A 71082-nucleotide genomic window follows, 5' to 3' on the forward strand; every position below is an offset into this window, starting at 1 on the left:
TTCTGTACAGTAATTCTCCTGTACAGGACTAGTGGACTATTTACACTTTATTTAATCTATTTAGTTACTATATAGAATTATCATTTCAGTTTTGTTTTTTTGATTAATAGTATCTATCTGCCTGCCTGCCTACATACCTATTCTTGTAATAGCTGAAATCGACCAGCAGAGGCGCGTGTGTTATTTCCCTCCCAATGTCGCTGAGTGACGTAAGACGCTCTCCGCCGAGCCGATCCAGCCTACACACTGCCCTCTTCATTCTCAGGCCGGGTAGGACCCAAGCATCAACCCTGCGATCGGTTCAACCTATGAAGATTGGGCTTTTACAATCGCCATCCATCCTTTGAATAGACAACATTTTGTGGAAATTTATCACTGTCACTAATCAGAAGATACCCCAAGTCGTTGAATCGGTGAGTTATGGGCACGGATGGTTGTGCCAAATCTCCAGTTTTGCTTGTCTTCTCCGCTGCCCAGGTTTATTGTTGCTTTGTTCTGGGCAGCAGCCATTTTTAATCGCCTTGTCCTACATTCCCATCGCTGTGTTCAGTCCTTTCCGAAAGCCGAGCTATGCTGAAAATGTTAGCATAGGTTCGAGCGTTTCGTAGGGATTTCCACAAAAATACAGTGTGTTTTGCAATGTCAAGCACAAACGTAAATGCACTTGACGCCACTGGCCCAGCAGGGTTGTTTTCGGAACTCTAGGCTGGAAGTTTAGCGGCGTTACCGTTTCGCTAGTTTTGAACAAGCTACGACTGTCGAAGCTAGGCTGCTTTGCTAAGTTAGCGCAAGCGGTTGTTTTGTTATTTCTGCCTGCTACCATAATCAGATGGAAAACAGTAATCTAGCTTTATTTCCACATTGTAAAACATGGAAATGATAGTAATATTACACCTTTACGGGACCTCGGTCAGTAGCACTTTATGTTTACATAGCCATTTTCCTTTAGCGACCAGCTAGCATATTTTACTAGTGATGGCCATCAACAGCACCAAGGGTCTTCCTTAATGTTTGTGTTATTACGTTATAGTTTCGGGTGGTGTTGGGTAACGGTCCTTAGAATCGGATTTAATGATCAAGGCCGCTTATTTATATTAGCTACAGTTGAAATAGGCTGTGTTTTTGTTTTTGAGCAGCGAACTGTCTGGTGTCAGTTTCATGTGCTGGAATTAGCACTAGCTTTCCGTGAGGTAACGGCAGCTACAACTAACGTAAACGTTAGACAGGTCACAAGTAATATTGCGGAAAATATATGTTACAATATATTCATTTTTATCACTGATATTACAGTCTTTTAGTTGTTTCTTGGAAGTAACGATTAAGCAAACAAAAAATGGTTAACGTTAGCTGTCATTGCGTTAGCTTTCATATCGAAGCTAGCTAGCATCAGCTAAATTTGTAATTTGATGGTATTTGTAGAAATTCTACATTTTTTCTCTTGACTTAGCAAATGAAAAATAAATACAAGAGAGATGTTTTCTTTATAAATCTTGATTAAACGCCTATGCTGAGCTTTTACCGAGCGGCCTCTGGTACGTTATTCGTTGCCTGGTTTTCGACTCAAACGACGATATACATTTGCTTAGATTTGTGCATGACATATTCAGAACGGTAGCCATGGACCGTTGAGTCTTAGCTAACGTGTTAGAAACTCATGAAGGTGAAAGTGTTGCCCACTTTCTCAATGCTTTTTTTGTGTGTCACGCTCGGCATCTCTTCGCGCATATTGTTTTGCTAGTTGGATTAAGCAATCACTTTTGGAAACTGAGCACAAGTAGCCACCATCAAAAGGTGCAACTTTAACAACATGTATGGCCAGATATCAAAACATGAAACCAGAAAAAACACACGCTGGGGCGTGCATTGAATCTGATTTCACTGCCTTTGTCAAAACCATTTCACTTCAGAGAAAATAAATTCATTCCTTGTGTGTAACTACTTGGTAGAGCGTGTGTTATTGCTGTATCTTAAAAATGTTCTCTGCATTTATTTGACAATTATGGCAGTGTAGTAGTTGTGTATATAATGTAAAAACCTTTCATCAATTAAAATATAACAATTTACTTATTATTTACTTTAAATTGTGTCTGAAAATTCCTGTCTGGAAATTCTGGTATGGTGATGTATGGTGTTTCATGTTATTCAGATATGTAACTTAATGATTGTGTCAGATGTGAAGTGTGTATAAGAGCAGTACTGCAGTATTTCAGTAAGGGAGGAATAGATGGAAATTGACTTTTAACCAGGAAAGAGAAGGGATTCTTGGCATGGCAATATCATGACGCTTACTTCCTACCAACAAGTACTTGGTCTGTCATACTTAATTTTAGCGTGAATAAACTATTTAACATGTCAGATGATTGCTTATTTAAGGTACAGTTCAGTTAGATGTCTTAAAAACACTCACGCCGTCCTTATCTAGCCATACAAAGAGTTGCAGTCAGGGCTTTGAGATATCTGCTGCTGAGACTTGTGACACAGTGCCAGATTTATTTTGTGGCATTCACAGAATAGTAACAAATGTATTTGGAAAAAATCAGAAGCGGTAAACCAGAAACAGTGCTACTGTTTTCTCCAGATAAGCCACATACTTGAACTGTTTTAAGTGTGAACAGTTTTTTTTTTTAAACCAAACATGATAGTAAGTTGAACTCCTGTTAAAAGCGCCTAACTGCCAGCAATCTACTTTTGTATGACGAAAAGAGAACATATACTTGACTCTTATTTTTAGCTGCCATACTTCAGTTTTATGGGCAGATTTTATCAGCTCCAGCTAATTAACATTAAACAGCCATAATCCCAAAAGCCATGACTAGCTACGCAGGTATTTTGATTTTTACGATCCTTGGTCTTGAGCTGTTTCCTCTGAAAGTAATGATGCCATCTCGGTGCGATGGGGGCCAGTGGAATTTTGTTTGTGGTGCTCAAAGTCTTGAAAATAACATTTGACAAAAATAAACAGCAGTGTGCCACCCCAGAAAGGTTCTAAGGTAGACAGTATTAGCCAAAACACAATTTGTCTAAAAGTGAGTAGGCTAGACAAGTTTTGGTATGATGGATGCATATATTACCAATAATTAAAAGACTATTGCTGATCATATTTTTTTGTAAAGTTTGTAAACATGAATTCACAAACTTTACAGGTCTCAATTAAATCTTAGTGATGATTTTAAGGTCAGTATTGAAATAAATTATATATCTGAGCATTGTGTAGAGATTGAGGTAGCTTTTGAGTCAATGATATTTGAAAAACAGCCCGAGGTGAAATAATGAGAAAAAACAATGATAAACGTGTAACAAGAATCTAAGAGAGATTCTGCACTGACAAAATCTAGATAACCCCCCACCTCACAAGATTGTAGATGAATATCCTCTACTTCCAAGGTTAATGCTTTATTTCTTCAGTGAGGTCTGTACTTATGGTTGAAATTTCTTCTCCTTTTCTCTTGGTAGAATCAGAAGGCACTGGGAAGAGGCGCAAAGAAAAATTTCCATACTCGATGACATTACATCGCAATGTCCGATCGTTTGGGGCAAATAACCAAGTCCAAGGATGGGAAAAGCAAGTATTCCTCACTCAGCCTATTTGACAAGTACAAGGGAAAATCAATAGAAACTCAGAAAAACACAGGTAAGGTTGATTTGTTCCTCTCCTCTGACTTACTTTACATCTCTGTTATCCTTTTGCAGTGGCTTTTTTAAATCTCAGTCCCCTTGATTGATCTGCTTGAGTTTTCTCTTGCAGTAGTTCCGCGACATGGCTTGCAGAGTCTTGGCAAAGTGGCCGCAGCCCGGCGCATGCCCCCACCTGCCCACCTGCCGAGCTTGAAGTCCGAAAACAAAGGAAACGATCCCAACGTGATTATTGTGCCCAAAGACGGTACAGGATGGGCGAACAAGCAGGAACAACCCGATCAAAAGAGGTAAAGGAGAGTGTGATCGTTATATATTAAAATTAAGAAAATCAGCTGCAATACAAGTAATTTTTTGGGTAATCTATGATATATTTACGCACTACAGTGGTATTCAGATTTCTAGTTTGTGGTTTTTGAACATAAATATGTAAGACTCAAGTAGAGGTGCATCCTGAGAACCCCTTCTCACAGGGCAGCATCAGGAGAAAATTTTGGTCGTTGTAATATAGTCAGCTGTAAAATATGGTAGCCTGTAATTAGACATAGTTGTTGCATTTACACTTGCTCTGATGTCCAGTCTATCAGTGCAAGTTGGTCAGTATCATGTCATCGTACCTGTGCCTGCTTCAACTTAATTTTACAAAACCGCTTTCTGTTTCTTCCTTTGTATTTGTAGTTCTATTGCATCAATACCACAGCTGCCGGAGTCGCAGCCGCAGCTGGCTTTACAGAAATCTGTCTCCAATCTTCAGAAGCCCTCACCGGTAGCCAACCAGGAGGTGTGTATGCATATAAATTGTGTTGAAACATCTGTCACTTATTTGATTTTTGAGAAGTACTTTTTAATACGCAACTGTGGGACTAGTACAGATTTCAATATTGATATCCGAAAAAGCCCAGAAAAAATGTTCTCTCTGTGCAGGAAAACTCTCACTCCTTTTTAAGAAAGGAAAGTGGTCATTATGCAGACCCAGGAAGAGATACTCAATCTGTGTCTCAGATGTCAGACACACCTAATGCAGCTATTAGACTGTGACCTTGGATTTCTTCATTTTCACAGAACACAAACACAGGTGGACCAAAGCAATGGGCCCAGCTAAATGGAAAGGCAGTAGAGCAAGATGGTGAGTCATTAGTTCTTTAGTTGTGAGTGACTTGTGTTTAAAATTAATGGACATGCTAATGATGAATATTATACTGTCCAGATTACGACCACCCCCAAAAAATATTTTGCTACCAATTAGTACATTATTCTATTTGCATAAGTCACACAAACATCTTTCTTAATGTCATTTCTTTTAATGCTGACTTCAGGTTCAAGGGCCTCAAACCGACTTCAGCCCTTCTCTCACGAGGAATTTCCCACGCTGAAGGCAGCTGGAGAACAGGACAGGGCTGGCAAGGAAAGAAGCGGCTTCGATCCGTCGTATGGGCCCGGACCAAGCCTCCGCCCCCAGAGTAAGTCTCAATTCTCAAGAATTGGCGGGCAGTCTCAAAGATAAGCTAATGTCTCCTGGAAAGCAAGTTATTAAATTGGGAGCAAGATTTTTTGACTGTCAGGAAGATAATGTAAGTGTTGAAACACACTAACAGCTCGTTGATAAACTAAAAGAAACAAATTTCAACAATGGGAGGAAGATACTTTACACAGTGTTTCTGTAACCCAACACCACCGTTTAAGAATGAAAATCTTAAACGGCACGACCCTCACATCTGCTGATGTCATGTACTTATGCATGACCAAGAACTCCATAGGAGACATGCTGACATGCTTTTCATACCTGCCACTCCTGGGTTTGGCAGTTACTTCAAATGGCAGAGTAGAGTGGCTGTTGTTTTTAAAATTCATATGGACCGTTTCCAATGTTGTGAACTGGCTCTTTCTCTGATACAGAGCATTAATTGACTTTGCACTATGCAATTAACTTCAGTCATTAAAAAGGTAAATGAGGTTTAAAAAACAGTGTGGTATTAGTTTAAATGTCAAAAATATTTTGTCAGTTCAATACAGTCTATGTAAGATTTCTCATTTGCTGTTTCTGAATTCTTTCTCTACCCACTTCAAGATGTGACGAGCTGGAGGGAAGGTGGTGGCAGGAACCTTCAGCCCTCGTCCCTGACCCCCGGCCTGCCTGCAGATCCTGAGGGTAAGCTCACTGCCCTGGGTGAGACTGGCACCCCTCCAGCCTCATCTCACCCTTCCTCTGCCACTGGCACCACCTCTTCAAGTGTAGTGACGGTTCAGTCACCAAGCCTCGACCCCAAGGAGCCTTCCCTACGACCCGCCCAGCCTGTCCGCAGAACAACCGTCCCTACTGCCCTGCAGTACCAGCTTCACCACACTTCTACTGCTGTCTACCATGACATGTTGCCCGCATTTGTAAGTACTACGTCACACATGACTTTTCAGGTTAAAAAAAAAAAGCTTCAAACACAGGATACTTTTTACTACTACTGTCAGAAACAGCTCAGATCCTCTTGTTGGCTAATTATATTTCTGCGGTGAACACCTTGTGTTATCCTGTTGTTTTCAGATGTGCTCTAAAGAGACACGTGAAGCCCCAGGTACAGAACATGCCCCGACCACCGTAGCAGCCCCAGCCCGATTTGACAGCAAACCCACTTTTAGACAGAGCTATGCCAAACCTGAACTTGTCAAGTAAGTACATTCACGGTGTGAGAGCAGTTTAAAAAAAATTAAGCAGTTTGACCAAGACATTTATGACATCTGGCAGTTACTCATGTGTCTTATTACCATCTCTGATTGCAGTGGTGATGTGAGAAGAGAGAACCGCTTTGTGCGTGCTCCACCTCGACTCTCTTCTCAGCCCATCCGCAGGCCTGGTGACAGACCACCACGCCCAGCCATCATTAATCCAGAGGACCTGAAGGATCTGGATGAGCTTGACAATGACTGTGAGGATGGATGGGCAGGTCAGTATTTCTTAGACTGTGTGTGATTGTCTCCAGCCACTTCATGCCCAGGACACAGCAAGTTGACGTGCACTTTAAGAATTTTATCTGGTCAGATGAATGTTGGTGATATACATAGTTCTCATTTCACTCCACTCTGTATGAATGTACAATACAGTCAAATCTCAGTCTTGTCAGTAACAAGCGAAGGCACCTAGATGGGATACCAGTGCCTGTTGCCAGTGGTCTACCACACTACACCTGCTGATGGTTTCTTGTTTTTCCAGGACTCCATGAGGAAGTTGACTATAGTGAGAAACTCAAGTTCAGTGATGATGAAGAAGATCACTCGCCCAATGATAAAAACAAGATGTGGTAAGTACTCTTTCCTCATAGCTCAGTACTGCTCTTAACACAACAGGCTTGTTTACACAAAAGAGTTATGTTTAGAGTGTGTGTTTGAATGAAAACTCTCACAGTCAAAGTTTTGTAATTATTTTAAGGGTTCTTGGTTTCATTTGGATTTGTTAACTTTTAGGACTGAATGGGAGAGGGAGAATCAGCGTGACTGCCAGTCCTCCCTAAGTTCAGGTGAGGCATCTTACCCCCAGGACGGCCCTGAGGAGAATTATTCCTACCAACATCACCATCATGAGCCTCCCAGGAAGACCAGCAGCAGATATCTCTCAACGGACACCCAGGTAACCAGACACAATGCTGTGTTCCACTTTTATCCTTTCTTATGAGATTGCTTATCAAAGATTACCTTTTTGTAATATTACTCACGGTTAAAACACATCTCAGTCTTTAATCCCTCTTTTGCTGGAGGAATGAAACAACACTACAGAGCATATGAATAACAGCCTTCACATGCCCTCGAGTGAGACTGTCATGGTGATTCTGGATTACCTTGCTGTAACCATAGTGATATGTGTCTGACTACTTTTTCTTGCCAAGCCTTTTTGCCTGGCAAGTGAAAGGGATGTGATAGACTGATTTTGCGTCTGTCCTTTGGCCATTTTGATTTTAAAAAAATCTGTCAAACTAAACAAATCTTTGAGCCTTTTAAGTTCTGAATTTGAGTGGGTGGGCTTAGCTGACTACATAGTTAACAGTATTGGTAAGGCCTGATAATCTAAGGTGTATACTATGTAATGGTTATTTTCCAAGTATAAATCCGGTTGTGGACCTTTTTTGTCATTCTTCATGTTTTTCCCCATGTTTCTGTTATTTAGAGGAATGCAGTGTCTTATAAGCATTTTTCCTGGAGGGTAAACATGAATTAAACTGTCAGGATTAGTTTTTGAAGAATTGGACACGGGTGTGTTTCATTTTTTCTCCATGGACACATTATTGATCATTTTAAATATGCTTTATATACTATATGCCAGAGAATGTTGGGTTTAATTGGTCAAAGAGATACACACACACTCAAAAAACAAAACAAAATCTTGCCTATTTGAGGCCTTAATGTTTTCAAGAACGTTACATAAATGAGCGGTGCTGCCCCTTTAACTGCCTCTGTTTCATCTCTAGGCCCAACAGAAAAACCAAAGTGAGCCACTGGCTGACCAGGAAGATCACCAGCGCCAGTCTCAGACTCAGGCTCCTGCTAGGGCAAAGTATGTGTCACCTGAACTGTCGGAGGCTGTTGAGAGAGCCCGCAGACGCCGGGAGGAGGAAGAGAGGCGTGCCCGTGAGGAACGGCTGGCTGCCTGTGCTGAAAAACTCAAAAAGCTGGATGAGAAGTTTGGGAAGACTGAAAGGCAGACGTCAAGGACAGAGGAGGGCCAGAAAGAGGGAGATGGCAAAGACGTCCCACTGTCCCCAAACAGGGAACAAAGCAAAGGCCAGCATGAGAACTGGCAGTTCAGCACAAAAGGTTAAAAAAAAAACTAGTAGTAGACTTGTACATTTAAGCCTAGATATTATGTTTAAAATATACGCACTATTGCAGATTTAAATGCAAATTTTTGTGTCAATGTTTTCCAGATGGAAATGAGTGCCCCCCAGAAAACTCTCCTGGCCACAGTTACCGTGAGGAACATGGCTTCTCTACTTACCGTGGCAGCGAGGATGATGGACAGGAGCCCTCCTCCCCCTCAGGAGACTACAATGGACGTCATCCCTCCAAACCCATCCCACCCCGCTTTCAAAAGCAGCCACAGCACCAGCAGCAGCAGGTGAGTGCCAGCTGATTCCCCCTTCTAACCCATAAAGTCCTAATCCCAGACTAATGCGTCAATGTATTAGTGGCAGCTTTGTGAGAAGAGGGCTTTCAAGAGTTCACAGAAGCAGGGATTGGTTTTTTAAGGTTGCAGTCATCAACTTGCAAACCTGAAAGGCTGTGAACCTTGTGCAGAGTGTCAGTCTATTTGTCTTTGATTGGATTGTCCCTTGTTAATTCTTGTTGGGGTTTTTTGGAGACAATACTCTATGTGATGACACTGTATGTGAATTAATGTGATATTAAATAATATACAATTCACTTTTTCAAGTTTCTCAAAATAACATGTACATGTACTTCAGAAGTCATTTTTAAAAAGAAAAAGAATTGTGGATTTCTTCTGCTATCTTTTACAAGTGTCTTCATTGTATACCTTTTACAGGAACAAGTATATAAAATGCAGCATTGGCAGCAGTCAGGTCACCCTGCCCCGTCTGGCTCAAGCCATGGTCAACGGGGCTACTATCCGCCACATGTCCTCGGGTTTGACCCCCGCTGGATGATGATGCCGCCTTTCATGGATCCCCGCATGACCCAAGGACGATCTCCTGTTGATTACTACCCTGGTGCTGTCCATTCTTCAGGTGAGCACTATTTTTTTTTAAAAATGAGGGAATACTTTCGCCTCTGGAGCCAGATTGTTTTCAGCTGGGAAAAACCCCAATTTTAACACTGATTGTTTTCTGCAGGAATGATGAAACCCATGATTCATCAAGACCACTTGAACAGTCCTGGGTCTGATGAGGGATGCCACCCCAACCTCCACCAGGAGAGAAGAGCCCCTTCCACTGAGCCTTACCCTATGTGGAACCAAGATGGCTACCCCTTACGCAGCTTCACTCCACCTTACCAGAGACAGCATGAAAGCTCGGACAGTGGCCAGCCAGATGACAGGTCAGTTGTTGTGTTTAAAATTTTAAACCCTGTGAATTTTGCAGTTCTTTGTTTAAGGTGTTCTTTCATATTTTGATTAAAAACCAGGGAAACTGTCCCAAAGCGGTTTAGTCAGTAAAACACTGCTTAGCGACGTAGACCTCTCTTGATGGACTTGTGTCTGTTGTTGTCATTCCTCACCTTATTTGTGTTTTCCACAGAAGTGATATGGCCTGCTCCCAACAGGACTCCTATGAAGAGAGGGCCAGTGAGTGCTTGACCCACCCTCAAGACGATCTTCCTCATCATGCATACCAGACCCGAGGCCCAGATAGAGAACATCATGACCAAGGCCTGCTGACCACTGCTCAGAACCACTCCCAGAACCATACAGATAATGAATACCCAAAGCAAGACTCTAGAGACAAACATCTGAAAGATGGCCCTGACTCTCATGATGAGACCTTAGATGGCTCCAAGGACAATTGGAAAAGAGATGGAGGCCAGAAACAGGATGGAGGACTTAACAGTGCTCAAAGCCAGTGGTCTGAACCCAGTTCCAGTTCCAGTAGTAGTGTCAGCCAGCCATCTGAGACCAGTGGGCGTACCTTGATTCGCAGAACTGGGCCCATCAAGAAGCCAGTTCTCAAGGCACTCAAAGTGGAAGACAAGGAGAATGAGAAGCCTAAACCTGAGCCTGAGGAGAAGCCTGTCCCCTATCGCCTGGAGAAAGAAGTCCTTACTAATGTTTATGACTTGAAGAAAGATATTCAGCCTGCCAGCAACAGGCGTTCAGCTTCACCTGTTGTTGAGAAACAACCCGAAGAAAGGCAGCGTCAGTCACCAGCTCCCACCAAAACAGAGAGGCCTTTGAGCACCCACAGTGATGACTCTCCCAAGGAGAGCACTTGGGACAGTGGCAAGAGCCAATCACCTAGAGATAGCCAAGATACCCGGGAGCCCCAGGCACCACGGCGCAATAACTGGATCTTCATTGATGAAGAACAAGCCTTTGGTGCAGTCAGGGGAACAGGTAGAGGCCGCGGTCGAGGCTTTAGGGAATTCAACTCTAGAGGTGGAACCCGTGGTGGCCGAGGAGGAGATAATCTTAGAGGAGCTTATAACAATAATAACAACAGCAGTGGCATTGGCGCTCAGAGGGCAGGCAGAGGCCGTGCACCACCTAGGGATCTTGTCAAGGTCGACGAGTTCCAGAGGGGTAAGCCTCGGAGGCGAAATGTCAGTGAGACACTGAGTGAAGCCTCTGAGTATGAAGAACTGCCCAAGAGGCGGCGCCAGAAGGGATCTGAAAATGGAGAAGGTTACACAGAGTCTGGAGAAGTCCGTAAAGCTGATAGAGATTCTTGGAGATCCAACAAAGTGTATACAGATGACCAGGCGCCTGCAGATTCCAGAGAAAAGGCCAAGGCCAGCAGGGGCTTTGGAGGTCGCATGCTGCCTCCCAGACTGAATACCACTGGAAGTTACAGTCGTAACTTTGGAGGCTCCAGGGACATGTCTACATGGAGGGGCCGTGGGCCTCAGTTTGGTAGCAATGGTGGCTCCATGCAAGAAAATGGTTATGGTCCTGGAGCTGAGACTATTTATTCCCGCAGGCTGCCTGTCGAACGTGACACTCTCAAGTACAACCCTAAATTCACTGGCTCTTTCATGGAAAATGGCACAGAGGACCGTGAAGGAGAGTACTACATTGACAATGATAATCCTGACAGGCAGATGTTAAGGAGACGGCGTCCACCCCGTCAAGACAAGCCCCCCCGCTTCCGTCGTCTACGACAAGAACGTGAGCCTGGGTCAAACCAGTGGACAAGTGATGAGTATGTAAATGGGGACTTTGCAAACCCCTGGCCTGGTCGCTCCAAAGGCAGCGGGGAAGACAGCTGGCCCAGTGGCCACTACTCTTCTGGTGGACGTTCTAGCCAGCATGGTCAGGTAGAGGAATGGGAGACAGGTTCAGACAACAGTGATTTTGGAGACTGGAGAGAGAAGCGAGGCGGAAGCGGAGCTGCTGCTACACAGGGACATGGTGATATTCCTTCTGATTCTGGCCATAGTGAACCAGGCTCTAGCGAGAAAAGGGAACTTTCCAAGAGAAGTTTCTCCAGCCAGAGACCGTTGGTGGATCGGCAGAACAGGAAAGGAGAACCATCGCTGCTGGAGGCAAGCAAGATGACACGTACACCTGATAATCCCCCCACCTCCTCCTCTAACAGGAGCGACAGTTGGCAGAATGGAGGGACGTCCTGTAAGAGGTGAGGTGAATAATGGAACAAACTTAAAGTTGAGGTTCATTGTGTGTTATACTGTCCTATACCCTTATGTATTGCTCTTGGTAATTCTCAGTGTGTACTTGGGAATTATATTAATGCTCCAGTGTCTTGTTTCAGGCCTGGCTGTTATAGTTGCTTAGAAACCAACAACACATTTTGTATTCCTATATTGTTATGTCCTAAATATACACTGGCTTGCACTTGCACGGTGACAGGACTGAAGACCCTTTATTTTTGTGCTCACCTTAATTTAAAAAAAAAAAAAACAGAAAAATCTTTCTAACAAATGTATAGAAGCGATCGCTTACCCTACATGGAGAGTAAGATACGGTATCTCGACTTCATTTTACCAGCACTTGAATTGCCGGTACTTTTAATTTTATTAAGTTCTGCATAGTGAATGTGTCTATTTTTCACTTGTCCCAACAGTTAGCTTTTGAGACGTGATTGTATTCCCAGTGGCTGAGGTTCATGCAGTGTTTCTGTGGCCTCTTGAGTTCAGTTTGGAAGTGAAACAATTAATGTATTACTTGACTACAATTGATCCAGTTACCTGTAGACAGTTTATTCTCCTTCCATTCTGCTCCATTGCTTAAAGAAGTAGAAATGTTGTTTGTATATGAAATAAAGTCTGAGATACTGAGCACTTTCTGTCCCAGGTGAATTTTAAGTCATCCTGTTTGTGTTTGTCTTTGCTGATCTTAATTGGCTAACTGAAAAATATTTTTATACCAAACTGACACCTGCCCAAAATGAAATGGACCATTCTCAGAAGTTTTGGTTATTTTGTCACTGCTTTATTTTTTTTCTTGTTGTATGTTGATGTTGTAGCAGTGCTCAGAATACCCAATTAAAACCTCTTTGTCTCTCCCTTTCCTGTTTGCAGCAGGAGCCCAGATGAGTCTGGCCCAGTCTACAGCATAGAGCCGCCAGAGGAGAGGGAGCCCAGTGAGCCCTCAGGGAAGAAATTAGACAAGGACCTGAAGCCAGGACCTGTCAAGACAGACATAGCTGAACCTCTGTCCCAGTATGAGCTCAGCAGCTACCCAAGTGAGTCCATTTTTTTTTTCTTAATTAATGTTGGAGTACCCATGTTCCTGGACAATGGGTACTCCTACTTTCTGTATTTTGCATTGACCACATACCTGTTTTGTAGTCGAGGGGGACGCAGGGTTAACAGTTTCGAATCCAGATGGGTACCAGGATGCCTTGTCCAAAAAACAAAGACGCCCACAGGAGGACGAGAGGAGGAGAAAGGAACAGGGAGCTGCTGTGAGTTACTCATATATTCAATCCAGATGCTCAGTACCCGTGCTGAAGATGAACAAAAGTGTGCCATTTTTAAGTGTTTTGTCTTTGCTGTGTTAGGTGCCAGTGAAGAACAGGACAATCGCATCTAAGATACCACCACGCTTTGCCAAAAAGCAGGGAAGTATGAACATCGAACAACCTGAGGAGGCGCTTTCTTCCAACAACCTGGGAACTGAAATCTGGGAAACTAACAATTCAGGTAATATATGTTAAACTGAGAAACATAGCTTTGGAAGTTTCTTAACCTTTTATTTGTTATTTTTAGAGAACATAATTTTTTATTTATGTTTTTGTGAATAGAAATTTTGTAAAGAGTCTGTTTTATTGAATTTTTCAGTAACGGCATTCTTTATCTGTGTCTTATCAGCTCTTTCAGTACAGTCTTCAGGAGGAGACTCATGGACTAAACAGGTGTCTTACACTGGGAGTGAGCCCAACTCTGAGGTAGTACAATGCAGCTGCTTGTTGAAACCTCCACCTATAAAGCAAATATTTTGTGTCTGTCTTAATCTTTAATTTTACATTTTTCTTCTCTTCTTCATTTTTGACATATTAGTTGCAACAAAATTATATTATTCAAGAAACAAAAACAAATAGCTTTTCTTCTTCTTGGCCAGGACTCTGACGCTGGCCCAGAGCAGAGCAAAGAACAGCACAAACCAGGGCCCATCGGAAACGAACGCTCCCTGAAGCACCGAAAGGGCTCAGAAGGTGTTGATCGGCTGGAAGGTGGCCCCATCACGCCAGTGAATGGTGTGGACCTCCATGTGGACACTGTGTTGCCGGTGCCTCCTATTGAGTTTGGTGTCAGTGCCAAAGACTCTGATTTCAGTCTACCACCGGGCTCAAACCCAGTCCCCGTGTCCAATCCTGTCAACAAACTTCAGGATGCACTTACCACCAATGTGAGTCCTTTTTTTCTGTACCTGTCTCGTCTTGGAAATGAAACAACTAAAAGGTGAACCAAGTGCATAAAAGATAATTGCAACCAGAATGTGTAATAGAATTCTTTAAGGGCTTTTTAATAATGGAAGAAAGTTTTGATTTTTTCTTGACCTGAACTTTTGTTTGTTTTTTTAACAGACGGCTCTCAATCAGAGTATCCCTATGCTTCGCTCCAACCACCTGCAGCCTGGCATTAACCTCAACCCCATCTCCTTCCCCAGTGCTGACCTCACTCTCAAGGTATTTGAATTACAGTCCCATGTGGCAGAGTTGTATCTTTCCATACATGTAGCAGATAATGGATAATCTGTTTGTGCAACCCTTTCCTGTATGGAGAAAAAGTAATGGGATCGTAAAGGGAAAACTGAGCGTGATATTCAGACCTGCATATCAGTTTTAAATGTATGTTTTCTTCAGATGGAATCGGCACGCAAGGCGTGGGAGAACTCCCAGTCCCTCCCTGAGCAGGGCTCTCCTGGTGGAGGTGCCTCAGGTGCTCAGCCTCCCTGCAGCGTTGGCTCATCCAGTGGTGTCAGCTACAGTTCTTTTGGAGGAGTGTCCATGCCTCCGATGCCTGTGGCATCAGTAGCACCCTCCATGTCCATGCAAGGTAGAACTGCTTGTCATTTTTTTTCACGGCTCGATGAAGGCTTAATCTTTGAGGACAACCAGTCTAAATACCTGTTGTTTCCTGTCCCTTCTGTAGGTAATCATATTCCCCCATTATATCTGGATGGCCATGTCTTTCAAAGCCAGCCACGCCTCGTACCTCCCACCATGACCCAGCAGCAAACATACCAACAGGTAGAGAGATAAACACATGAACAGACAGGCTTGTTTGTGTATCAGCAGAATTGTCATTGTTTTATGTTTGTTTATACATTCAGGCGGCCGCAGCCCAGCAGATCCCCATCTCTTTACACACGTCTCTTCAGGCTCAGGCTCAGCTGGGACTTCGAGGCGGTCTACCTGTCTCTCAGTCTCAAGAGATGTTCAACTCTATCCCCCCCTTCAGGTACTGCCAGCTCGCTTTTTCATGGAATTCCCTCTGGGCCCTTTATTTTGCTTCAGTTTATCTGTTCATCTCCTGTGGCACACATGAAACCTATTTTCTTTCATTCATTCTGCTGCCCTGCTCTGTCTTCCTTGTTTCAGGTCCCAGGTTTACATGCATCCCAACCTGTCACAGCCCAGTCCCATGGTGCTGTCGGGCGGAGCCCCTCTCAAGGGGCCCTACTCGGCTTTCCCTGGCATGCAGCCCTCAGACATGGTCAAGCCACAGTCAGGCTCACACTACCAGCCAATGAATGGCAGCCAGCAACTGGTCTATGACAGCCAGATGAACCAGGGGCCTGGTATGGGTTCTTCTCAGTTAATGGACTCTCAGCTCATCCAGGTTAGTGGTTTAATGAAGCTCAGTTTCACAACAGTTCAACATACAGTGTTCCGCTTGGTGCTCGACAGATATTAGATAAATAAACAATAAAACTTTTTTTTTCCTTCTTCATCAGGTGACCATGCCCCTACCTGGCTCTCAGCTGCGCTATGGCTCAGCTCAGCAGCATCTCATCCTCCCACAGTCCATCCAGCTGCAACAGGGACAGAACCTGTCAGTGGGAGCCCCACGCCGAATGCTGCCACCTGGCTCCCAGCCTGCTGTCATGACTGGCAGTCGAGAGGTGCGACTTACTGATCTAATATAAAAATGATACAGCGTAGACCAATCGGTGTAATGCAGCATGTGTCTTATCAATAAATCAGCATGATTTATGTGTATTGACAATGTGCCTTTCTCATTGCCTGGGTTTCAGGGCTCGCAGATGGAAATGAAAGGCTTCCAGTTCTCTGAGAAGTCCAACCACTCCCAAGGGATATCTGCAGTGTCCTACAGGTGAGTGGAAAAGACTGAGTCAGTTAGGTAGAACTGTATATACAGCTAACACTCCACATGTAACTTTGCTTTGTTAACAGCTGAGATACGGTGTATTACAGTGCACATTGAGAACATGGATTGTAAGACTGTCTTTATTTTCTTTCTCCCCTCCCTTCATCAGACCTGGGTCTGCCAGCCCGAGTGGGAAGCCCTCTGGTCCTGGGGGCCCTGTAGGGCCCCTGCCAACACATTTTACTCAACAGGTATTTCTTTTTCACACATTTATTTTGAGATAAATTTACTTTAAAGGTTAAACAGGGCATTTTTAAACTTGGGCCAATGAGACAGGTTTGGTATGTTTGCTGAAAGCTGCTGTCACAAAGTGCACTCATGTCCATCTTAACTTGATCTTCACTTGTAAAGATTGAAAATTAATAAGCTGTGAGTGAGCTCAAGTCTTTGGACCAAGTCTGTAAATGCCCTAAGAAATTCAATACTAGCATGCTAATTATTTGTGTTTTTCACTTATTTCCCACTCCCTCATCTGCTTCCCTCCGCTCCTCCTCCCATGACCGACAGGTCCCACCTGCTCAAGGCAGCATGGTGATGCACATGCGGCCCCCTACCACAGGCCCTTTCCCCAATCCCATCCAGAGACCAGTAATGCAGGTCAACAAGCCTGTCATCATCCGCTCCCCCCCTTACCCTAATCCTGGCCGTGACCCTTCCCACTCCACCCCTCCCTCGGCCCCAGAGCCCCCTGTCAAAGAGGATGGCATGAAGGTGAGCCACCCACTGTAAATATAGGTAATTTAATTTAATCCATTTTCTTTTTCTATATTATCTCAGAATAATTACTTGTTCTGTTGATTGTTTAGTGTGCCTTTGACTTTAAGTGTTCACTTTTAGTTAAATCAGAAATGTGTTGATATGATAAGGCTAATTTAGGATATTATAATTCTATTCTGTTGATAGTTATATTAATAAGTTTAACCATAAGTCTATAGACTAAACTGTACTGTACTATGAAAATGTTTAACAAATACATCTACAGATTTCATTGGAGCATTTTTTTCCCTTCTAACATCAATTACTTTTGTATTCTTAAGTACAATTACAGGTTAATGAAGGGTTTTAATTTGGGTAATCTAATGCTGATAATCAATGTGATTTAAGTGACTTTTTAAATAAAAAGTGAAAATTGGTCAACAGGTATTCAGCAGTGTGGTTAGGCTTGGAATTTCTGGTAAAGTTGCATTTAAGCTTAAAAAGAGGGTCGGCAACTGAATCATTGTTTGTGTACTGTAGAGTTTGTGATGTCCATGGAACAGCAGCATTTTATTCTAAATAAAGTACAAGTACGGCGTTATAGGTAACTTAGAATTTCTCTTGCCTCATGGCACAGTTGTTAATAAATGTGATCAATATAGTAAACAATAGGTCATTGCCAACTGTTTTTTCAGAAAAAGCTTTAACTTTTTTGGGTTAAGTAACCTTTACAGTTGTGAGAAACTTTAGAGAGAGGAAATTGTCAAAAACATCTACTTTTAAAAAAGCCAGCTGAGTATCAACTTTGGACTATCCAAACAAGTATTACTTCATAAATGTGAAGCTCACCCAACACTGCTGTAGGTCTTAGTGACCCTGCCTTTTCTTTGTGCAGAATAAAACCATACGAGAAGTGCGGAAGGCAGTGGGTGAGGGCAAGACACCATCTGGGGGCATGACCAGCAAACACCAGGAGCCCCTACCCTCCACGGGTCAAGCCAAACCAGCACGCACTGGAGCCATCAAACCCCAGGCTGTCAAAGTAGAAGAGGGCAAGGCATAACAATGGACCTGAAAATCCTCATCACCACCCAGCCTGCCAACACAAAGCCCCTTGACCAATGTCTGAGCCTTCTGAGACCCATCTTATCCTAAGGCACCGAGGCAAGGGACAAACTTGCAGATATCACGATGAATTACCCCTCTTGAACTGTCAGAACTGGACACTATTATTTCACACCACATATAGAGATATATAAATATATTATAAATATATACATAGACACAAACGGTCTTTTAAGCAGATCTCTTCAAGGTCCTCTTTAATTTATTATTAGTCACTTTTAAGGGGAGATTGGTAAAGATAAAAGATATAACTTTTTTTGTGTTTCTCCTCAAAACGGTGAAAAGGAAAATGGCCAACTCAGACAGATGGTTAATTTTTCATACCATTTTGCCAAACTGTATTTACTCCCTGTTTATGGACTGTAGCCCTTAAGACCAGGCAGACACTTGATAAAACTCGCTATGAGAAGCAAACTCTGTTAATTTTTTTTTTTTTTTTAACAAATTTGAAATGCAGTGGGGCACTTGTTTGTCATTTTTCATTGGCATTTTCGGTGGTAAATAAAGGTTCAAATCATCACCCATTCATCCTATTGGTAAAAGGACTTCTATTATTAACCCAAGAAAAATCCTAACTCCAATTTGTGGACATCATTGCATGTCAACATGGCAAAAGTCAAGTGCATCAGCCTAGAATTGCATCTTCTGGGGGTTCTTCACCCAGCCCATGAACTGTGGCAAAACTGCTTAGACTGGTAGAGATTATTTCTTTTCTTAAAACTCTGTTCTTTGCTTTTACCATTCTGTTGCTTGCTCTCTTCTGTCTGTGAATTGAAACAAAAAGGTGGACATTGTACCAAAATCATGTTGCTTCCATGGGAACTTCACTGGCATTGATGCAGCGTGTGCATGTGATGTGCTGAATGTGTGTACACTTGCAGGACTCCTGCCTAGAAGCTAGCGACATTTCACAAAGACTGTACCTGATCTCAGCATTCATTATGCTGCTATCGACTGTATGGATTTTGATAAACCAGGCTGGCAACAATTTCGGGCTCATTGTGAAGTTTTGTGTGTGGGGTGGGGAGGGGCTGCATTTTCAATAGCTGTAAAGGACACCCAAAATAACTGATTGAAATGTTTGCTTTCTTATCGCTTCATTTGGGTTGTAATGAATCAAATTGTCTGTTTATGAACATGTGATATAAGTGATTATTTTTACATCCCTCACCTTGGGGAGGTTTGCTTTTTTTTTTTTTCTTTTAAGGCTCCTGAAAGACTTTGCTCTCTAATTCCGTTCAAATCCCACTTAACTGTACTGTGGGGAATTGTTGAAGAAAACAGACTCATCACCATTTGATTATTCAGCATCTGGTCTCTGAGGTGGCACTAGCAATAAATGCAGCCTAACTATAATCACGATCAGGGTCCAAATAGCTATTTTTTTTTCTGTTAGAAGCTAATGATCACAAACAAGGGGCGTTTAGCATTGCTTGCTGAATTTTAAAATACGATCTTTGCTGAAACTTTTTTTTTTTTGTGCGCACTGCAGTTCCAGTGGACTACGAAGGACTTTTAAAGTGTTCTATTTGAAAATGTGAAGCTGTTGGAGTCATCATTTGTTTTGTTTTTTTTGTATTGAACATTTATTTTGAAACTCACAATGCCAATGTCATAACTGGTTAAATGTTACTGCTTACTATAACGCTCCATGACACTACAAAATGTTGCGATTTATCTTTATGACAGTGTTTCACTGGTATATATGTATATGCATACTTAACTGTACAGTCAAGCCTTGTCAGCGAGGGGAGGCTTAAACCCACATTTCATTTTAGATATTGTGGCACTATAAAGGATTTAACGTTGAAAAGGTCACTGTGTTCTCAGAATGGACTGCTTTCACTTGTTGATAGGTTTATCGGGCTTGGAGTGTTTTTGCCTCTTATCCCTTACTGCAAAAGATCTCGATGCTTCTCATCATTGTACCTGCACCAAAATGTTGCCCTGATGGTTTTTTTTTTCTTTTTCTTTTTTTGTACTTTTAAGATGCATATTTCATTTTGTCAGAGGACCAGTGCTTTCTACAGCTGATCCAGCATTCTATTTATCCTATCTGATCTTTATCCTTTCAGATATTTGGTCAATACTCTCCCTTGTTAAAAAAAAAAAAAAGAGCTTATTGAAAGAAAAGAAAAGAAATAAAGCAGTTGTGATTTCTTAAATGTACTGTTGATTCTGTATTCTCACTTTGTCATATTAAAATCATGCCTCACATTTTTGTGAAAGAAATCAAGGAGAAATGGTTTCAGTCATGGGACTGTTAGATGAGAGGTTTGTGCAGTGTCCTTGATGGAAGTTGCTTTGACAGAGTAGTTTATAATTAAAATAATGAAGCCTCAGCAGAGTCAAGTGGTTTTAAAGCTATGTGACCAGCTTAGTTTCTGGCGATTTAGATGCTGTGTTTTTAGCATTTTCATTTATGAAAAATCTACATATTTTCAAAAACATGCACTGAGTTGGAGGTGGCGTCCACAGATGCCTTGCTTTGTTTGAACATAAATCAGCCAAAATCCCCTAAATATTCAGTTTCAGCAACTAATTGTATACATTGGTTGAAATCGTATTATTTCGTTGTATTTGGCACCTTTTCAGAAAGAATATAAGGATTAATTGATGATCAAAGAAGTGGCTGATTAGTTTTCTGTTGATCGCAGGACATTTTAATTGATAAAAAAGATTACCGTAATACCACACTAGTAACGCACCTGTGAAAAAAAAACGGGGTGCGCGGCGTCAGAAGTGTCAAATTCCAGAGATTTTTTCAGGACAAAGACGAGGCTTGTCTGGACGAAGAAAGTTTGTCCTTTGTGACTGTGGAGTGAGGAAGTCGTGTACCTGATACACAGGACTTATTTACTTTTTTTTTTTTTTTTTTTAAACCTCCGGGCGTTTTTAGTGTTTCTACTTTAGACAAACACGGTAACTTTTGTGTTCAATTCTTTTTCCATTTTTTCTATCGCCTCCGTCGTGGAACAGGGAAGTTGTCCTGTACGGGATGTCTTGGCTGCTGCGTTGCACGCGCGACGCACGTTAACGTTCAACGTTCGAAATCTAACGTTTGGTTTGAAACGGGGAAATTGTTTTTCTTCACTTTGGACTAAACGCAGGGGCCTCGTCTTGGTAGCTATAATCCCTGCATGAGAAAATGCACGCTGGCATAAATATACTTTTCAAACCTGATCAAGACCAAGATTAACAGTCATGCAAAAAAGAAACTGTGATTACTTAATGTTTGCAAGAGATTGTTTACGGTGTACAGTTTTCATCTGAATTAGGGTTTAAGCTAAAGAAAAAAACTCCGAACTTATTGAGGACAGTTAAATATTTCGTCCAGATTTTACAGTGTTTCTGTTCACGTCCAGGCGCAAGTAATGGATCTACGATCATTTGCAGATATACTCCCATATGCCCATATGATATCCATCACACACTGGAATGTGTGTCTTGTTGTATTCAGATTTTGAGAGCAGTTTACAGTCACAAAACATTGCAGCAGAGTGGTCATCGTGCAGGAAATATACAGTATGTGTGTATGGAATGAGAGCTGTGTCTCCCTCTGGTGGTTGTATTTGACGGCCAGTGAACAGATGCTTGAATTCTCTATGTAAACCTGTAACACTATGTTGAACTCAAAGCATTCCCTGTCTAAAAATGTGCCCACAAATGGCTGCTTTCATGGTTAGATGATCGTCTTTGTCAATGCTACTATATTCTTATAAGCTTCATGTCATAAGCCAGTATGTTTTAGCCAGTTTTCTGTAAATAACAGGTGTGCTTCTTTGACTCAGGATGGCTGCTAAGGTCAGCGTGAGGTCAGATGAAGGCCTGATGATGATGCAGGAGCTTGATGACCGGCTGAAAGAGCAGATTGACAAACTGGAGCATGTACGCCTTGCTGCCGTTGAGCTGAAGAACAACTTGTCTGAGGTGCATGAGGCATGGCATCTAAAATGACAACTGCTAAATCAAAATTCATTTTCATTGAACTCTCATTATTTTCTCCTAACACAGAGCAACGGGGATCTAACCCAGTCTATCGCTGACCATCTGGAATGGTTGAATCACCTGTCAGAACGAGTGGAGACTCTTCACATGAACACAACTGTTTTTGTTCAGGTAAGAGTATTGGATAGTTTCTGATGGTGACATGTTATGCTTATACACTCTGCACCAAATCTTCTTTACTCCTGTGGGGACCACAGGGTAATCGCAGGTTTTAGGCAAACCTGAGAGGGTTTCTGTTCATCATGGCACTAATTTCCTTTCTATCATTGCCAGCTAAGAATGTGGCCTCTGTGGTGAAAAATGGCACTTTCTGATCATGTCAGCAGGACAGCTGCTTATGAAACATAATATCAAATGAAATATGAAAGGTATTGAAATGAGATTTTGACACAGGCCTACTATATGAAACAGGATCTTATGATTAGCTAATCATGAAGGAGCCACCCTAGAGTCCTTGGCATTTTAGGCTTTAATTGTGTTTTAGTTCTGCATATTACCAAACAATTTTCAAATTACCACAAAGTAATTGATACACTGACAACCTAGGGCCTTCTGAGCCCAGGCACAGCTGTCAGCTTTGCCTGGTTGGATTATCCAGCCTTGTTTGTAGGTTGTAACACTGGAAAACACTTGTAGTTTTGAAAGTTTTATCAAGAGTTTGATTAAAATGTTGTGAATCCACAACAACAGAGAGAGAATCCTGAGAATGACCAGTGTGCAGGGACTTTGGCAACTAGCACTGTAGAAACAATGTATTATGTATTATATTGTATAGTTGATTGCTGAATTATCATTTATGTGAGAATCTGTAAACATATAGGGTTGTCCTGCAATGTTCCAATTTTGCAATGAGTTGAATATCGCAGCTGCTTCATTAAAATTCTTTATTGTTTGATCGGTTAATTGATTCCATATTTCTTACACGGTGTTACCAGAGTGAGAGGTGAAGAAAAGGTTTAATCTTTATCAGTATATACTAACAGTCCTCATGCACCCACTTACTGAAATCTGGGACTTGGAAACACATCACACAGTGTACAGTACATTGGCATCTTTGCTCATTTCCGCTTCATCTCTTTCCAGATGAATCCCAAACCTCGTGCATGGGCAGGCAAACAGGGTTCCAGACATGGCTACCGCTACCCCCGTCTTCACCAGGCTGAGGACGCCCAGTCTGAGTTTGGCTGGTCCCCCATCCGCACACGACGAAACAGCGATGCTGCCTCTGAAATGTCTTGTAACTGGTGACCTGCTAGACTGTGGTCAATATATCAGACAACAATGCAGTACACTGCAAAACATTTTACAACTCACTTCCACCAAATTGATGATTGAAAATACATTTTTTTATTGGTACATTTTCACTCATGATGCTAAGTTTTACATGTAATTTAATACTTTTTCATACATTTGTCTATGCCCTCTATTTTTGCCTTCTTGGACATGCAACATTTTTTAATAAACATATATGTAACATATATGCCTATCCAGCCGTGTTTGTATGTCCATGTTATTTTTGTGTGAAGTTTGTGTGAAATTAAGTTCAGTAAAAAAAATAATAAAATATACTTCTGGTGATTCATTTATACATTATTCAAAGTAATGTCTGAGCTAATGTCTAATAAATTTCTGTGTTGGCAGTTTGTTGCAGTTTATTTATTTAAGTCTGGACTTTGTAAGATTATGCACTTTGTTCTCCAAAACAGCCAAGAAGTGCAGGAGCCAGATAAGAGTTTTTTTTCTCCCTTCTCTGATGCAATGTGTGTTTTAAATGTGCAACCAGGCAGTATGCATTGACACACGGTTTAAAATGTCGATGTGGATGTGGGTCAGTATGCCCCCCCCCCCAGCAGGGGTCGCTGTTGAAACTCCTCCATTATATCACTGTTCGCCACACAGTTTTAAATAAAGCTTTGGCAGAACGCGTGGGTGATAATTCTGGAAGCAGCGTCTGTTTTGCTGAAGTAGGACGACGCTCTTTAAAAGGATCGTTTTGAACACACCGAGTTGAACTTATTTTTGTATCTCTATTAAACATTACGGGTATCAAGTGAACCCCTGAAAACATGGCAGAAAGCGACTGGGATACCGTGACTGTCTTGAGGAAGAAGGGGCCGACTGCTGCCCAGGCCAAATCCAAGCAGGTTAGCATGAACCCCTCACTTCGTTTGTGTTTCTGATTTTTGTTTTCCAATGCATATTCTGAGCTGTGGATCATTTAAATTGACTCAAATTGGTTTCAAATTGTACTGAACACTAGTGGACAACGTATCGGTAAAATGGACAAGTTCTACACGTGGTTAAGGGAATCGTCTCGTAACCATCGCCTGTGCTTCGTAGTTTAACTTAGTTTAGGTGATAACAACACTGAACCGGACCGTCTGTCTTCTTCAGCAAACCGTTAGTAACGGTCGGTCGTTAGCTAGCTAGCTGGCTAGTTTTATTGAAGCCGACTTGTGAGCCATTTATGCCCGACTGTCGTGTTTCTCCTTTACAAGCAACTCGGACTCCCGATGAAGCCAAACTTAGATAGCCGAACAGCCACGTCCACCTATGCAAACCGCTCTTAATTTTTCTTTATAGGCCCCTCGGTCAACCAAACCTCAGTCAAAAGTTAAACTTCGGGGAAGCCACTGTTAGCTGATGAAATATTTGACGATGACCAATGTAGCAGCTAGCTAGCATTAGCCAGCAATCCAGAATGTGTTTGCTTGGCTATAGCTAGCGGCTAGTTTTAGTTTTAGTTTTTGATTTATGTGTTTATGTGGGATTGGACAGAATGTCATGTGCAACCCCCATGTAGATGTCTGGTAAATCTTGTCATGTTGCTGAACATAACAGATCATGCTCCAGATCCTCCCTGAAGGGGTTCTGTAATACCACAAACTAAGCACACTCCTGCGTTAGCTACTCCTGTCATATAACGTTAAAATATTGTATATGGTGTTAGATCAGGGTCCGTTTTGGGGAAGCAGTCGAAAACAACTGAAGGATTACAGCCTAAGTTGTAAAGTTGGCCTGAGTGTGCTCAGGCATAATTGATCATGCAATGTTTTGTTTAACTTACTCGTCATACTTAGATAAGCAGGTTACTTATTAACTTCGCGATTTGTAATAATAAACTGGTCATGATGGAATATACTGAAAATTAAAGTGGAGTATGTCCTGAAATTTAAGGTGTGCATATGTCCATTTTTTTCTCTAGGCTATCACGGCTGCTCAGAGGCGTGGGGAGGACATTGAGACAACCAAGAAATGTAAATTTTTGATTTCTGTATGAAATTTATAAACACCACAGTTCATTTGCTAAGTGACCTTAGATATTCCTCTCTTCAGCCAAATTGTGATTCTGCAGGCAAAACATGACAAGGACTAAATACGTTTTATTGTTTGTGTTGTAAATTATGGTGTTTTTGTATGTCTTCCACCTCGAATGATGCTCCAACATTGCTTTTATCCACCACTTGCCACACAGGGTCTGCAGGGCAAAACAAGCAGCATCTTGTGACAAAGAACACAGCCAAACTGGACCGGGAAACAGAGGAGCTACACCATGATAGGATTCCCCTGGAGGTGGGCAAGGTCATCCAGCAAGGCAGACAGGACAAAGGCCTGACCCAGAAAGATCTGGCCACTGTGAGTTTACACACTTCTCATATAATCACATGCACAACATAAAACAGGTGATGGCAGTGCTGGAAAAGACACCTGCTTTTGTCAAACATCCTTCATTATGTGTGTTGATGGATTTGAAGTTTGCTCACACAAAGCGATGTACAGAGGTCAAAAGACACTTAAATGCAGAAAACGGATATGAGAAAACCAATCCATCAACAGTGATACATAACTTAAAAGTCACGTACTTTGGTTGCACAATCAGCTGACAGTCCCTTTTGAATCATTACCATTCAGAGGTTTACACAAAGTAGACATCCCATTGCATTCCCTGGCCTCTCGACTTCAAAAAAATCAGTCTTAATATTGACTTGTGAATGAGAGACCCACAAAACTTGAATGCATGACATTACTTTTGAGTAAATAATGATAGTGGCTCAGTAATCTTCTCCTCCATACTCCTTTAGCAAACATGTTTTAATAAAGCTTGCAAAGCCGTTTCCTGTGCAAACCTTTCATTATTGTTTTTTATCATGTAGTCAATGTACAGTTGTACATGTATCACTCACTGATGTTAACAACTTAAAGGTTCAGGCGTAGTAACCAGTTATTTGAAATGTTAATATTGACATCCCCCCCCCCCCAAAAAAAAAACATTGCAGACCTTATATACATAGGTTTTTGCATGCTGGAGTAGTTTCACTGGCTTTAGGCCTTGTGGATCAACAAAATGATAAATTATGTATCATAAATCTTTTCCTCAGAAAATTAATGAGAAGCCTCAAGTCATTGCAGACTATGAGTGCGGGAGAGCAATTCCCAACAACCAGGTCATGGGCAAGATAGAGAGAGCAATTGGTAAGAAAACTGTTTGCTGTTCTTTTTCATAACAGTAAAGTCGTGATTACTATGTCTCAAATATCAGTAGTGTAATCCACTTGTTCATCAGTACGCCTGTTAATTTGCCATGAACAGGACTGAAACTACGTGGGAAGGATATTGGCAAACCCCTGGAGGCAAACCCCAAGAAGAAATGAACACAAAGCCTCGAAATCAGCCCCCCCTCACCCCATATTTCCTTATAACTGAGACCTTAACCCCCTTTCCCCACACCACCTCTAAAACCCTCAAAAACTCTCCTCCTCTCTCCCCCTTCCCTTCCCCTACCTGGGCTGATATCACCTGTGTCCTGCCTGAGGACTTGGTGTTCCACTGCATTACAGGCTGCAGACTAACAAGTCATCTGAAATCACTCTTTTTACCACGTAATCAAAAGAATGATTGAATGCATTTTTCAACATCACAAACTCGAAGTTCCATGAATTTCTTTTCATCTACGCCTGCTTAGGCTTTGGCATGATAAATTCAGCTTTTTGATAGTGATGTAAAATCATTTAAAGAATGAAGTTTTTTTTCATGACCAAACAAATTAGTTTGACTGACTTAAATTCAGAGCATGATGTTAAGCCAAAAGTGCTTGATCGCATCCTTTTCACACACTTAGGATAGTGGGTGGATGTCATTATGATGTTGAAATGTTTTAATGCTGTGCTTTGTTTTGATCTAAAAATAAAGTTTGGCAGTCATGGCATTTCTGGGTGTGAATTTATAGCCACTGTAACACAAGATTTTATACCAAACCTAATGATGTTTTCTGAAAGGCAGCTGGCAGCTACCCTTAAGCTTACTGTCACAGATTCAGGTATTTCTTTGGTTTGGTGGTCAGATATTTCTTTGGTGGTAATAAAGATTTCAAAATTAAAAGAGCAAATACCAAATAATTTCAAAGGTTATTATTCTATCAGTGCTTTGAAAGTACACAAATCTACCAAAATATGCTACTTTTTAAACCTTTTTTATGTAAAAATTTAAAAGATGACTACATCTACACTTTTTATCAAAACTACAGTTGCATTCTTGTTCTGAAAGGAGTTGTGAGAAAGTGTGCTGCATCAACCTGAAAACTTAATGTAGTAGTAGTATTTCGCCACTAGATGTCAGAATACTAAAGGAGATACATTGGGACAGTTCCACTGTCAGTCAAAAAATGCTGCATCAGACCTTTGTGTTGCAGTTGGTTTGTGCTAAATTTTGACTTTGACTTACTGATATATGTTGTCTCTTGTAATGGTAAGTCTCTTGTCATGTTTAATGTTTCACTATAATTGCTGTCCTTGACGAAGCTTGCCTTTGCATAGCTGTGATTTCCAACGCTTTTCTTTTCTCTCCCGTGCTCCACTTCATACCATGGATCATTGATTCGAGTATTAAGTTTTTCCCGTGGTAAGAGTGCCTTCTGTTTTTATTAAAGATTCATGAACCTTAATGTTACAGAATAACAAAAGCAGCAGCCAAGGGGAACTGCAACTGAGGCATAGCACATTCAAGGACTTGTACATGATGCCAACAAACAATTGCAGGAGCACTTGTATTGATGAGAGCTTCCAGGCTGGTGGAGTGTGAAGGACTGGGTTTGGAAGCAGAAGAGGTCTGACAGAAGTTTATATCATGAAAATCCTCTGCCCAGCATAATCTCTGTCAAGCCCTTCAGTACAGTTACTGGTTTGATAAGAGAGGACTTTGTGGTGCCCCCAGCACATCTTGCACATCATTAAGTCGATGTGGTCATTAGAGGGATAGAAAAATACATCAGCCTGAAGAAATCTGCCACTGTGACTGTACATTGTCTGCTTGTTTGGGGTACATGATCCTAGTGGATGCTCATCATTATGCGTCACTTTTACCTTTGTAATCAATTAGAGAATAATGCTGTCATGTTAGTGACCGTTAATCTTGGATTTCTTAATAAGACCCGGCCACACAAGCTTTGAGCTATGTTTCAGAGAAAAGTAATTAAGATTTGAAGCATGGTGTTGCAGTTCATGCAGCAGCAGCATATGCTTTACTAGTATGGGCAAATATCAGTTTGCAGGAACCCACAGGCTATGAGGTCAAAACATGGAACCAGAACAGCCAGGACACTGATGAACACGGAGATGTGGGACATCCCAGCTGTCCCACATCTCCAATGACCTTCATTTGGCAACTCTCCCCAGTGTCAAGCAAGCACACTCTAATGGGCAGCTAGGCTGAACTGACAGAGCCGGAGCCCTCTGGGCTACTGTCAAATCAGCCACTGGCTGTGTTTAATAATGTGAACTCAGTCCTGAATGGAAATTTTGCCTGATAACATTTGTAGCTAGCTTTCCTCTGGACAGCTGAGCCAGCCAACCAACTTAGGTGTAAAGTACGGAAGATGGAGGTTAGGGGTTGGAAAGGTTAAGTACGTGTTAAACATGTCATGTGCCAGTTTATGCTCTGTCCATTGCTATTTAAGTGTACTTAATTGCATGATGTAATGGTTGTGTTTCAGAGGGAATAATAATTGTTTCCAAAGAAATACTGACATGTACATATTAAGAAATTTTGTACCTTTGTATTGGATGCTGCTCAATAAGTGCAGTGCATGTACAAAAAATAGAAGTAGGTGCATTTTGTGGATAAATGCTATAACAGGAGATAGTAGCATTCACAGATAATATAGACAGATGCTGTAATAGACATAATGGCTGTGTAATTACAAAGTAATTTAGGCTGGAAGTACGGAAGTGCCTACAAGGAGGGTTGACTTTTTAGTCAAAATCATACCTACCTCCAGTTTAAGACCCACTATGTAATTTAAAGAATTAAATTTTGTGGGTAAATATATATGGATGCACAGGTGGGCACATTCCTGTAGTGATTCTGTCTCGACATTATGTCTCATTGTACATGTTTAGGTTCGTCTCAAGGAAGAAAAGGATACCAACAAAGAAGCAAATGGACCTAGAGGTAGATCTGCAAAAGAAAGGCAGGTGAGTTTCACAGTTTTCTGAGTGGATTTAAGTGATGTTTCTCACAGCAGCTGTATATACACCATATTCATACCTAAGTTGTGGGAGGTTTGAGTGTGGTGTCTTTGTTTTCGTCCTCTTAGGTCCTGGGCTGAAGATGGAATGCATGGATGCATATTTGCTCAAATGAAGTATGCAACCTCCTGACCAGTGTTCACTGGACAAACAAAGAAGGACGCCTTGCTGTTGTTCCCGGGGGGTTATTTGGATTCTTGCTCAACAGGCTGCTTCACTTGGTGAGTGTGTGCGTCTATGTGCATGTGTGTGTGTGTGTAAAAGAGAGAGGGAGACAGAGTCTGACTGCTTTCCTGGAAATGCCATTCCATTGGTCAAAACACCATAGCAACATAGTTCCACCTATGACAAGGGAGCAGCCAGTGGTTTTGAAGGAGTGATGTGGAGCAGAAAACTACATGGGGTGGAGTCGGGAGGGCAGCGCTGGGGGAGGGATTGGGGTGGGGGAAAGTCTGGGGGTCTGTTTTGGCCCGAGGCTCCAAACTCAAATTGAGATTCCATAGCACGTACAACCTGTTGTGCTGATCCGTGCAATGCACTCTCTGTCTCCCTCACAACAGCAGATGCTTCCCCTACAGTTGGTTGATTTAAGTTTTATAGCTTTCTCTGGCCATTAGTTTATGCCCGTTAATATTTCTTTCAGTTTGAAAACTGTATAAACTGCCTTAATCCTCGCACATGGAACTATAGTAGATTATGTATAAGCCATTTCAGAATTCAACCTCACATCAAAAGTAATCTAAATTCTTGCATAAATTGTGTTTTGTGTTTCACTTAACAGCAGAAATAGTAGACAAAGGAATGTATTCAGTTGCAGTGTAACTCCCTGCTCAGACTTACTGTATTGCCTGATGCTAGTGGCATTCACAAATCCCACTAGTTGTTGCAGGGTTTAAGTTTTTAATTCTGCTAGATGTCTTGCATAACATACTTTAGGGCAATAGCGATTCTAAGCCAGAAAATAAAGTAAAGACAAGAAACGTAACAAAGTAGGTTACTTTGTGTGCAGTCATGCTCCGTGTTCATCAAAATAACACCCTATACTTCCTCTGTCACGGGACATGGGGACTGCACTCCAATCAGGGCCTCATTTCCTTTTATGTCTCTACAGCTGTAAGTCTAGTAAAATCATAAAATGGCACAAATTTTAGCAAATAATGTTAAAATGACTAGGATTAATAAATTTTACCGTACGGAAGGAATGAATGTCTACAACACGAAATCAACGTTTTGTAGACATTCACTACTTGTGGAAGCTGGCGATACGGCAATAATATTATTAGCTCAGTCATTTAAATGGATGCATACAAAGAAACAATGAAAACACCAGATAATACTGTGAGAAAATATATGCACAGTTTATTGATAGATGCAAATAAGTGAGGCACACACAAAATAGTTCAAATCAATGATGTATTAGTTGTGAGATCAGACCACATTGTTTTTTTCTCTTCAACATCAGAGACATCGGTCATGGACAAAAACCTGCATGCAGGCGGTTAATTTCTTGTCACTTTATTAGGAAAAATTCTTTATTGGAGACTAAAAGCAGCCTACACGGGACAAACGGTGGGAAAAAACAAAAAACAGGCCCAGCTGCTGCTGTGCCAAAAAAACACAACTCGATAATCCACATATGGAAAATAAACACAGAAATTCCAGTGACTACTACAGGATAACAAATTATATCATAAATATTTTTTAACTGCTGCTCATATTCATGGCTTTTTAAGACCTGCTTGGGCTCATTTTCTTTCTTATATCATCTACAAATAACTGTACAAAGTTGTTTCTAGAACATCCTGTGAAAGGCCAGTTTCACCAAGGACAAATGGTCAGTAATATTTACATTTGGCTTCCAAGTCACTGTAACATATACAAAGAACAAAAGGCACTGTGACAAATGTCAGAACATTTAAATATATACTAAAAGTATGGATAAGGAAAAGCTGGGCATTATCCATTCAGCAGAAGCAATCGCTAATGTTGAGAATTGTTTTGTCATTCCAATTCAAATTGAGTTGCATTAGACAGTATGGATTATCATTAATTTATACAGAGTCTGTTTATTATGCAGTGCTGTTTAACAAGGCCTGAGATAACATAGATTTAAGGAAGGCTGCCTTTGATCATTCCAACTAATAAACCAGTATCCACGGAGGAACAGGCATTATTCTGATGATCTAGTTCAAGAAAAGTTTGTGTTGTTTACACAGTACACAGTACAGCACTATGTGCCCATGAATAAATGTATGACGGAAAAGGAGCAACACTGTAAGTCTGCTAGTGACCTTATTTTTTATCAAGATATCCAGTAAAGTAAAAAGTTAGCTGCACATTTAGACAAGACACAGCATTACTTTGCAAAGCTGGCTGACACAGAATAGGGTTATGAATTATTAGCCTGTTCTCAGTGGTACAATGTCTCAATTGATATTTAATAAATACACAAAATACAGTGTCACACAGGAAACTTTGGTAAGTGTATTATAGAATTATGAATACTGTCCATATTCTTCCTTTTTTACCGATGTATTTATCAGCCTCGTTGGCACCAAGTGATTCTAGTCTGTATGTCAACCTTTCAGTGATTTTTGTCCATATGTCCATAAGTCTGTGACTGTATGGCTGAGCTTTCAGGTCATTTCTTTGTTAAGTTGACAGTTTGTAGCAGGATACCGTTTGTGTAAAAGGTTCAGAGTGGACGGCTAAGTTGATGCATGGCTCTCATGCATGTAGCAGTAGCGCAAGCAGTTGGGCAGGTTTCACAGTATCTCCAAAGGATCACACTGTCTGGACCAATCCATAGTGTCTAGACATTAACATTATTGGTCTTTCTCATTCACACAAATAACTTTGGCTCCACTTGCGCACATTTTTAACGCCCACGTGAGCCATTACTTTAGTGAGTAGAGAAGTTCAGCAGTATGGCAGAGGGACAGAGGGTGAGCCGAGGAAAAGTACTGACAGCACAACCAGTCCTCCAGCTCTGCGTTCCTCTCAGATTCCAGAGAACGCTCAGCGAACTTCATCATCAGGAGGGCGCGCTTCACATCTAGCCAGTTGAGGAGGCCCTCGTGTCGGGATCCATCAACAAAGCCTCCTCCCTGTCCATGTTTCTCCAACTGCTGCTCCATCAGGTCCTTCCTGGGGCCCCAGAGCAAGCTCTGCAGTATGCGTTTGGCTTCCTGGATATGGATTCGTTTGATGGGGTCGGGTTGGAGCAGGAGCTGGGCGAGCCTCTGGAGGCCAGCTGAGTAAAGGGAGACAGAGGGGATGGGGGGCAGTTCCTCGCAGCGGTAGTCTTGTTCCTTAAGTGCTGGGCTAACCTCAAATGGGTTGGGTTGGTGGAGAAGCTCATAGATCAAGATGCCCGTTTGGAACTCGTCAAATTTGCGGTACTGGGCTGCTGACAATATCTCAGGTGCCAGCCTGGCGTGGTCACGTTTGGTGCGAGGGTCTACATTGGTTGAGGCAGCGTCCTCAGAAGAGCGACGTTTGGCCTTGGCAAAGTTGCTGATGAGGAGCCGGGGAAGGTGGCGCTGATTGTCTATACCACTTGAGCCATTACTGGCACTGTTGTCATTGTTGGTCTGTTGTGGGAACTGGGAGGGCCTGCGGTGATGAGGCACCAACAACAGGTTTTCTAGGCAAAGGTCACGGTGCGTGACTCCATGCTCTTTCAAGTGCTCCAGGCCATTGCAGAGCTGCAGGAGGAGGAAGCAAACACGGCGCTCATAGACTTCTGGCTGAGTTTTGTGGAATGCCTCCCATTCCCGAACAAAGTCAGCTGTGGTCTGCTGGGGAATCTCAGGGGTGATGACCACCACTCGCTCTCGGTCTACCTGTTGGCCCGGTGCAGATGTGGAGGGCTGAGGCAGCTGTGTGGCAGGTGTGGTGCGCGGAGATACTTCGTCAGAAGGCAGCATGCTCTGGGGGACACAAGCGAGAAAGTGTCCACGGTCCTGCTGGAGGTTGAAGTGGGGAGGCATGCTCTGCTGAACTGACAGACCGTAGAGATGGCCCTGTTTGGCCTCCATGGATGGACTCTTACAGATCTGGAGAGGTACAAACACAAAGGACAGTGGGAGGCAGGGATGAAGGGAAGGTAGAAGAAAGGGACGGGGGGGCAGATTCCACACAGAGACGGAAAGAGAGGGGAGCCAAGAAACATAAAGGAATGCTTGTTTAGTAAGGTTCCAAGGTCAATGCCAATTGAGTTTCTGCTCTAAATCAAGTGAAAGCAGTGTCCTTGAAAAGAGATTTAAACTTAATTCTCAACTGAAAAGTTTTTTTTTTAAAAAGCCTTTTTAACCCACTAGTAGACTCATTGAATGAGACTGTCCGTGTCTTGTAAGCTATGGCAACAAACATGCAAATGTCTCCTGTTAAGTTTTAGCATGTTCTCATTGTGTGCTAGGGTCAGATTTATAAATATAATCTCTTCTTTGTGATTCAACTGGACTAAAATCTACTTTTAGGGGGTTCAAGTTTAAGCCAGCAACGCATTGGTAACAAGTCAATACATCTAGTTACATGAACACATATTGTATAACACTAATCAATTTCTGGTTTCAGATTATAATAAGATGATCAGTATTTGTGAAAGGATGGTCTCACATTGCACTGTGCGTATTGGATAATATATATGTGTGTGTGTGTGTGTGTGTGTGTGTGTGTGTGTGTGTGTGTGTTGGCCTTGACAACAGAGGTTTGTCTGACTGTAAATCCTGCCTGGAATGTAAAGATTAATTGGGCCTAGAGATATTAAGCAAGACTGTGGGCACCCAGGCTGTGGCACAGCAAGTACTGTAGAAACGGCTTCTGTTTTGTACAGCACTAATGACTTTGGGACAAAGGTCAGTGAGACTGAATCCACACCCTTCTTTTCTCAGTGGTTGTTTACACTACATGCCCTGAAGGTTTGCGCGGTAGTGGGACCATCCCATCTGTAGCCTAAGAACAAACAAGATCACCAACCGAATTCATTCTCCTCGTTCCGTCCTCAAACTGTCAAAGAACAGTTTACAACACCCACTGTGCAAATTATTCCTTAAACAACAGTAAAGCTAATCCTGAATGAGCCGTGAGTCGTTGTCTTGTCAACAACCTCTGACAGGAAAGACTAAACACTTTTGCTAGTGCAACCAACCACCACACTTGTTTACAATCCAATACTTGTTGTGTTCTGTACTCAATGTTTAAAATAAAAGGCGATGAAATGATCATAGGGCTCAGATATCAGCAACTCCAAAAGATTATTCAGTCCCTAAAAGTCTATTAAATATTAACTGTATGCTGTATGCTGTAAGAATTCTGGGACCTGTAGTGTTGCACCTCAACTGCTGTTGCAGTGTAACACTACAGGTGTTTATACTTATCACAAATTAGGTCCAGTATTTTAGAGATTACCTTCACAGCGTAGGAGCTGCCAGGGTCTGAGGCACAAGCAGCAGAGTAGTACACAGCATCTCCTGCGTTGCAGCTTGGCTTGTTAGAAGTGAGCCTGAACAGAGACCAGTTGCTCTCCTCAAACCTCAGAGTGTTCTTCTGGGAGCGGGTGAAGTGATCCTCACATTTTAGAGCCAAGCGTCGTAGAGACTCTGCATACAGACCTCCCAGTTTGGAGTACACTCCCTCTCTACTGTCAATGTTACTCAGAAGAGTCTGGAGCTGCAGGCTGGAGCCCAGATTTGGTGCCGGAACTGGTTCTGAGGATGAGAAGGGTGCGCTGAGCTGAGGAGAAGAGGAGCAGGTGATGCTGGTTCGACAGTGGACACCCAGACGCCCGTGAGTCTTCAGTGGCTCATCCAGTGTCCGGGACCTCAAGGGTCGGCCTAGCGGGGCATGGCAACGCTCCAGAGACTCGTTGGAGGAGAAAATGGGCCGTGGGTCGACGGGGCTGGACGGTAAACTGGACCTGGAGCTAACATCAGGTCGACACACGTTGCTCTCTGAGCCAGTGAACGGAAGGCGTGGGTAGGCCCGGACAAAGCCTTTTCCGTTCGCGCTGTCGGGAGCTGACACGGTGCGGTTGACCATTTTTTTCTCCGGGAGTGGCGGTGGCTGACTACCTAAACTGCTGAGGGAGGGTGGGTGAGGAGACCCTGGAGCTGAGGCCGCTGGACTTCTGGGAAATGGAGAGCCACAAGACATCCGTGTAGCATCCCGAGAATCTAAGAAGAGAGAATTTTTTTTTTTTTACATCAGCAGGTCTGCAAATTGATTATTCAAAATGGAAATACGTGTTATAGCATGAGAAAGGTGAAGTACAGTGTACAGTGAATATTAGAAAAAAAACTTTGAATATTCTGATATGTGGTAAAAACAATACTGCAATTGACCACAAAAACTGTGACTGACAAACAATGTAACAAAAACTTCTCGTTTTCTATTGTAAATAAAATCAACTGCAGATTCACACAATGCATCCTGTGTTTGTCACTGTCCTTATGAGTTAACTTCCCATACCCAAACAGTACACACAGACTTACATGTTCCTGGGTGACAGCTGTGAATTTGATTTATTTACCACACTCCATCTGTCACTGCCTACTGCTTAGCCTTAGCTAGCACAAGCACATACCTCGTTTCCTCAAAAGAGCTGGAAATTTCCACAATCCAGGATTCACGCTGACACTCAAAACATCTTCCATCAAATTATAATCCATTTGTTAGTTAAAGACTTAAAGTTGGAACTTGACATTGCACTAGAGGAGACAGATACTGAGATAATTGCATGGTGCAGTTTTCAATAACTGCTTTCACAGAGGGGGAAGACTGTAAAGGAAAAAAAAAAGTTCTCTGTAGGATGTAGCCAAGCCCTTTTTCCCTCGTTATCAAACTCCATAATTATCTCTTCAAACAGCATTGCCCAGGAAGTTACAGCAATTACAACAGTCTGAGAGTCACAGAGGTTTAAAGCTGATACGAGAAGGATGACAATAATCTCTAAACCAAGTATAGATGCCACTCATTCTGTGCCACATCTCAGGTTTGATGACAGATAGAAATCAACACCGGGTCAAAACAATGTGTATATGTGCACTTGACGAAAGAAAAGGAGAATAGATAAGCTGTCAGACTGCTGCTATAAAACCTTGCAACACTCCCTTTCCTCTTCTTAATCTTGCTGCTCAGTTTCACTCTGGCCAAAGTACATCTTCATAGTAAAACATGGAAACTTTCAGACTCTGAATATGTGTATCAGTTAAAACCTTAGACTTCCGTGTACAAGTCGCTATTGGAATAGATGGACCTGTGCCACAGATATTTTAATAAACCTGGCCAAAATATGAGTGTGAGAGGTACTTACCGGTGTCAGCAGTCAGGTTGTCAGTAGAGGCGGTGGGTAGGCTGGCACTGCTCAGGCCCCATGGAGATGAAGTAGTACTTTCTGCTGATCCTTGTTGGCTGCAGCGGTCCAGCTCCATGTTGCTGCCACTCATCTTACTGGACACTCTGTAAAAGATGAAAACAAAAGAAAAAGGCTAAATGAATTTGATAGGACAACATTTAAACAAACATGCATTCAAGCTCTATTTTGTGTATAATTCTTTCTGCGCCTGCATTGCTGTCTGCCTGTATAAGTGTCTCAACTTTTTCACAACAGCCCAGTCGAGTGCAGGATCCTGACGTAGTTTGTCAGTTTGTTGCAGCAATAGAATCTTTTTTTTGAGCATCTGTTTATAAATGCGGAACCATTCCACTTCCCCCTGATTTTTCATAACTTCGCTTTGATTGAGCACATTGTTATATTTTACATGACGATCAAGAACTGTTCAGAGTAGTTTCACTTCCTTATTAGAGAGGTGCACTTCTTGATTCAGTGTTGACTTTTAACTGCACTAAATTCCCTTAAAACATGAGTCTCATGAGGGTGCATTTTATTTCTCATAAAATCACATTTTCATTTGCAAGAAGAAGATTGTGTCATTTATTCTTTCAAAAGTTTCATAATCTCGTTTCAATCACAAGCTGTTAAATTTCTTTAAATTCATTAGATAGAAGCTTTGCATGTTCCTTTCCAGTTTGTCTGTATACGGCGATGGCCACTTATGAACGCTGTGCATGAGCAGACTATCTAATCACGGTGACCAATTAGGCTGAGTGACAGCCATTCACTTGTCTCATTATACCAGCTAATGGCTGAGGGAAACACAGCCCCATCCCATGCCTTCATCTCTCTTTCATCACAAAATGACTCCTCTATCCATTTATCTGCTGGCCCTTAACTTCAATTCCACCGTAAATCAGCAGAACAAACAGATGAGGAGGAGAAAGGAGAAAGGAGAGGAGCACAGGACGGAGACAAAGGGTTAGGTATTCTCTGTGGGCAGTTAGCTAAAGAATCCGCTATCGTTTTACAGACAAAGGAGCCGTGATGAAAGGCAGTGGAAATGCTGAGGCAGAGGAGAAATGGTAATGGGTGCAGGGATTATGAGTCTATGTACGTGCGTGCACCTGTGCATGTCTCACCCTAGATCTCTGAGATTTGTGTCCAAAACATGAGATTTACTGTGGTGAAAGAATGTCTTGGCTTATGTCCTGTGGGAGGATGTTGTGATGTTGAATGAGCCTTCTGAATAAGAGCATGCAAAAATAAAAAACTGATTAGGATTAGGACTAGATATTCAGTTTATTTTAATGTTCTGTGGATCAGCTAATCGATTAATTGACTGATGGTTTCAGCAGGAAACAAATGATTTTAGCTTCATAAAGTATTGTATAAACTGCATGTTATCGTGACACAGAAATAAACCATTCACCAGGATTTTGTCACTGCTCTTGGAATGCCCAGCTCTAGACTAAACATCTATTAATAAACGTCTTGATTGCCTATTTCCTCAGACTAGATTAAATAATTTCCTTTGCCTAAACAAAGCCTGCGTGAGACATTGCCATCACCGCAGTAAACCTGTCAGACGAGGTTTGTTTTCTGCAAACAGCCCGGCAACGACAGTAACCCAGATTTAGAATGTAAACAATCATGCTACAGTAAGTAATACACTATCTGTTGACACATATGCTATCCTGACGTGTGTGTGTGTGTGTGGGTGTGTGTGTGGTATTAATAAAGCTGTGTGGAGCCGGGGAGTTTTAAAAAGGGATCAGACTGGGGTTACAGCTAACTAGCTACAGATAGCAGTCTGACAGTGTAAAACGAGACACAAACAGAGGTGAAGTGTGGTTGTAGTTGTTGTGCACCAGGTTCACATGACTGGTTTCACTTCCTGACTCTCATTCAGTGCGATCTCTGTGGTAACCATATAAAATGATAACATCGTGGCAAAGTACCGTGGCAATCGTTACATACTCTGGGTGAGCAAATGCTCACATGCACGCACTTACGTTATTTTACACAGGCAGAAGTCAGAATCAAAGCTGCTCATACAGCACTAAGATAACTGATGAAATGAAATACAGTAACCTGATTACAACCAACGCATTTTTAAATCAGTTTTGCTACTGGGGTGGAGTCAGGTAGGAAGCAGGCTGACTCAGATTTTACTCAGTCTGTCATACGCAAGAGGTGGGGGTGGTATCATGCACACCTGTACAATGTAATGCAATCCCCTACAGCAGCCATGCAACAGACACCACCTCTGTTAAGTTTAAAATGTCTTGTTTTCGAGGAGTCAGAGAGAAACTGATTTCACAAAGATAATGTTTATTGCATAGCCGTTGTTTTGGATTGTATTCTGCCGTAGAAAGACACCCATTGTTTCCTTCCCTGACTTGTAGGACAGTTACCGTGGCTATATAGTCATATAAACCGAAGATCCATTAATGTTTGACACCAATTCTTGTTTATCTCTTGCAGCCTGCTCCAGCCTGCTCTGTTATCTTCATCTCTGTCAGCTAGCTCCTTCCCTTATCTATTGCAACCCACTATCATTTTTTTCCTTTGTTTTACAATACATCAAAGTGGGATGGGTTAAAATTAAAGAATAAGATAATCTAGTTAGAAAATGATTAGAAAGTAGAAGAGCAAAAGGTGTCAAAGAAGGAGAACCTACAGAATCAGCAAAAAGTGGAACACATGCTGTCTATCACTGCACCACTTCTTTCTGACAGAGGTGAAAATGAGCCGAGGCCTCTGCTTACCTACGAAAACACTGCGGTTTATTACGATCTTCCTGAAACACAAACTCTGACACCACTGTCCTGTGTGAAGAAGAACACCTCCATCTCTCTTTGCAAGTCCAGTGATAGATGTCTTAGCGTCTCACTGAGGACACGTACGCAAAGAAGTTGCCATCAGGTGCCTACCTCATGCTGGAGAGGCACAGGTCCTTGTCAGGCTGGCGGGCTCAAAATGCCCCAGGATCAGACCAGTGGCTCTCTAAAGCCCCGCCATGTGTAGTAACACAACCCTGGTTCCGCACGAGTCATGCGTGTATTTAAAGTCTCTCTCAGCAGGAACAGCAACAGCACCCATTAGATGCGCGAAATTAAAGCACCCCTATCTCATATGTAGCATTCACTCATTGACCCAGTAGTTCACTTTAGAGCAGCTTTAGGTCTGTCAGATGGCAACAAGATGCTATCTGTTCTGCTGCAGAGAGGGGATCAGGATGGCTCGGCGGAGGGAGGGGCAGCGTGTCTTGGAACAGTACTTTGGAGAGCAAAAGGCAATTCACACCCAAGTCACACTCAATGGACTTGAATCCACATGGCCGCTCTATAAATTCTACTTCTACTGGTGGCAACTGACTGCCAGACTGGGACAGTTTGGGAGTTGCCAGGGGCAATAATCTGTTCACTAAAGCCCCTCCCTTTGGCAACCTTCACTGACCAGTTGCCACGCCTTCCCTGTTAACGAGTACTAACTCACACACTCATGCATGACACAGACATGCACAAACACACTCTGCTCTTAGGCCGACCCATCACACGACATGTAGGTTGGCCTGTTATAAGGAATAAAAGAGGGATTTTTTTTTTGTTTTACACTGTGATCAAAGGCACTTGGGGTGGGGGGCAGATTTTTCAAACCATCTGTGGCTTTTAAATGATTCAGCACATCAAAATGCTGCTTCACAGGGTGCATGTACATGTGTGATGAATGTTTCCCTCCATTCCACACAAAAGTCTCCTTTTTCCATCAATAGCAAATCATCTTATGAAGTTTTGGCTGCTTTGCAGACAATATTTTGATTCTGTTTCCCTGCAGCACTTTGCCATTGAGTTCCCAGAACGTGCCTGGCGCCCAGGGACACTTGTTGATTAAACACACTAAACCCGCTGATAAACTTGGAACACCAGAAAGCCACAACTGTCGCTGGCTGGCTTGAGGCATGTTCCCACATATGTCTCAACAAGGTGTATTTTTATCAGCGCAGAATGTCGGCAATGTCATAACAGGAGAAATGGGTCCTTGCTAGAATTACCACAAACATAAGGGCCCTTGAAATTTGATCAGCAATCTGTGTTTTTGATAGTAAAACAGTCCCATTTAGCTTTTGCTGACTCTTGCAGCTCGAGATGGTAGAACATCTGCTTGTCTTGAGGAAGTCACAGCCGTGCGTTACACCTCATCATGCCATCCCAGACAAAGGAAAGTTTATTCTGAGGAGATCATTTGATGCTCTAATAACTGCAACACAAGGTCTCTTCTCTGTTTCCACTTTGAGTAGCTGACTCAGACAGTGTGTATATTCTTAGCGTCCTGCAGACTCAGGTTAAAGCACGTGTGCAAATGTTACCGCTAATAAATGGCTATGTAGGCTAGAAGCCTTGTGTAGAGTAGGCCACCATAGGGGAACACAGGGGAAAGTTTATCGGTCTGCAGATCCACTACGTGATGGAATTGCTTACTAAGCCTTAGAAGCAATCAGAAAGTGCATTCTGCAGCAACGTGTGAACATCAAGAATTTAAGGCACAATTCTGCCAACAATGCATACATGAAAATGATTTTGCCAAAAGATCCATCTGACTGCCCGCTAATGACAGCTTTGTCCCAGGATGACAATATCAATGGAACAAGGCTTGTTTTTTTTCCAGTTCTGTCTATTGTGCTGCAAGCAAAACAAATTTACAGTAACGTGACACAGAAGGGGACTATTTAACAGACCCATTTTGCGTGTTAATTAGAATTGAAAAAGTCACATTACTAGCATGAATAGAACAAGGCATGCATTGAGGAATATGCCTGAACAGTTTGAATGATCACAAGGCGCGAGAATGGAGGCTGTTTCAAGGCTGAATAATGATGCTATGAAAGGAGAAGGCACAGTGAGATTCACACAAATGCCTGCACTAAGATGCATGTATGAACACAGTCACACTATAGCTTATATTCCATACGCAGCACCAGCATTATATATACATACTGTCCTATCAGAGAGCAAAATGCATTTCTGCATTTAGACTAAGTGCATCTTGTAAATGGTAAATTATGTAATGTAATGAAACCACAGTGTCATGACTGAATTAGTTACATTAATTCTAATGCAAGTCATTGGAGGGAAACTTGAGGACAGGCACGCAAATATGTTCCATCATAGGAAGTTCAGGTTTGATAAATGCCTTGCATTCATATTACAGCAAGTGTATAGTATACTAGTGTGTAATTAAACCTCTATTAGACTTCTTCTTTTACATAGCTGCCTTGTTGTAAACAATATTTAAGACAAACTCTTCATCAGGATGACTGTTGTATCTGCCCTTATTTAGCATAAATAGTATTATGAGAAATGTATAATAGGCAGGAAATTACATATAAACAGAAGATTTTGCACAGCTGAATGTAAAAACAGTATTTAACATTATGCATTTACTAAAAAATATTAACTTGAGGAAGCTGAATAATGGCAGTGAGGTGTGATTAATAATTGCTTAATCATGTCAGTCCTTCAATTTGAGAAAATTCTTGTCATCGTGTGGTCACAGCTTTCCAATTGTAGTAACACTTTGGGCTCTGCTAACTTCTAACTGGCATTTTGTCATTACATCTGACATTTCACTGACATCATGATTAACTGAATAAGATTAGTCAATAATAAAAATAAACATATATTTTTCTATTTATCAAATGTAGCCCTAAACAGATACAGTACTAGAGTTCTATAGGGTAATAATTCAGTGTGTAAATGCCAAACAAAAAGTTCTTTGTTGTTCTTACCTGTGCAGTTTCTTAGGTGGGGGAGGTGGTGGATTGGGCTCATTGTTGGCAATTCCCTTTCCTGCTGCCAGCAGCTCTGATGAGCCGCCATGCAACGGTTGCTTGGCTGGCATGCTCCCGTTATGCTTGCCCTCCTCCTCTGCACCGGTGCCCTCTGTCTCCCCCTGACAGGCACCATTGTTGGGGGCAGCCGGGGGGGCCGTGCCTGGCTCTGTCATCGGAGGGGGGCTGCTGTGGGCCTGCCAGTCCCTGGCCTCCTTCCAGACAGCAGCACCATTGACCAGGCCTGTCACCCGAGAGGTTGTCCCTGGATTGCCGGCCGGCTTCTTCTTCTCCCCTCCCTCTTTCCGCTCTCTCTCCTCATCCTCTTCTTCTTCCTCAATGCAGCAGTTCCAGCCAGGACTGTGGTTGTGGGGTTTGTGCCAGCGTTCGGATGTCGCGCTATGGTGCTCTGTGTGGACCTTGAAGTGTCCCTCTCTAGCAGAGACAAGGAAAAGCATGGGAAGTTCTGGGAGAGGGACGGGAGAAGACATGGACGGTGAGAGGCTGGAGGTGCCCAGTTTAGGGAGTTCGGGAAGAGGGACTGGAGAAGACATGGATGGTGAGAGGCTAGAGGTGCCCAGTTTGGGTGAGCGGGTGTTCCTCTTTGGAGGAATGGGTGGGCTAGAGTGAGGCTTGGGGTAGAGAGTGGGGGTGAGGCTGGCTTCTGTGGCCACAGAGGGTGCACTATGGCTGGGACTGGGCCAGCGGAAGGCTGGGCTGCTGGGGTCTTTACGTGCTGTGGGGCTGAAATGGCACTGGGTGCTTACGGCTGAATCTGGGCTGCTCAGGTAGAAAGTCCTGTTGTTCTCCTCTGTGCGAGCAGCCATGACGGTAATGGTAGCCCGCTGACTCTCTCCTGAAAGCTCAGGCTCAGAGCAGGACGAGTTCTTACTTAGGTTTGGGGATGCAGGATGGGATTGCACTCCATTTGCTTGCGGCCTGCGCTTTTTCTTGGTGCTCTCTGCATAAATGGGTTCTGAGTCTGGATGTCCATTGGGAGAGTTGGGAGCTGACTGTGGTCTATCGATGGATGGTGGACTTTGGGGGCTCCCTGACCTGACTTGTCTTCCTCCTGACCCTTCTGCCCCAGGAAGTGAATCTGTACTACTGCGATAAGAACAAGAGGAGTCTGATAGGCTGGTTTGTTTTGACAGGACAGGGGCAGAGTGGAGGGCTGGAGGGGGACTGAGTCTAGTAGTGTCCACCCTTATGGTTGTGGTGGGGAAAGTGGTAGAAGTGCTGGAAGTCTTAGTGGTGACAGTAGCCATACTCCCACTGCTAGTACCATTGCTATAAACTGCGACAGGACTGGAGGGGACAATATTTACTGACAAAGGTATCTCCACAGATGCCTGATGGGCTTCCTGATAATTTGCCTTGGTAGTCACACTGCTTCCATTGTAAGTGCTCTTGGTTCTAATAGCAGTTGTACTACTCTGCTGCCTTCGGGTGTCTCCATTGGCATTCTTCTTTAAACTCTGAGAACCTCTACCCTCTTCCTGGGTGACAAAGATATTGCCAATGATCATGGAGTCTTTTGGCAGGATATTGGGAGACAATGGAGCAAAAGAAAAGGAGTTGTTGTAGTCCATCTTGGCTTCAGGACTCTGAAGAACCGTGTCTCTATGTGCCTTGTTGCAGCCATTACTATCAATATAAAGCGACGATAGGTCCAACAGCTTCTTAAAGCCCAAACGGTCCACTGGGCTCTTTGTGTTCTCCTGTCACATATAAACATGAGCACACATTAAAAAACAGATAGATATTCATACAGAAAGGAACGCTAAGGTTTGATACAGGAAAGAGACATTTAAGAAGTTCACCTGCTCTATATTCATGTTGACGTCAGTCGACTCGTTGGTGTCAAGGCTCATCATAGTGGGTTTGACAGCGATGGTTGGCTTGCTGTAGGGTGAAGGCGTTGTTACTCCAGCTTCTTCATCGCCTCCCAGGCTGCTCTTCAAACAAGCGGCTGGCACGCTGCCATCCAGGCCGCCGACAGTCTTATGAGCGCTAAGCGGGTGGAAGCAGTTCTTACAAGAGCCGGGTTTCCACACGTGTTCTGCAAAGTCACTGCACGCTGACATCTTTGGTTTACTAAATCAGGTTTGGTCAGAAGTTGCTGTGGACGGATCTGGTAGATATGGGATGAACTCTCATGGCTGGGCCATAGAAGATTGTAAGGGCACAAGATGTTGATCACAAGGCAGTATGGAAAAGAGAGGAAAAAGAAGAATACACTGTTAAACAAATTCAGTCATGAAGTCTATTTTGATTAATTTTCAAAGCCTCAAACTGTTCAATAGACCACAGATTTTTCCTAGGGATGAACCAGTCCAATACACCAGATTGGTATTGCGCCTTATACTTATTAAACAGACTGGGTTTCAACCGTGACCATCAGTAATGTCACTGTAATTTCTTTAATCTTTTTAAAAATTAGATAAGTAAAAAAAAAAAGTTTAAGCATCCATTTGAAATTGTAAAGGCAGTGATGAGAGAGCCCAAGTTGACAAGTGTCTCTAAGCTCATAGAAAACCTCCGATAGGATTTAAGTTTCATCCGCGGATGTAACTTAAGAAGAGCCGGTGTGTGCTGTGCTACTTGTTCCCATGGCCTCCTAAATTAGAGGGTATGTGGTTTCTGTTCAACCAAAGGGCCTGCTGCAGTGAGCCTAGTGACATAAAAGCCCTCCAGAGTCCACTGCAGCCCCCGACACGCTAGAAGAAGACAGAGGAGCCTCAAGCATCCCGGAGGTCGGAATGTCAGGAATGTCTTAAGTCTCACCAGGGTGAATCTCACACCCACGACAACCTCCCTTCCCCCTTCCGCACACACACCTCCTTCTCCACATGTGTGTTCTCCTTCTCTCACAAACAAATTGACCCACACCTCCTTCCCCTGCCTCTCTGCGTCCTGTTTAACTGCACTGACAGTGAGAAGATCAACAACATTTCAGAGGGATCATTTGTTTCCTTGCATCTGGGTGTCCCTCTTTATGTTCTTTACACAGCTTTAATTGCCTCTCAACAAGGTGCTGCAATGACACACAGTGACATTAGCTCACTATCTAGACTCATTATCTGGAAAAAAACTGAGGAAGCAAGGGAACGAACAATTACTCCCCTAAGACAAAGAGAAAGGGTGTATAAATGCACCCAGGCAGCCTTGATATTACAGTTATATTAAGCATTCATTTAGTCACAGTGATCCAGGATTTCTAAAACAGTGTATTTGCTTGCTGACTAACAAATACCAGAACAAAAGATAAGGAATACTTGAGACTTGTGGTGAGACTGCTGGTAATTCATGGCTCCAGTATAAAAACGTTGCCATTTACTCATTCTATAGTAATGAAGAGTTTCCCTGTTGGTAAAGATAATGCATGTTTACGTTTTTCTTTGTTCTGTCTGACTCAGTTTGGGCAGGAAAGCACCCACTAGCCCACTGTTTGTTTAACTGTTCCTGCGACGACGGAGGAAACGGAGACTTGCCTAACATCTTATTTCATTGTGCATGAGTCACATATAGTCACAGATAGATACACAGATACACAGACCATTAGGCTACTAAGCCTAATGCTTAAGAGACTGAATGCCAGTCAAGAACATGTCTAGAGGGTGTTCTGAGACGATCAGGCAATAACAAAGCTTAGGCAGACAGAGCACTGGTGTGGTAGGTTTATTAAGTTACTGAACTGACAGTTTAGTCCTTGAACTGGGACAGTTTAGTCTCTGTTGTTCCACTTTCCCTGCAGGGAGCTGTTTAAAACAGAGGAGGACATGAGGAGGAGGAGGTTCATCTGAACTGTCCAACATTTTTGTGCCCTGTCTACATTTTCCAGACGAGACTGAAGGGCATCTCAAACTGCACCTCAGTTTAGGTTACTCTAGCTCTTGTTGACATGTTCAGCCTTGCTTGTTTGAACAGAGATAGACCCTGCTGTCTACATTCCCCACACCTTTTCAAGCTCAAGGTCCAATATTTCTCACTTCCTTTTGTAAAAACACACACACACAGAACCACCAGAAGTTCAGCCATATGACAAAATTCAAGCCCTGCCTTCAATATAAAACACAAACTATGAAAAATATCTCATGAGCATGTTAGAAGTCAGAGGCCTGGAAAAATAAGATGAGCATGAGGCGAAAATGAGTTGAGGGTGGATGTTGGTCTGATGTGGAATTTACGGTTTTGGATCACGTAATAAAGGCATAACAAACTTTTAAGTTACATGCCTCATGTCCCCATGACCTCTGTGCATATAAACAATTGCTTGGCCACTAGATGTCTCAAAAACACATGCAGTTTAGGCGTGGAATTAAAATCCAATATCCTAATCTGAGGGACTAATCTGAATGTTAGGTAATATCCTGTCTGAAAGCTAGATCTGTAGTGCTGCTTACCTTGAATATTAAAAAACAAAACAAAACTAGGGACCTTCTTTGAGTTAACAGACTGTGCTGCAAGAATGCAGTGGTAGACTGGATGGCAACAGTTTAAATAGCCCACAGATATGATGACCAAGAGGAGTAATTAAGTTTAAGGTTAGATGCTTATCACCACTCAACAGCTGCTAAAACTGCACTTTGTCTGAATGCTTCTTCAGGAGAAAGCAAGCAACCACCAGCAGCAGACACATGTGACCCCAGCACCCCCCCCCCCCCCCCACCACCAACACCATCACCCATCCCAAACACACCAGCACACACGCTACAAGTGGTGCAGCTTTTATGAAGCACAGGTCATCTGATGGTGATTATTCTAAGGGTTACTGTAACATAATTCACTGCATTAGCTTACTGACTGCTCTTTACTAAATTACTGTGCCATGCCAAAAAAAAAAAAAAAAAAAAAAAAAAACAAAGCCCACGCAGATTTTAATTGAATGAGATTCCCACGGAAAACACTTCTTCACGGTCAAAATAATGAGACAACCCATAGTCCACATTAGGCTCTGACACCCAGGCCACATCAGTGTGTAGTCACCCACTTTGAATACAAATTCTTTTACGAGCAACATTTGTCACGCCTGCCTCACTCACACTGCCCATTCATTCCGGGGACACAACCTGTTTTTCTCCCCCCCTCGATACTCGGTAGGAATTTCCGCCAAAACTTGTGACCCTTTGACAAATATCTCAAAACTTCCACCTTAACACAATTCATTTTAATAAATGTAAACTGGCCCCTACTTAAACAAACATTCGGCATAAGCTAAACACCCCACGTGTTCCGGTGTGAGCCTCCGTTTTTAGATCTGGTAACTGAAGATATGCACACTTGCTGCCAAATTTGGTTTACGGCAGCTTATTGTAGAAGAATAAAAAAAAAAAAAAATTATGTACAGTAATTTGTGGAAACTGGCTACATTTTTATGATCTGCCGTCGTACAACACATAAACAGACATTTTAACTGTAACACCTTGGCTCAACCTGTCTCACTGAACCGACAAAATAGGTGTACCTGAAAAAAAATAAAAATAATAAAATAATAAGGAAAGAGAAAACGCCCGCTGTAATGTATCCACGCTTAAGTAGTCAAGGTTATACAGCCTGCTGACTGACTGCTTACCTGCTCGGACTTACTCTTCCCTGGCAAAGGTTTCCAAAAAACAGACCAAAAAAAAAACAATAAATAAATACACAACTGTCTCGTAACTGCTCTTCTTATTCCCGCAGGTGCCGATATCCGTCTGTTATCACGTATCCAACATGCGGCAGGTTAATGACCCCGGAGACCGTGTGCTGCTGCAGGCTGCTTTCGTGTTCCAGCCGGGCACGCTGCTGGTGCTGCTGCTGCTGCCGCTGCCGCCGCCGCCGCTGCTGGTGGTGCTGCTGCTGTTGTTGTACTGTGCAGAGGTGGAGTGCTGAGGCGGAGCAGGAGTCCTCTGCAGCAAGCATGGGGAGAGCACAAGGAGGTGGGAGGAGCTCCTCACCAAACATGCAACCAGGCAAGTAGCCACACTCAGACTTTCATTAAGGTTTCTATCCTACTAGCTGTCATTATGATGTTTTTCATTTTAAATACACAACCCAAGCTTTCAGCGTGTCAGAAATCTACATGATTGTTTTTTTTGCTTGCTTGCTTGTTTGTTTGTTTGCTTGCTTGCTTGCTTGCTTGCTTGTTTGCTTGCTTGCTTTGGCTTTTGTTTTGTTATTTGTTGTTTCGGGTATTTTTGCAAAAAGGGAATCCCCCAGAATTTTAAAATTGCAGCTTAAGGCTACAAAGGATGTAAGGTCTCACACAAAGAAAGAAAAAGAAAACACATCTTGGTTAAAAACCCACCAGGCTGTGCAGCTTTATTCTGCAAGCAATCAGTCTTGGTCAGAAGGCCTTTGTTGTGGGGAAGGTGGATGCACATCAACTTCCCTGGGGTTTTGCTGCCACATCCCTTCTGCTACCCCCTGGTCTGCTCCTGCTCCTGTTCATCATGGCAGGGTTGACGAGTGTGATAGAAAACCACCGCCGCTGCCACTGAGCCAGGCCGGACCCCTGCTGGTTCCCATTACAGGCAGCAAAAGGAGAGGCGAGGCTCGCAGAGTGACAAACACAGCCGCTGTGTTGGATGAGGGCAGCCATCCGTAGAGATTAACCTTTTAACTGGGCATGTCCTCTCATGTCTTAGTGAGAACTAATATTCAAACAAGGCTTTACCTTTTGGCTTTTTGACTTATTTAAACAGTGCCACTGAAACACTTTCAGATCCTGCTGTATTTTGAAAACTCTTTGTTCTGCTCTTTTCATATGTTTCCTCTTGGTTTTCTTAACTGTGTCAGGCCAAAAATACAATAATAATACCCCACTACAAGTCAGATGGCCCTTTCCTCCACTCCGAGCATCCCATTGGTCCGGTCTACTTCCTGCGTCCATGCATATGAATCAATTGGACACAGAACCTGCCAGTTTCCTGAAGCTCATGCAAAGATTTATAGCAGAGCTGAGACAATCAGCATAAGTGGCACAGCAGAGACTGGATCCTGGAAAAGTGATATCTTTTACAAGACCACCTGTTGAATCTGGAGAGCGTCACAGTCCTCTCAAGAGGATTAAGCGTTTGTTGCATTGCTTCTATTTTTGGCAGTGCAGAGTATGTAATAATTCCACTAAAGGGATAAATCAAATAATTTGTGCTTTGCATAAAAACATGGAAGGGATACATTCTGCTATTTAGATTTGGCCTGTTTGCTCGGCCGTGTATGCAAACTGTAAAACTAATGATTATTTTATTTTACATGCATCCCTGCAGCAAGCCGCATATCCCGTTCTAGTACTGATGTGTATCTGTTTTGAGATGCTTCTCGTTAAACTGTGTGTGGTATCAGGCTGCAAACTCACAGGAAAGGCTGACATATAAAACTGTTATCTAAGACATGATGAATCTTCTATCACGAGAGGTCGAGATTTTGGTGCTGAGATGTTGTGGGAACATCCAAATTAGAGGAGCTCAGCGGAGGGGGTGGAATCACTTATGAACAGTCCATATTGGAAGACTTCTTCCCACATAATTTCTTCAGTTGAAATTACATAGTGAGGGCCGTCACAAGGGTGAGTGAAAAGTGTGGGAAAATATAATTTTATTTGGCTAGATTCTCCCTTGATTCACGTTACATTAACCAAACCATGTTATATCTTTAAAACTATTACTGATAAATTAAAGATCCCATTTGTCGGCACATATTGCACACTGCATGCACTTGCAGAGTTCTTACTTGCGCTGGCATGAGGCCTAAGTTGTCTGTGTACGATGTGTCCCATGAAACATTTGGACTTGCGCATGTTTTATAACGTTCCCTTAAATTATGAAGGGAATCAGAGCCACTTAATGTGAGACTGCCTGGCCACACGATGCGCGCTGATGAATTAGCAATTTGTTGACATGCTGCAGGCGGCTTGTGAGTGTGTGTGAGAATGAGAGAGGACAGAAGCAACCTCTTTGCACACTGCAACACGAGGATGCTGTTGGAGAAGAGCCAGTCATAAATTGCCCAGGTCCCGGCCTCAGATACAGCACCAGGATGCTGAAATATGAGCAGTACTCTGACAACGCTACGTGATGTGGGTTGTGTGCGGCGCTCCTCATACTCCTGTACTTCTGCACCATGATCTCTATCACACACATACAGAAGTGAGTGGAAAAAAAATACATTAAATGTATGATAATGTAGATTGATTTAACTTTGAGTGGAAAGATGGAGTTAAGCTCCACACTGCTACATCCACGTGCTTCGCCAGCATTCAAGCTGCTGTACCTGCTCTCTTTTTTTTTTTCCTCGGCTTGAATGAATTATTTAAAGGACAATCATCTCATATTAAATTCAATGAGGGGAGAAGAGGGTTTTAATGCAAAGGAGCAAGAGGAACAGACTTCTTCTCTCGACTGAAGGCATTACCCAGGTCAGGAAGGACCAACACTATCTCTCCCCCAGAGTCTATTGTCAGTCATGATAAGTAGAGTAATATTAGAGTGCTGGGAATGGTTCTGAGTAAACGCTCAGCGGAGTTAATGTCTCTTACGTTTTTTCTATTATTCAGTTAGAAATATACACAGTCTTTTAAAATTCTGTTTCATGCTTTGATTTCATTCACCTTCCTGAACTTTGCACTTTCCCTTGGCACCCTTATTTATATTTTCAGATCTCTAGGAGTTGTTTGGTTCACCTTTTGGCTCCCAGCTATTGACTCCAGCTCCCCTGGCTTCCCTCATAATGGGAGCCCGGACATGTTCATTTGTTCAACAAGCTTTCTCCATTGTACTACCTTTTTAAAGTATTGTCAGTACAGATGCAGCAGTAAAGTGGTGGTTACTGTTGTGTTTATTGTGGTCATCTTTGCTGTGAAAAGACGACACAGTCGGCTTGATCAGTCATGATCCATATTACTGCCGAAAAACCTGAAAGTTCCTGGAAGTTGCTTTCAGTATCGCCTCCCCCTGAGCAGTTCTGAAATTCAGTTCTAGTAACTTGTCCCTGAAAGTGGGTGGAGAACAGAGAAAACAGAAGCAGGACCTATAACAATGACTGCACGTTAGTGTTATTTTAGCCTGTTTTTACATTACAGACACATTCGTTGTGATACTATTACAACTACTGTTTCATTTCATTTAATTACATCCTTCTTTTTGAGATGTTTCTTTTTTTGGCATTTCACATGAGCAGTAGTGGATACTGAAATCTCTAATCATGTAAAGTGCCTTTGTGAGTGGGCATTGGTTTTTTTTAAATGTGAAGCATCTTCTCATTACATGAGCTGTTTCCCAAAAGGAGAAGTTCAGAGTTTTTTTGTTTTTTTTTTTGCCCTCTCACACTGTTTGTTTGAGCTAATTGACAAACCAGGTATTGAGCTGCTCAAGTTTCTGTCTGTTTCTGTGTGTTACTTCCCATTACCACAGGAGGCCCCATAAAAGATATCCTGTCACGACACCAAAAGGTCTTTGTTTGCATTTGGCCTGCATGTGAAGAATACTCTTTAGTCAGTCACTGGAGACATTACACTTCCCATTTGAAACTCAATGCTTCCCTCTGATTCTCCTCCACTGAAATTTTTAGAAAAAAAAGCTGAACTTAAGGTTCAAGTGAAATTTGAACATTTTCAACAGGTGCTCGGAATGAAAGATGAAAGAACGAAGGAAGTTATGTTTGGAGGCAGGCTGTTTACCGCTGGTCGGAAACACTACAAAGAGGGAGAGGGGCAGAATGTTCACCAGCTCCCTCAGGACTCACTTTCTTCTCCACAGGTCGTCCCTCTTAAAACCCGAACATTCAAAGGTAACCCCCTCATGTAACTGTATGCCTCTGAGAGCCAGACACCAGGAGTTGATTGTGTGTGTGTGTGTGTGTGTGTGTGTGTGTGTGTGTGTGTGTGTGTGTGTGTGTGTGTGTGTGTGTGTAAGTAAAAGGGAGAGGTGGGTGTCAGATTTAGTGCCTTTTCCCTTCTGGGTTGCCATGGCAGTCTTGTAGAGGAGTTGGTGTAGTTAGGAATGCAAAGATAACGCAAGGCAGAGCCGCACCTCACACACACACACATATACACACACACACACACAAGTCAAACAATACACACAAACCCACCCTGTATATCACCTACAAAGTCTCTGATGACTATATTTCTCCACTGCCTCCATCGTTGCATTCCTGTACCTGTCCCTACAGGCTTAACCTCTGATTATGAAACACACACAAAACACTGAGACATTTTGTTTCACCATCAATAAGACTAATTTGTTTAAAGAGATTTCTTACGTCATCTCATCGTGATTTACCCAGATTGCTCATGCTGTACATCACAAAGTTTGACCATGGACTCTCTGTTTTCTAAAGTTTGCATTGGTCCATGTTAACACTTTAGCAAACAGTAAAGCTGGACAAGTTGTCTGAATGTAGAATAAACAGTAGATGAAGTAGAGGTAATCCATTATTTACTATAAAAACCTCCCTTCCAAACACCTCAGAGTGCCTTATTGCACTCATAACACCAAGTACAAGGAAAAAAAAACAGAGAGGCATTGTGTAAATCCCCATCCATTTTTTAAATCCTGCTTGCCATAGTTTGGAGTTCACTGTTATTTAGTGTGAAAAATAGGTATTGCTACTTTACTAGAGCTTCAATATGGGGTTTCTAGTTGAAAGTCCTGTTTATTTTCCAGCGGTCTCTATACATTCTCTACGGTGACTGTTTGAGAAAGCAAAAGCTTTCAAAGCAAAGTACAAAAGATGACTGACTGTCAAAAGCTCAAGCCATTGGACGTTAACGTATAAGGAGAGAAATTAAGAATGACTCTCAAGGAGCATTTTGGTAAAAACACTGAAAGAATAGTTGAGCTTTTTTTTTTTTTTTTTTTTAAACAGAGATTTAGATGAGTAGATCAATTTCACTCTCATGTCTGGGCTTTCAGTGAGGAGTCAGAGCCAGGAGGCGATTAGCTCAGCTTGGTGAACAGCTGCTGAGTGTAGTGACTATTTGCCAAGAAATAGTTAGGCTACAGCAGGTAACTTCCAGTAAAACCACACATTGTCATTTGTTTTTTTTTTTTTTTAATTTCTGTGTCAGAAATTATTTGAGTCGTGGGTGTTGTTGGTAGGCATATTTTTGAACTTTGGACAGAGCGTTAAACAGTAGTTAAACTATAGATCAGATGAGTTGTCCCAAAATGGTTTTAATGGATACCTCCCAGCCAGTCAGAGTATTTTCTGTAGCCATGATATAACACTAAATTATTTTCTGGATTATCAGGCTGACATGTCTGTCGGGCAGTGAGACACAGACATACCAGCTGGTCAGTTTGTGATAGGCTGTTCATCTGGCTCACACACAGGCTGCACTAATACCTATTGCACACCGGTGACCTGTTTGTCCTAGGACTCTGCTGCTGCCCTGCTTGAATACTTAACACACATAAACACAAAAACGAATGTTAGGGTAGTTTTCACAGACACACACACACACACACACAGAGCCATCTGCCAGATGCATTTGCCGTCTACAGATGCCCAGGTCAGACCAGGCCTCAGCTATCATAGCAGGACACCGGGTTGTTTGTGAGTTCATGGGTTCATGGGGGGGCTCAGATAATTTTAACAAGTGAGACAAGAAGCACTCCTTTCTCAGAGGGGGTTCTTTCTCTCTCTTTCCCTCTCTGTCTCTCTCGTTCATGCACAGAGACACACAAAACTGTAGGAGCGTTGGTAAAAAAAAAAAAAAGTAGAAAAACTCTTCTATTTATGGTAGCTGTGTTGTTTAGGGTTAAACACCTTGATAAATGCCTTTAGCATTTAGTCATCAGGTTTCTGCTAGAATAAGCCTTGGAATCTCCTATTTGAAATATATACTACTACTACTACTACTACTAATAATAATAATAATAATAATAATGATAATATAGAATTGCAACATTTGGTGAGAAATGTAAAGAATATATAGTGTTCGCTACCAGTGCATGTAAACTGAATGCAGATCAAAATGCAAAGTAAACACAGTAGCTTCAATCAGTAACAAGTTATTAATGTAATTCCATTAGCGACTTGTTGGTTTTTGCCTGCACTGCTGGACTGACTGCATCAATGTTTTTTTAACACCTACAAGAGGCTGAAACACCTGCTTCACAGCTGAGTCAGATATCATGGTTAGACTTGTTGCCACCCCATTTCTGTCTCCCTCGGTGAAGGCCAAGTCATCAGACCCCTTCATCAGCAGTAAAGACAAAACCAGCTCCAGCCTGTGAAAGTCTTCATCAGTAGAGTTAGGTTTATTTCTACAGATTCACCACAGAATCCTTTATGAAAGGATTTTACAAATACAATCCAACAGTATGGATATGAAAACATACAGTCAGAAAATAAACAGATGCAGGGCCCTGTAAACAGGAGACAGAAGAAAGCAGAAGGAAACAAAGAGAAACCACAAGTCACAAGGTGATGGGCTGTTTAGGAACACCGTCTCTTGGGGTGCTGACAGTGTGTCATACCTCTTCTGTAGAGTAAGTGATAAGACAAACTACGAAAAATGAGCAATAGCATGAACAATACAGTTCATTAGTACAAAAGATAAAAAGTTAAATGTGGTGTTTGCTGACCGAATCTTCTGGTTCATTTATATATTTATCCCACAATTCCACAAGCTAAGACAGTGAACCCATAATGTTCTTCAAGGCGAGAAAGATGTCCATGCAATACCATGCTGCAGTACTATGCAGTGAACATATTATTTTCAAACAGCACTGCTGTGATATACTTGCCAGATGACATCAAAATGCAACTTCCACAATTTCTCCCTAATTATGAAATATCACAAATTTGGCAACACTGGCTGGTGTTTCGCTGATTTTAGCTGTTTCTCTGTTGCCCCCCACAGTTTCCTCCTGTCTGTCTCAAAGATTTCCCAGAAGACTGATCATCCTTGGTGCTGTGATGACAGAAAGACCCTGACGGCACTCACAATCAATCTGACTGACTTTGACTGACTGGATGTGCAGACTTTCTTTGTCTATCTCGCCTGCTCCCCCTCTCTCTCTCTCACACTGTCCATTAGGCAGCATATTGTTGCAGATGCATCTCCATTTTAATCAGATTGTTTGGAAACTTCGTATGATCCTCAGGATTCAGGCTTGCAGGAAACAAGGATTTCAGATGCGTGAAAGATGTGGTTGGCATGGAGCTGTGAACTTTGTGACCACTGTGTTGTCACTTTCACATCCTTAACAAAGAGGCTGAAGACCAGTTCCTTAATTGGGTCTTTGGTGGATAATGACAACCCTCTTCAACTTATTATCCACTTACTGCCACGTGTGGCGAAACTTCACAGGCAAACAACCTTCTAATTCTGCTCTGCCTGCAAAACTGAACTTCTACTAAGTACAACACGTTCCAAAACAAAAATGGAAATCTTGTTGACTCCTCTGATCAACTGATTTCTCTTTGTATGAGGCGCTTTGAGTCTGGAAAACAAAAAAGCAAATGAATGAACGATGAACCCTTGATTAGTCAGAAGGATACGAATGAAGCTGTACAGTTGTTGGTTCACAGGAGGTCTTTTTAACTCACAAACACTCAGAGGACTCCAAACAAAGCCCCCTCTTAGTGAAGTGCCTGAGGCTCTGTATAGAACAGAGCTGCATGGGGATGAGTAGCGTGTGAATCACACTCGGTTCCCAGACGCACGTTCGCGCCAGACTTCGCCTCCCCCTCCTGTTTGCCTCGTCTCTCTACCCTCTGATGACCTCCCAGAGGTCAGGAGGTCTTTATATCAAGTCAAACAGCAAAGACTTGACTGCTGTTCATGAAAAGAGTTGTGGTTACAAGCCCAGTGCATGCAGTGGACTCTTTCAGTGCTAACACTGATGTGTGATTGTGTGTTTACATGTGTATCTTGATGTCTGTGCTTTTTTATCAGCTCATTAAATCCCCCCCCTCTCTCTCTCTGTACTCTTTGAGGCAAATTTTTTCATGAGCTTGTTTCTGCTAAGAAATATTTGGTTGATATGAACTGTTGCAGGAGCATCTCCTCTGCACAGCCTGGAAACTAATGTCTGGAGAAATTTTGCTTGTGCAGCAGCTTCTGAAGAAGGATTGCTGCCAGATTTGTTGGGGCACTAATTCTAATATCATTGTCTGACACTATCCACCAGACGTTACAACCCAAACTTAGCGCTAAGTTCTTGTACTGCACTGAAACTGAAAGGAGGTGACCGGGGTCGATGGTGGGTGTGCTGAAGGCTGGACTTTGACAACAGGTCCTATCCTGAGTCACATATGTGGTTTGGTTTCAGCAACTAAAGCACTAAAGTTAAAGTTAAGGAAAGATCATTGTTTCTTAGATATTCTTTTGTTTGTTTTCTTAGCATTTAGCAGGATATTGACAAATATACTTAACAGAATTCATTAAAATTTGGAGGAATGGGCCAAGGAACATGTGATTCATCTGGCTATTTGTGAAGCACTGACTTTCAGCCTAAGCTGTGAGGTGTAGAAGTATGTTTATTTTTGAGCACATGAAAAGAGACTCAGCATGCAAATGATTCTCTAAGAAGTGCATGAATTTAATTTGCAGCATGAAAATGTCAGCTATTTTAATGGTGTAGAACACACTATTAAGCTCAAGGCTCAGTGTGGAGAGGATATTAAGAACAGAGTTGGGAATTTAAAAGTAGGTGTAGAAAGAAAAACAAGTTCAGTGATTAACACAGAGATGAGAATTGAGGGCAATGACAAAAAAAAGAGAGAATAGTTTGAGAGTAGAAGCAATCTGCCATGTAATTATAACCGCAGATGTTGAAAAGTCACGTCTTATAAAGTCAGAAACTGGGTGTGATTCGCTTCTGTCTTAATCTTTGCTTATTAAATCTGTGGTTTAAAGTACACAGTCTGAGTGGGATAAAGAAGTAGAACAAGAGAGGAGGGTGTGTGGTGAAGTGGGACAGAAACAGTAAACAAGATGGTGACATTTTCAGCATGTAAAAATAGCCAGTCATGTTTTCAGAAATAACTTTTGTCTGTCTGGGGAGCAGAGATGAAAACGACAGATCTGGACAGCTTTACTTCTCGTTTTATTTTGAGGTTGCATTTTAGCGCTGTGTGTATACTGCTACTCTATATCTGTATCAGAGTGCATCAGAGCTTGGTGGTGGCTGTTTTAAGTTTAACTGAGTTTGGTTTTTTTTTGTTTTTCATCAGTACAATGACCTGTTTTCTTCTCTAGTCATGTTAACTTGACTTTTGCTTCAGTGTGAATGTGGTCAGCTGTGCTGCAGGAAAGGAAACCAAGGTGTCTGGTTTGGCAACACTAACTTTCTGTGCCTCCAGTTAGCCACAAAGAACTTTAATCTCTCGAGTCAGAGGGCTTTAAATATTTCTACATTGCACTATTATTACACAAGCCTGAAATGATACTCAAAATGTGAAACAGTCATCTTCCCATAACACTCAAATTCAGTGTTTGGCTGTTCGCCCCCTGTTCTCTACTTCTGAGATAAGTTTGAGGACTGTGCAGTGTTTCATGTCCTGTCAGCTTCTCAAATGCAACTCGAACACTAAACCTTAAAATTCCTCACATGCTAACTGAAGTCAGCTCGAGTTGCAGGGAACCTGTCAGTCCAGTGATTCCCCACTCACTTATGTTTGTGTGTTGATCCACAACCAAAGACAAAGGACCAGGATTTAGTCAAGCACGCATGTGACTGTGTTTACACGCCTCCTATTATGAACAGTGATGTCAGTGTTGAAACCAGGTAGAGTCAGCTAGGTAGGAAACATTTTGCTAGCTCTTACTCAAATACCCAAATTCATAAAACGTGTATGCATGCAGGTACAAAAGTTTTGTTTCTGCTTTGCATTAAAAGAAGAGCAGAATGTTTGCAACAACATTGCCTAAAAGGAAATGATCTGTAACATCTAAATGCTAAAAGTGGCCTCACTGCAAAACCACACGGCTGTCGAGTCTAAAATACTGCCAGTGAGAGAGAAGCACCTTCAGTCCCTGTGGCATTAATGTTAACTAAATTCAAAGGAAATCGATATGGGGAGGGTTATTACAGTGCAGCACCGTGGCGCAATAAAACATTTTTGAGCAGGCATGAATCAAAACAGATACGTTCACAGTGTAAAGCACTATAGATTGTTAATGAAGCATCAGAGGAAAGAAGTGTGTTGTGTTTCCTTCTAGCAATCCTGTCATAAGTGTCCACAACCCCTCCCCCCAGTAGGTTGTCTCATCTGCATTCAAAATATGATTACTATGATTACTGTAATCACCATCATCAATTTAACACATGCACTGTTCTAAAAATATTTTTAAACTAAACACTTGCACATTTTTCATATCTATTTACACGTCTGCTATGTTTAAACAATAAGTCAGATATAAAAATATAATCACTGGTTTCATATAATAACTTGAGGCAGTTGCGGGAGGCCTCTGGCCACACAAACAATATACTCCAGTTACAGACAGGCAGCATACAGGTAATAATTATCCTTCTGGCAAATGTTTACATGAGGTGCAACTTTGCTCTGTTTTAAATGTTTATAAGGAGTTACTGAATAGCTTTGATCAACCTGAGGGAAAACTGCACACAAGAACGGCGTGATGTGGATGTTAGTGTTATGTCTTAGTTAAGCCAGAGAGATCTAAGCATGAGGAAGAGGGAGAGTGTAAACAGAATGTAACTTAGAGTGAAATTATTATGTTATGAGAGAAAGAGATCAGATATTCAAAAATGCATTGTAAAGGAATATATTCCCTTTTAGTTTAATTAAATGGGCATGATGCGGCATTACAGTGTGTGTGCATGTGTATGTGTGTGTGTGCATTAATCACAATTACTTTTTAATGGCATGAAACAGGGCTGTAGACACAGGTCTCAGAGGAGATGGAAGAATGATGCATTAACCTCTGCTGCACCCAAACACCTGCCCACCAATTTAAAAAGAGAGAGGAGAGCACAGGGAGAGGAGACGAGAGGGGAGGATCCTTTTCATGACCGTGACACAATTCTGTAACACATGGGCGCACATAGAAACCAGTAATATATGTATTCATATATATGTTATTTTCTAAGGCCGGTCAGTTCACTCAGAGCGACAAAGGTGTGATTTGTAAAGAAGTTTAAAAATAGATGACGATGAGTCAAATCAGTGCCATGCTACAGGGAGAATTCACCTTAAAAGAAATGTGTCTTCAAGAAAGTTGTGAGACAAACAGAAACTGCAAAGCATCAATAAATAAACATGTTAAATACACTACAACAGCCACTAACACAAAGCAGATCTCAGAGACAGACAAAGAAAGGACACTGATCTGGAAACCCCATGCAGACCTTATGTTTGCCACTATCATCTATAATGTAACAGGGGCACATCTGGCACTCAGTGCCATCATACTACTGATGGTTGACCACACACACGCACAGATTATCTTGCACCCTTGGACACGTCAGTTTTTTTCTTCCCTAACAGATAAGAAACATTCTTTTCACTTCTGCCAAGTTTTTTTTTTCTGAGCTGGGAGAGAGCTCGAGATCAGGAGTTACTCAACACTTACAGTGGTTTGTGGATTTATGCAGTATCTTAGTCATGTTGGGCATGAGGAAAATTAATTTTGGGCAAAGGGTTTCTGCATAAAGAAAACAGAGATGTCACAAACAGGTAATCTAAGGTGACAAGAAAAAATCTCCTGAGGATAAAATATTCAGACTTATGACCATTTTAATAATTCAGATGAGCATAATTTTTTGGCCCATGGGATTTAAAGGGATGACAGGGGAAACCACTCGCTTACAACCCGTCTACCCAGGCGATCGCATTACCAGCCAGTACATTAGGATGATGAGAGCACCTGCTCACTCGCATAGTTATTATCAGAGACTGAATGGAGGTCAGAATCTGTGGTGTTAAATTAAAATGTGGTGATTAATAGTTATGTGTGTTCAGGGAGGATGAGATGAGGAATGAGATTAAGCTCTAATAGGAGCAAACTCTTATTGGAATACAGCAAAAAATAATTACTGCTTGATAGTAATGACAGAAACCACTACTACTACTAGTACTACTACTACTACTACTACTACTGCTACTGCTACTACTGCTACTGCTACTGCTACTACTACTACAACTCCAAATTTCATGACACAGTATAAAGATAATGGTACACAGTACTTTTGCATGATCTACCTTCTGTTCACTGCTTATCTCCTCAGTTTGTGCCAAATATATCTAATCCCTCCACGGCTTCTTTACTGGTTTTCTGGGTCCATACACATGCACTGGGCCATGCCAAACTACGATTTAATGAGTTACAGTAACCATCCAACCAAGCTTAATGAGTGCTGTGAAGTATAGAGGCATACAGTCCCAAAGACACACAAACTTTACTTTGAAGCCTGTGAGTTATTGAGCAATGCTCACACACACACACACACGCAGTGTAATGTAATTTAATGTAACCCACACATGTAAAAACTGACTTAGCTGTTTTTTGGCAGCTGTTATGTCAGATCTATCACTGTACAAACTCATGCTGCTCACATAAGAAAGGAAAAAAAAAACCCTCAATAAACGACCACCACAAACATCCCATCTACCCACACAGGAAGTGCTGTCCTTGCTCCCACACAATCTCACTGATCCTTGATTCATAAAGAACATACCATTTCTCCATCAATACCCACCGCAAGAACCCCAGAGTGCTTTGGCTTCACATATCAAACAACTTCCAGATTAACAGCGGGGCGAGGAAAACCACAACAATAGCGGGAATATTAAAAGCAGGGTTTGCTCCGGACTGCTGCGCTCAGCAGAACAGAGGATTGTTATTATCATTGAGAATGGGAGACAAATCAGGTCATGAATTAGAAACAAACTTAAAAGAGGATTTAAAAAGTGAAATGCAGCTACTTCATTTAAAAGAGGATAGAGGATGTAAAATAACAAGCCAAAACATTTTTAGATCCTCCGAGCTGGTTTCAAAGGCTTTATGAATTGTATGGATTTCTTTCCATCTGCTTGGGAATTTCAAAACAGCTTCCCAGGAAACGTTGAGACTCGACAAAGCCCCGGTTTTATATGCTTTCAGCTAGTAAACAGAAAACTACATTCATTGTTTATTTATCCCCAACTGTAGAAGGTTTGTAGTACAAACAGTTAAACTGGTGAGACAAGAGGAAAACTGGTCTGCTCTTTTCCGCTTTTCTGATTTCTGATGTGAGAGAAAAAAATAGAGGAAGATGAGATCCAGAGGATGGTGGTGGGTGGTCTGGAAGAAATCTTCATCTCTTTCTCTCTTTCTTGCTTTTTCTCTCATATTCAGTCTCTTGACCTCGTCCAGATGGGGCACAAGAAGAAGAAAGGACAGGCTTTGCTGTCTTAATAAGCACCTGTCCAGCGGGGGGAGACTAGAAATTCCTGTCTGGTTTCTGTGTGTGTTTTTGTGTGAGTTTGTGTGTCTGGTGAACCCCATCACAACAGAGAACACTGATAGCTTGTCATTTGTTGACAGAACAGCCACAGGTGCAGGTTTTTCCTGCTATATTACCCTTTTTGGAGCGTGCTCAGTTTGGGGTTTCAGCCGTGGTCCTTTCAGAGGCAAATGTCTGGGTACAGTTGAGTCTTTGTGTTCCTTCTCAAAATCTTCACTCTTTCTCTTCTCGCCTCTCAGACTCTGTTGGGAGGTTATTCAAGAATTAGACACGGGAACAAATGGCAGTTTAAGATGGAGGCAGTGTTATTTGGGTTGACTGCAGGGAGGCAAAAATCTGTTTGTTTGCTGCCTGAAAACGAGTGTAGAGGATGCAAAAACATGACAAAGTCATTAGCGAGACAGTTTAGATAAATATCAGAAACTGACAGTGAAATTATCATGGTTTACGTCTTATGGTCTTAATATTTCAATTAAATTCTAAAAGTATGGCAATAGTGGACGTTTTTGAGGGGACTGGAAAATTATTTTGATTTTATAAAGGAATTTCAAGACAGAAGTATCTACAGTAACTATTCACATATAAACAGTCTTACATGTTGTATGATACGGAACGACTCCACAAGATTTAGACATTGGCCCGGTCACACCAGAATTTAAAACACTAAAACATCATGGTGAAATCAATTCATTCTAATGGCCCTGAATCAATGGATTTGCTTGCAGCAGTGAAGTAAATCTAATTTAATTTGTTGCATTGAGTTTAATTTTAGTTAACTTTGATATGAGAATGTGTGCTGGTGGATAATAGAAAGCTATCTTTACAGTGCTGACCTTTGAGGGAAAAGAGCGCCAGAGTCCAAAATGGAGGAAGCTATTAGCTAATTAGCTGTGTTGCACCCTCCACTTATATTTAACCTCCTCTGTTGGAGTCCAGACTGCTCCACAAAAGAGAGTAGTTGAGACAGGAGTCAATAGTAGCATACAAATACATCTTTTGAATAAACTGTGTGAACTTATTGTCCTTATTGTCCCTACCATGCTCGCTCAGATAATTATCCCCCTTCAGTTAGTGAATGAAATGGAGTATAATCTTAAGACCAAATGGCCCAGTGTAGTGAAAATAGAAATTAACATTGAAAAATACTGTGACTGCTACACTAGTATATTAGCAGGTAGTTCACCAGATACTGAAGTTTACCAACTAGTCCTGCAAGTAGTCCCCAGGCCACCAAACATAAGGAACCACTTTCTGGTGTGACTCGGCCTTAATGCCGATCCGCCTGCAGACCTTGTGTAGACCTGGGTCAGATATTAATAGAAACACTTGTAATCAATCTGTTTGCTTTGGGTTTGAGTTAAAATAGATAAATGGGTCAGATTTGTAGCTTTCTTTCTGTAGCTGGATTTGCTCTAATGCTCCAGACATAATCAATAAAGTGAGTCCAATATGTACCAGGCATACCCTCCCAAAAGTGATGGAATACATTTGTAATAGCTTTTTAATGAATGCAATATTGATATTTTCACACTACAACATATTAGTTCTCTTTTGTAATATTGAACTACAGGGCTCTACAAGCTGGCGCTTTCTATGCGTGAACAGGATGATAATTTAATGGAAGAAAAGAGAAAGATAAACAGAGCAGAGTAGTGAGGTAGAGAGAAGAGAAAGGAAGAGAGGGAGGAAAGAGGAGGAGAGAAAAAGAAAAAAAAAGGAAAATGCTGAGTGATGACACAATAGACAACATGTTCCTGTTGTGCAAACCTCAGCAGCAAGGATGTCCCCTGCAGATGGAGACCTCAAACACACACATACACAAACAGGGTAGTTCGACAAGATGGAGAAAAACTTTCCCCTTATTTGGCCTCAGAGAATAACTGAACGTTGTTCTGTGTTTCACCTCACATCATTTGAAATAAGACAGAGCGAGCAGAGCAATAAACCGGATCGCCGTGGGACAATTCTGATTACTTTTCTAACACTGCACTGGAAGTGCTGAATCAGAAAATGGGCTCTGTGCAATTACACTGGCCTCCAGCAATAATAGATTATCCAAAGACAAAGAGACTGACTCTACCATTTGGAAGAGTGGGAAAAAAAAACTCTCTTCTTAATTGTTTTAACAACTCATGGATGAGGAAGCACACTGACATTTTCATTATTTATTTCTGAGCAAGCCTGTACCTCATTTGGTCCCTGACCCTGTGAATGCCTGGACAGATATTTGCCTGGGTCTCAAATTTACAGTTATGTTTTCCAGCTTGAGCAGGGAAACAACGCTCTTGTTCATGTTTGAGTTTTTTAGTTTTGCAGTTTCAGAATAATTTGCCAATACAAGCTCAGCCCAGCTCCTAAAGCAAAAAATAGTGTCAATTGATTAAACTTCATTCTAAGTGAACTTTCTGCTGATACAATATTGCTGCTGGTAACACTTCTGGAAAGCCACAACTGGGCAATAACACTGTGTTCTTCAATAATTAACTGTTAAAAACACTCAGTTGTATCTGAGGCAGAGTTTATTATTTCTGAAGTCAAACCAGAACATTTAGACCTTCTGGGCCTCTCCTGTTTGGTCTGAAGTATCTAAAAATTGTAAACTTGACAGTCTTGCTCTTCAGAGCTGGGCTGTCTGATAAAGTGTGGCTGCTGTTATTTTGCAGACATGAGTAGAACTTACAGCACAGCCAAGTACAGTGTCTAATGCACATGAAGCTGAGTGTGTTTTTATTTCTTGGACATTCAGCCTTAGAGCTGCTTCATAAGCTGCGTGGACTGTATAATAAACATTTTGCTGTATTACAAAGTAATAAACCTGATTAATGTTCAGCTCTGAAACCCTGGCTGTGAGCTACACAACAGATGCAATACTGGATGACAATAGCTGTGAACAATGTAATGGTCACTTAACATGGTCAACGTGGTTCCTCCTGCTGGCGTCTTATTAACTTTTAAAGGAGGATTATACAATTGTCACCAAAGATGTGAGAAAATTAAGAAGAAATAGATTGAATTTTATTATATCAAAGCATATTAAGAAGAAATATTTTCAGTTTTTAACCTTCAAAGTCCTCAGCTCAGGGAGGGGGAATTACCTGCGACACACTCCATAACTCTTTGTGGACCTGCACTATATCCCCAGCAAGAGAAAGTGGAAAGTGTAATAACCACTTAGTTCTGAACAGTTTCTCCCAACAGTGATGATTAGATCTGAATTCCACTCCGATGCTGCTTCTTGAGGTTACGCTTGAAATATCTGACTGGCACTCAAGATCTCTCAAGGGCACAGATGCATCATCTGCCCGTAAATGTCACATAAATCAAAGCTAGGACATGAACACGTGTCTCCTCCTATGTTTTCTTGAACTTTTAATACTGATGGCATTGTACCAGGAATGTGTGCAATGATGGATGTGTATCAATGGTACACACACACAATCTGGCCTGTCCTGGTCTCTTTCCGATGTTTATGCTAAGCTAAGCTAACCGTTGCGGGTTGATTTTCTCGTCTAATTATATCGTTGAATGCTTTGTGTTTTACAAAATGCTGATCTGCTCCTTTGTGTAAGAAGGGTTACAATTAGTAAGTTAAGCTCATGTGTTCAGTTGGTCAGTCAGTGAGTTCCTATACAGAAAGATAATTCTCCTTTTCTTTTGAAAGGTCAGCCGGTCTTTGAACCATCTTGCAGCTCTCGTACAGTTCAGCCTTTTGATTTTAAATCTCTTGAAGTCTTCATCAAACAGAGATAGGTTTGCCCTTGAAGACTGTAGGAAGGCCCAGAATCACTGATGGCATCCTGTAAGTGTGTGTGTGTGGTTTCGACGAGGAAAAGCAACACTGCTGCTGAATTATTCAATTTCATACAGCCCCCGTGCAGATTGGAGTGTGTGTGTGTGTGTGTGTAAGCATCAAAACAACTGCTTTCATTTGTATGCATGCAAGCATCTGTTTGTGTTTGTATTCATGCTTACATACATGTATGTATTTTCAGAGCTGGGAGGTTCACCATGATAAATAATTAAATAGCTTAATAAAGAACAAGCTGGATACTGAATGTAAAAATAGAACCAAATCTTAACTCATGACATTTGCAGTTCATCAGATGAGCTAATAATTTGTAGTATACACAGCTGATATTGTCTGTAAACCATTAACTACAACTATGAGAATAATATGTTGAATTACTACCAGGTTAGACACTGTATCATTCCACTATTGTCTGTCTGAATAAGTCAAGACATGCCCACTCCTCTCTCTTTTCTTTCTGTTTCCCTTTTATTTTCCTCTTCTTTGTCTCATTTAATAATGATTCTTTTCTGCGTGAACAATGGATTTTTTTTTTTTGGCTGTGTGAGGGGTCAGTCTTTGCCCAGCCCTCTCTCCCTCTAGTTTCTTCCACGCCGCTTAATCTTCTCCATTCACTTTCCACCTTTCGCTGTCTGTCCTCTCCTCACCGCAGAAACTGCTGTATTTTCTCCACACAATTGCAATAGTTTTATTTTTTAAAAGATCCAAGGTCTCATCCTGATGTTTTCTATTTACTTTTCTTTTTAAATGAAAGACAGAAACAATTGAAAAGTTTCTCCCCTAGCAATCTGAATGTACCCAGTAACCCCTTTTCACGTGTTTCAGCTCTCAAAATACTTGGTCTGAAAGACTTAGCTGCAATGCAGTGCAAAGATATAGAAAGGAGGTACAATCTTTGTGAGTCACACTAGTCCATAATGGTTGCTGGCCACATAGTAATGTATGCATGGTTAATCTTTTCCCATAGATTCAACCAGCTTGTGTCAGTTTGGGGGCAGCTCTACAAAAGCCTTTTGTGTGCTTCCAGTAACCCCAAGCTTTGCTGCTCATCTTATTTAATTGGCTATGCTCTGTTTGTGGTATTGAGGGAAATGTGTGAGTCTGTGTGTGTATGTGTGTGTGTGTGTGTGTGTGTGTGTGTGTGTGTGTGTGTGTGTGTGTGTGTGTGTGTGTGTGTGTGTGTGTGTGTGTGTGTGTGTGTGTGTGTGTGTGTGAGAGAGAGAGAGAGAGAGAGAGAGAGACTGAGAAAGAGGTTGGTAAGAGGGATGACCACTGGATTTGTCATTAGACTTGTCACCAATGCAGAACATTAGTTGGGGCTGCAGAACTTGCATTTGTGTCACTTTGTTGAACTTGAGTTGCACTTTATTTAGCTGTTCCACAGGAGACAAATTAATTTTGAGCTTAGACACACATTCATGCACACACACGCTCCTAAGCCTGGTGTTTTTTGGAAAACTAATAAAGTTTTGAATGATTACAACGGCAGATTTACAGCTCGAAATTCTTAGTCATTTTGGACACAATGGGTGCTTTCTTTCAGACAGAGGCAGACAAAAGCAGGCTCATCATTTCTAAGGAGGATAGTCCTCATCCTAAAAGGAATTTTAGGATGAGGACTAAGATGTGTTTGGAAAATAATAATGCTATCTTGTGTAACGCAGGCTGGGTTTTCAATAGTGTAAACTCCTCCAAATCCAATAAGAAGCAGAACAGAACTGTCTGTAATCTTATTTAAATTAAAACTAAACAACTTGTAGGTTAACAGCATATTGTGAATCATGATGCACACGAAGCATATGACTTAAACGTCACTAGAGCTTCAACTATTAGTTGACTACTATATTTGGAGAAGGTCAGAGTAGTTATGGTTGCTAAATTGCGATAGCACTGTTCGGGGGAGGGAAGTAGAGACTGGTCAGTTCACTTTGTTCACTTCATTCAGAGTGACTCCCAGAACTGCTCACAAACACAAAGACACACACACACACACGACACTGACTTCCCATCTCCGGTGCTCAAAAATACCACCACGTGCTGACCTTTCATCTCCTTTCGTTGAGGAAGCATCGCTACCAGCAGGACATCCTTAACTGTGTGCCGTCCAGATCCTTCGGGGGATGGACCCACAATTCAACAGCAAGATAGCAAGAGTTTTTTTTTTCAAAGTCACACATGGACATATAGAACTTAAATCAGGCCACAGAGTTTTCCAGTGCAGCAGTTTTCCTGGCGCTTCCTGGAGCTCTTGATTGATCCTGGAATTATCCGAATGTGCGCCAGTATGCATTATTATTTCCAAACAGCATTGTTGCAGTTTAACTCACAATATTCCACATGGAAGCACAGAACATGGGCCTTTGTTTCTATCAAGCCTTTTTTTGATGAGAAAACATTTTGTGGGAAATGTGATAAATTTCGGTCATAGCGGGGAATCTGCCGAGTGTGTGTTTTTTTGTCTGCAGATAGCGAAACAATATGCTCATTTATGGCACCGGGCACAAAAGAAAACAGCGCAAGCATTTCTTTGGTCGTGAATCATGCTTCATCTTCATGCACACAGTCAGCACGCACTCAGGCCAGTCATGCAGTGTGTGCATGAGTGTTTCAGTATGTAGTCTTATTTACTGATATATGTAACAGTTGTTCATTGTCTGTGGTCACTCCGGCTTATCAGTCTGACTTCCTGCTTCCTGAAACAGGATCGGTCAGTGATCTGCTTCCTGTGTGTGTGATGCCAGCAAGTGACAGTTACTTCTCTTCAAGGTCCAGTCACATCATGCCCACAGGAACCTGAGGCCTGTATGCAGTCAAAATCTATTGTGTTCTCCACACACACCATGGCCATGATTAACTCTTTACCAGGATGTGATAATGATGATTAAAAAATGCAAATGATTGACATGGCAAATTACTAAGTGCTAAGATGGGCAGTTTTTTTTAGGAGCACAATATGAAAAAGGAGCAGTGTAATGTGAAAGCAAGATCAGTTGTCTCTGCAATATATGGCATATTGGGGATGGGATGGATTGTCCACCTCCTGCTCCTCACTGACTCAAACGTCTCCATGTTCTGACCAATGATAGTCCGGTGAATGAAAAGTATAAAAGCATAAAGGATCTAAAGTATTTATACGAATATTAAGTATGTTTTTCTTCATGCAGTATTGATTTGCTTTGTTTTTTTATTTTGTGTTATAAGTAACCGATATCTTTCCTTTGCTTAATCTTGGCATTAGCTGACTTTTGGTATGAGAAGAATTCACACGTGGGCGCTGCTTCAGCTTTAAGAAAATTCTCTTTGAGAAGCAGCGTGAGATTTACTGTGAACACTCGCTTTGACGAAGGCATGACATGACACGTACACTTGTTCACTGGCACCGAAACCTGAGTGTAGGAAAACACACTCATGAAAGTTTGTCTTCAGACAACTGCACATCTAGGCAAACACACACACATACACAGAAAAATGCGGTGCCCACTGTGCCTCTGTCAGTGAAGCCCAGGAGGGAACACCTGGGAAGTTCTACGTCAAGCAACTATGACAGCCTTGCCCACTCACACGCACATAGACGCACACTTTGCCATCTGTCTCCTCTGGTTTGATTAATTGCTGTGGTTTTGTTAGCTGTCTCTTTTCGTCCTGTGGCACAGTGTGTTAATGTCTTCATGTATCATTTCTACCTATTAACAGTAACATGGAAACTCAGCTGGCTCACATAGTTGTGCAACTCTCAGGCAATGCTAGGAAAATCTAGAAACAATGCTTTGGATGGCATAGAGCAAAATGTAGATGAGTGAAGCTGAGGAACACCTGGGGTTACAGTGCTTTGATCCAACCGAGAGAATAAATTTTATTACAATCAAGCGAGCGTAATAATGGTCTAATCGAAGCAAAGGTGAAGTCTTTCCCATCCTCCCTTGCTCTGTCTGTCTCTGTCTCGATCTCTTTTGTGATTTTAATTCCACTGTCTTCTCCTCCGTACTTGGTAATTCTGTAAAATCCATTTATTTCTCAACCTACTTCCTCTGTCCTTCCCTTCATCTGCTTTGTTACTTCTCTTTCAAATCAGACTCACACGAGAAAGTAATACCCCACGTGAGATGAATTTGAAATGAACACGTCAAACTTGTAGTAAATCATTTATGACCTCTATAAGCAAAACATGGCTTTTCTCTTGTCTGTATCTCTCCCAGAAGTCAGGGAGCCTTATGAGAAAAGCCTTTACCTGTTGTTTCCATATAAGGACAGAGAACAACACTGAGGAAGAAAGGTGAGGCAGAACCACACACAATGACAGGCAGAGAAAGCCGATTGAATTTGAGATAGGAGGGAAAGCACGGAGATAAAGGGAGAGTGGGAGAGAAAGAAAACTGAGATGGAGCGCTGATGGTGAGGGATGTGTTGTGGAGACCCAGGCAGTCTTATTAAACGTGTTTTTGACAAATTGATCATGAACATGGACAGCAGAAGAATGAATACTTAATACAAAAAAGTCTTTCCATATGTGTGCATTCAGTCATGCATCTCCTATGGAAAACCCAAATGTCTAACACCTAATCTCTTTATTCATGCAGAGTTTGTGTGAACTGACGAACAGAGTTTTTCAGGTATTTAGTTCACTGCACTATTCAAAATTATTTGAATACAGAAAGCTTCTCATTAAAATTTCTGAATGTTCTAAAATGTATCACGCTAACCCTCATGTCAGATTAGAGTATGATAGAATAAAATCCAGTAGAATAGAACAGTTAATTGATGGAGTGATCCACAGATACACTTCAGCATATCGTGGCTTTGCACACACTATCTGGGGTGACCTCTCCAAAGGGCAGGGCATACTTTGCAGTCACAAGCAGATAAAGGTCTCTCAGTGATTAAACTTAATAAGGGTTGCTAAGCAACAGCTGCCAGACATGGGCAGACTCAGGAAATTTTTCACGTTTCATGCTGCTGGCAACCAAGGCCACTGCAGCCGTTGGGTCTTTTCAATGAACCTCACTTCCTGGTATTCATCCTCTTCCTTCCTGCAAGCCAATTAGAAACGGTCGCCTGAGTCATATGAGTATCAGTTTCTGGGTGGGTTTTGTCAGCTCAGCTGCCTTCTAACTGATATCTATGATGGCCTTGACCTACTGCAGGTTTCTGCCTATTGTTTGAATGTTGAGATGGACTGAGTGGGCTGAGGTGGAGGCAACATGAGGAAG

General features: G+C 42.0%; 3 protein-coding genes across 7 annotated transcripts; 2 read left to right on the plus strand and 1 right to left on the minus strand.

Moving 5' to 3' along the window:
- The first annotated feature begins 271 nt into the window (after positions 1-271).
- On the plus strand, positions 272-20107 carry prrc2b (proline-rich coiled-coil 2B). Of its 5 annotated transcripts, none has more exons than XM_041058597.1 (31): positions 272-413; positions 3454-3631; positions 3746-3923; positions 4312-4414; positions 4696-4759; positions 4950-5093; positions 5702-6015; positions 6170-6294; positions 6406-6569; positions 6836-6923; positions 7087-7249; positions 8085-8430; positions 8541-8734; positions 9155-9359; positions 9465-9669; positions 9870-11921; positions 12826-12989; positions 13096-13211; positions 13308-13449; positions 13618-13694; positions 13868-14155; positions 14334-14435; positions 14613-14805; positions 14902-14999; positions 15083-15210; positions 15351-15591; positions 15707-15874; positions 16007-16086; positions 16250-16331; positions 16648-16851; positions 17732-20107. In XM_041058597.1, exons 2-31 carry the CDS (start codon positions 3517-3519, stop codon positions 17897-17899), a joined length of 6711 nt encoding a protein of 2236 aa, XP_040914531.1. In that variant the 5' UTR covers positions 272-413; positions 3454-3516; the 3' UTR covers positions 17900-20107. The 5 variants fall into 5 exon arrangements, with proteins under 5 accessions (XP_040914531.1, XP_040914533.1, XP_040914535.1 ...); XM_041058599.1 differs by having other exon boundaries at positions 12829-12989; XM_041058601.1 differs by having other exon boundaries at positions 8541-8731; positions 9158-9359.
- Positions 20108-23867: 3760 nt separating this feature from the next.
- edf1 (endothelial differentiation-related factor 1) lies at positions 23868-27175 on the plus strand. Its single transcript, XM_041059637.1, has 5 exons — positions 23868-24113; positions 25175-25226; positions 25445-25605; positions 26349-26442; positions 26560-27175. Exons 1-5 carry the CDS (start codon positions 24036-24038, stop codon positions 26619-26621), a joined length of 447 nt encoding a protein of 148 aa, XP_040915571.1. The 5' UTR covers positions 23868-24035; the 3' UTR covers positions 26622-27175.
- Positions 27176-30826: 3651 nt separating this feature from the next.
- Positions 30827-48416, minus strand: LOC121195330 (inactive tyrosine-protein kinase PRAG1-like). The gene is made up of 6 exons (XM_041058749.1): positions 48237-48416; positions 44485-44823; positions 42620-44382; positions 36808-36953; positions 34905-35668; positions 30827-33550 (listed from the first exon to the last, which is right to left on the minus strand). Exons 2-6 carry the CDS (start codon positions 44746-44748, stop codon positions 32390-32392), a joined length of 4098 nt encoding a protein of 1365 aa, XP_040914683.1. The 5' UTR covers positions 44749-44823; positions 48237-48416; the 3' UTR covers positions 30827-32389.
- Between the last annotated feature and the right edge of the window lie 22666 nt (positions 48417-71082).

Source organism: Toxotes jaculatrix, chromosome 16 (genome assembly GCF_017976425.1).
Source record: "Toxotes jaculatrix isolate fToxJac2 chromosome 16, fToxJac2.pri, whole genome shotgun sequence".
Classification (NCBI taxonomy): domain Eukaryota; kingdom Metazoa; phylum Chordata; class Actinopteri; family Toxotidae; genus Toxotes; species Toxotes jaculatrix.

What these genes read in the sequence shown, in the direction of transcription:
- prrc2b (XM_041058597.1), top strand. Translation starts at nt 3,517, where the DNA reads ATGTCCGATCGTTTGGGGCAAATAACCAAGTCCAAGGATGGGAAAAGC. An exon ending in GAACAACCCGATCAAAAGAG is followed by an intron (nt 3,924 to 4,311) that starts GTAAAGGAGAGT and finishes TTGTATTTGTAG; the next exon opens with TTCTATTGCATCAATACCAC. An exon ending in AACTCTATCCCCCCCTTCAG is followed by an intron (nt 15,211 to 15,350) that starts GTACTGCCAGCT and finishes TCCTTGTTTCAG; the next exon opens with GTCCCAGGTTTACATGCATC.
- edf1 (XM_041059637.1), top strand. Translation starts at nt 24,036, where the DNA reads ATGGCAGAAAGCGACTGGGATACCGTGACTGTCTTGAGGAAGAAGGGG. An exon ending in CCCAGGCCAAATCCAAGCAG is followed by an intron (nt 24,114 to 25,174) that starts GTTAGCATGAAC and finishes TTTTTTCTCTAG; the next exon opens with GCTATCACGGCTGCTCAGAG. An exon ending in CAAGATAGAGAGAGCAATTG is followed by an intron (nt 26,443 to 26,559) that starts GTAAGAAAACTG and finishes TGCCATGAACAG; the next exon opens with GACTGAAACTACGTGGGAAG.
- LOC121195330 (XM_041058749.1), bottom strand. Translation starts at nt 44,748, where the DNA reads ATGTCAGCGTGCAGTGACTTTGCAGAACACGTGTGGAAACCCGGCTCT. An exon ending in TCAACATGAATATAGAGCAG is followed by an intron (nt 44,383 to 44,484) that starts GTGAACTTCTTA and finishes TATATGTGACAG; the next exon opens with GAGAACACAAAGAGCCCAGT. An exon ending in CAACCTGACTGCTGACACCG is followed by an intron (nt 35,669 to 36,807) that starts GTAAGTACCTCT and finishes CTCTCTTCTTAG; the next exon opens with ATTCTCGGGATGCTACACGG.